At 39.2% G+C, this 72089-nt stretch overlaps 3 protein-coding genes across 3 annotated transcripts; 2 read left to right on the top strand and 1 right to left on the bottom strand.

The window, feature by feature from the left end:
* Positions 1 to 6865: 6865 nt before the first annotated feature.
* Positions 6866 to 8168, bottom strand: LOC116514510 (P2Y purinoceptor 8-like). The gene has a single exon (XM_032226076.1). The coding sequence runs from the start codon at positions 8149 to 8151 to the stop codon at positions 7093 to 7095; it is 1059 nt and encodes a 352-aa protein (XP_032081967.1). The 5' UTR covers positions 8152 to 8168; the 3' UTR covers positions 6866 to 7092.
* Positions 8169 to 30486: 22318 nt separating this feature from the next.
* AKAP17A (A-kinase anchoring protein 17A) lies at positions 30487 to 40668 on the top strand. Its single transcript, XM_032226613.1, has 5 exons — positions 30487 to 30657; positions 32280 to 33419; positions 35678 to 35826; positions 37192 to 37432; positions 38875 to 40668. Exons 2-5 carry the CDS (start codon positions 32658 to 32660, stop codon positions 39766 to 39768), a joined length of 2046 nt encoding a protein of 681 aa, XP_032082504.1. The 5' UTR covers positions 30487 to 30657; positions 32280 to 32657; the 3' UTR covers positions 39769 to 40668.
* Positions 40669 to 47044: 6376 nt separating this feature from the next.
* Positions 47045 to 56474, top strand: ASMT (acetylserotonin O-methyltransferase). The gene is made up of 8 exons (XM_032226770.1): positions 47045 to 47270; positions 49070 to 49244; positions 50866 to 50995; positions 53349 to 53417; positions 53910 to 54028; positions 54753 to 54893; positions 55913 to 56035; positions 56240 to 56474. Exons 1-8 carry the CDS (start codon positions 47199 to 47201, stop codon positions 56449 to 56451), a joined length of 1041 nt encoding a protein of 346 aa, XP_032082661.1. The 5' UTR covers positions 47045 to 47198; the 3' UTR covers positions 56452 to 56474.
* Positions 56475 to 72089: the final 15615 nt, after the last annotated feature.

Here is a 72089-nt window from a genome sequence, read left to right as displayed (position 1 = left end):
TTTCTGGAATCAAATAGTAGAAGTGAATACTCCACTTTGTACCATGCCATACTTTTTTTTAATTAAAAAAAACTTTAAAAAAATAGAACAAAAAGCTGGAGATACCTGATGAAGCATTTTCTGTATGTGTGAGAATGGATGGGAATATAACATTCAAAGTGAAGCAGGTTTTACAGCTACAATAGAAAGGAGATATATTTATTGGAAACATATTATAAGGCTAGGCAAAGCCTAGCAACCAGCCAACCACCTCCTTGCAAGAGGTAAATACAACACATGTGTTTGCTTAGGGAAAAGGCTGGTAGAAAACAGTTTAAAGTTAGCAGACTCTTTGACAAAAATGAGCACAAAGTAAATCTTCTACTCTTCACCTATAACACACTGTCCCCTTATCATAAAGGGTGGAGTCATCAGATTCATTCTTCAATAACACCAAAGAAAGTGTTATCTTATATACCATTGTTCTTGAACATCATTTTGGGTAGTCCAAATATATAGCGATTATGTCAGTCTCTACAGGTCTAATCTCTCAGAATAGCGATTTAGAATATTTGTATTTTGTATTGGAAAATCAGAACAAGTGTATCAGCACCAGCCCTCCTCTCAGTCCTTGTACTACTGTGGGTTGGTAGGTATAATCTGGCTTGCTAATATTGGTCTTGAATCCTGGGCTAATTGTCATTGTCTTATATAAAGGAGTTTTAGGATCCATGCTGAGGCTACTTTATTTGGCAAACACATAATTCAAATAATCCATTGACATTATGGGACTGTCTCTACTTGTTGTTCTGACCTAGGCTTCCCTTGTTGTCTCTACTTGTTGTTCTGACCTAGGCATGAAGCAAACTCCTTGTCCCGACAAAATCCCCTTTTATTAATTTACTGTGAATTCTGCTCATTCATATCCAGCAAAGTCTTTCAAGGGAGGATTTACAGTCACAGACCTTATCTGGCTTGAAGAACTAATTGTCTCCTACTGTTGGAAGAAATGTCCTTCTGGGTTCAGCTCCAAGTGGGGAAAAAGACACTGGAGACATGGAGACTGCTTGAAAGATGGTTTTAATGGTGGATAGGACCACATGGCTTGAGTCCTGAACAGAAAAGGTGATCACATGCTTCAATGTTGGTGGAGAAGAGAAGAGAAGGAGAGAAGCTAAGTCCCTCTCTGGCCTTTGATCTTGATCTTGTATTCTGATTGGTTGTCAGACTCCCATGGGCCCATGCAGGGCAACTCTCTAGGCTGCATTTTGAATCCAGGTTTGGTTGAGTTCTCAGATACTATATGGCAAGGGCCAATATTATATGCCTTAATCCCATCATTCTGGAGCTGAAGGGGAAAACTCTTTATTATGTAAAGTGGAGTAGCTCAGGCTTTAATGGCTCATTGACAAAGGGGGAAGGGCAGGAAGCTGCAGGCAGCTATTCTGTCTTTTAAAACATGTTTCTTTCTTTTCACATCCAGAGAAATATTCTGCCTTTTCAATATTTCCTAGGATATTTCATTTTTTTCTGGGAGAGGGCTGGGTGATAACTTCCTACACTACAAACTCCACTCCCCTTTCGCTCTTCTTTTATTTCCTCTGGGAGGGACCATTCATCATCCACCTGTGGCCTTACTCCCAAGTAAGGGGGGGAGTTCTTTAGCTGTTCCCTTCATCTGGCAACTTTGTGCTTGCGCACAGTGGGAACAGGCTCCAGCTGTTCGTCTGCCTCACTGATGTCTGACTCTGAAGCAGCTGATAATTGGCATGCGACTCTGGACCCCTCTCTGCCTCCAACCCAGAACCCTCATCAGAGCCTTCCCAGACTCCAGGACTGGCCCATGTTCCTCCCCAACCTCCTTACTGTCCTAATCTGCTGCCAGTGCCGCTGGCTGCTGGTGGGACACAACACTTGTCACTGACCCAGCAGACATAGAAGGTCTTGTAATTTGTTGTGTTATACAGGAAAATGGTGACTTAAATAGGAGGGATTTAACATCTGTCCTTTACCATCATCAAATAACATGGAATTCATCAATCCCCCTATCACTTTTAATGTGGGAGATTTATTCTACAGGTTAATGGATCCAAATGTCTCCAGGCCTTTGAGAATGTTTTCCCTTCTTATAGTCAATGCTTATTTTAATGCCATGTTCAATCTACACAATATACAGTGATACCTCAGTACTCAACTGCTTCAAAACTTGTAGAATTTGGTACTCAACACATTTTGATGTGGCAATATTGTCTTGGGACTCATCTTTGGTACTTGATGTCCTGCAAAAGAAAGCAGGGGACAGCAGCAGAACTAGAACAGGAAGTTGGCCATGCTGGGAAGGTTCTTCCTGGCTGAAATAAAGGGTCATACAATAAGTCACATCGTTTGTTTGCCACTCATCCTTTTTAGTACTTGTTGCACTTCCTGGAACCAATCATGCATACCAAGGTATCATCGTAAGTAACCTTATCACTTATCGGAATCTCAGAGAACACCTTTCTTTTTGACAGCAATGAACTACCACCCTGAAGTAACTCAGAGAAGAAACTAACACAGGAAATAGAATGTTTGCAATAAATTTGAAAAAAACATCACCTTGCTGAATCCTACAACTCTGTGTGAGAAATCAGTATTGAGACTATTCTGCAATGTTGAAATGAGGAAAAAAGAATACTTTTCCAATCTCATTTCACTTTTCTAATGCTATCTACTCAGGGGTGGGTTGCAGGTGTACCGGAGCCAGCCCGGAGCACTGGATACCAATCCGGTACAGTGCTCCAGAGGATCCACCCAAGCTCCTTACCTGTGTTTTAAAGCTTCTGTGCCTGCTTGACGCTCTGTGGAACAGCTGGAGCATCGAAGAGCATTGCGGAGGCGCTAAGACACTGCGCACGTCCATGAGGATGCCGCCAGCCCCGTTCCAACCGTACTAGTTGGAACAGGATTTGAAACTCATCACTGTATCTATTAGAATGCTTCTTGTTGATAAAGAGTTTATTGAGCTAAAATCTTGAAAGTGAATTGGTCACTATTTGTCTAATAATGACAAATGTTGTTCATTGCAAAGTCGTGTTCAACCTATCGCAATCCCATGGACAACATTCCTCCAGGCCTTCCTGTGCTCTACCATCCCCTGGAGTCCATTTAAACTCACACCTACTGCTTCAGTAACTCCATCCAGCCACTTCATTCTCTGTCGTCCCGTTCTTTTGCTCTCAATCTTTCCAGCATTAGGCTCTTCTCCAGTGAGTGCTTCCTTCTTATTAGGTGGTCAAAGTATTTAAGTTTCATCTTCAGGATCTGTCTTTGAAAGAGAAGTCAGGAGTGATCTCCTCTAAGACTGATCAGTTTGATCACCTTGCAATCCGAGGGACTCGCAGGAGTCTTCTCCAGCACTATAGTTCAAAGGCCTCAATTCTTTGGTGCTCAGCCTTTCTTGGTCCAGTTTTCACAGCCATACATTGCAACTGGGAAAATCTTAGTCCTTACACACTCAATGACAAATATGCAACTTTAAATTCTTCATGGAATTAAATTGGACTTTATAGTTAATGCGGCTCCATTAACAGAAATATCCATATACTGATCTACTATTACCATATAGGCTTGACTAGCCCATATTGTCACTCTTCTCATACCTCTTGATATTTTTCTACCACTACATCATCTACTTAACAAAAGAATTCCCATTTATTTTGGGAACCAACTTCTTTGTACCTTCTCTGAAATTCATTCTCTGTGTAGGCTGAAATCTTTTCTGCCTGCGTGATCTGCATGAACCCAAGTATATCAGTATAGCATAATTAGGATTATATTCTAGTGGGAATATATTGACATTGATCATATAATCAGGGTAGATTTAGATTTGGATTACTAGCCATGGTATGTGCTCCTGTTCATTTATCTTTTTACTTGCTACATCACATTTCTAGCTTGTATCTTACTTAGATCAATGAGAATTACCTTGAGGTAAGATGGGCGACCTAAATAAGCAAATAAAAGTTCTCTTTTTGATGTTTTACATATAATGGCATCAGTTAAGCATGAACACTTGGTATGGCATCCCAGAAAGCATAAACTGCAAACTAGAAGCTTTTCCCTAAAATATGTAAGCAGCAGGATTCAAAACTATATGCAGAACGATAAAACAATAAAAACAATTTAATGAACAGTTTGGAGAAGAGAATGTCCATTAAATCTAATCTGTCCATTAAATGTGTATTATATCTAAATGTACATATTTTATGTCATTTTATGATTTGCATCATTGCATAATCAATGTGCATAGTATCATTTTCAGGAAAACATCTATTTAATTGGCAAATCTTAAATGAACACCAGTCTATAAAATGGAGGTTTGTCAGAACAAAAATGTTAGTGCACAAAAATGAGTTTTATAAACTATGTGTATTTTAAAGTTAATTGATTAACAGCTTTATTATGAAGAAGATACATTTGGATAATTGGTGATAGTATTGAGATTATAATAGATGTGATTCTGAAAGTGGATTCAAAAAGTAAGTTCACCCACTTATTGTGTGTGGTGTTTCCTTCCTTCTATTGTTTTTCAGTCATGAACTTGAGAAATAAGAAATAAGTAAAACATGTTTAAATAATTGACAAAATACATTTCGATCCACAAAGTTTCTTTTTCATGCAGCCTTTGTATTTAAGAAGCCATAGCAAGAAGCTGCCATTATTTTCTCGCTTTCTCAGAGCTACAGTGATCTAGTCCAATCTTCTGCCAATTATAGAATCCACTAGGAATCTCCATCAGAAAACCATCAGTTTGCAGACTTGCAGTGAACTTCATGGGTCTGTTGCACTGACTAACAGCTCTAACATTTAGAATGTTCTTTTGTATCTATTGCTTAAACCTGTGGGACCTTGAGGTTTTGGTTGTGGTCTTTCTTTGTGTAAACCTAGTTAGTTCCCTTTTCTTCACCTATTTCAAAATTGCTAGCCTGTCTGCCCTCAATTCTCTCTTCTGCAAGCTAAACCTTTAACAGTTTCTCATAGGTCTGAGTTTCTGGATCCTTCACCCCCTTGATCATCTCCCTCTGAATTTATTCCAGTTTATCAATGCCCTGTTTGAACTGAAGTGTCCATAATTGGATCTAATATTTGAAGTGGGGCCTAATCAGGCCAGGGTAGAATGGGACAATTACTTCCCATGATCTATGTTCCTAAAGATGCATTTATCTTTTTAACTGCTATATTGCTGGCTCAAATCTAATCTGGGGTCAATAAGAACATTCATATGTACAATCCAGGTTTTCCCCAATTTATACTTCTGCTTTCCATTTCTAAATCCTGATGCAGAACTTTACATTCATCCTTGTAAAATTCCATCCTATTTATTTTAGCCAACTGTTGAAATTTGTCCAAATCATTTTGATTCCCCCCTCCCTCGCTCCTTTCCTCTAAATTATTAGGTTTGTGTCATTTGGAGTTCAGGGTGCAAATGCCCCCTGAACTCCAACAAATAGAAAGTATGAGTATTTGTTTTTGTTCCCATGGTTATTGCTTTTTCTCTCTGGTGCATTTTTTGGTATGTGTTTTGTGTCCATGTGGTTCTTATTTATAAATGTCCAGGCAAAGCTCTCAGAGCCAGTAAAACAAGGAAATATTCTCCCATTTTATCAGGGAGATCCCATCATCCTTGGACCATCTGCAAGCCCATATGATGTCTCATCTGTGTGGTGGAGGGTACATAGCCAGGTTTAATTTTTTTTGTTGGATACAGTCGTATCTCTGATCAGTTGGCCAGTAGGAGAACCAGAGAACAATATAGCAATAGCAGTAGACTTATATACCGCTTCATAGGCCTTTCAGGCCTCTCTAAGCGGTTTTACAGAGAGTCAGCATATTGCCCCCAACAATCTGGGTCCTCATTTTACCCACCTCGGAAGGATGGAAGGCTGAGTCAACCCTGAGCCGGTGAGATTTGAACCGCTGACCTGCTGATCTAGCAGTAGCCTGCAGTGCTGCATTTAACCACTGCGCCACCCTATTTAGGATAGGGTGAGTTATTTGGTAAATAACCTGAGAGTCTTGTCCGCTTATTGGGATGTGCTTGGCCCTCTCCATCCACAGATTTGCTTTTAGACAGACTTGGGAAAATGCCACGTTCTGAAGCTTGCTAAACACTTAGGTTCTGTCACAACTACCCCCCAATCACAGCAGTGTTATGGTTGGTAGACGGTTTCCTGCTGGTTGGCAACATTGAGAAACATGAAACTCTTTCTTCTGGGTTTCCAGAAAGCTTTGAAAAACTGACTTTGGTCCCATGATCAGCCCTGAGGTTGATCTTTATTGTTTGTTTAATGGCCCCTGTTTTGTTTGGTTGGTATTAGGCTACTCTTGTTTGCGCTGCCCATTTAAATTAATTTAGTTCTTCTTATGTTTTCTCTAGTTTAGTACTGTACACTTCTCTGAGTCCATTGGAACTGGGCAGCCAATCAAAATAAATAAAGAAGCAAATAAATAAATAGATGAAATAGATGAAGGACAATAAAGTTGGAAAATTAAGCAGTGGCTTTGTTTAACAAGTCTTGCTCATCCCAAAACAGAACACAGTACTGCAAGCAGCAACCCAGAACATAGATATGACAGAGATAGGTGGTGGAGACAACAAATTTTCTTCAGGTTCAATTCTCTGCACAAGGATTGGTAGATATCGTATGAAATAAACCACTTTAAAATCCCTATAGCATTTAATGATTATAAAAGGTATTCAATTAAGATCTCAATAAAAAAGACCAGAAACCGTTTTTAATTAAATTATATGACTGTCCATGTTTTGAATGATACCATTCATATTGCTATGACAATTGTCAATTTTATACCAATTCACACTATATAGAGCTTTTTCTAACTCTCCTCAGTTTTTAAAAAAGCATGTATTGTAGAGATGTAGTACACCTATAAGCTGCTATATAATTTGATTATTAGTGCAATCCATGATGTTCTGAGAGAATGGCTCAACAAGTCTCAGTTTCTAGATAACAAATCTTTCTGTTAATAACAGATCCTTCAGTGTGGACATCCATCAGTATGAAATGTTAAATTAATATTTTCCTTGTTTATGTATTGTAATAAATATGTTTATTGTTAAAACTTTGGTGCTTCTTGCACTGGCATGATTTGCACGTCATTCTGAGAACAAATTGGGCTACTTTCACCGAAATATACTGTCACACACTTGCAGAGTTTCCTCTGTATTTTTTGTCGAAACTCTTTAGAACCAAAGTAATAAAGAAATGGGTCGAAGCAGCAATTAAAGCTGGCTGTAGCGAGGGACAGTTTGTATTCCACATAAAATGTTTTCTTTTGGAAAAGGAGGATATAATGGGTCACTGCTATGACAATGTGAGGGAGGTAACAAACAGTAATCAGGAATAGCAATGCTATGATGAGGTAGACAGTCTGCCTCTTGCTCTCCCTGAACTGAGAAGGTGAATGGAGAAGTGTTAATATGATTGAGATGTAGCAAAACCCCATGATGATCAATGGCAGGAAGAAAAATAGAAAGAGCAGGGATCCAAAATAAATGATAAAATTTTCTTTGGCGCTAAACATTTCTTTTGGCAAAACATCAAAGCAGGTGATGATAGGGAGTTGTTGTAAATGAATGGTGAGCTTATGCTGCATGAGAGGAAAAAGGGTGAGTAAAACCAGGGCCCAAATGCTGATGCACACCAGGAAAGAGGCCCTAATTGGCTTTGCTGCTTTGTAGCGCAGGGGGTGGACGATGCCAAGGTATCGCTCAATGCTAAGGCTCATCATGGTTAAAATGGAGCAATGGAGGTTCCCATATGACAGAACGGAGACAATTTGACACAAGACGTCTCCAAAAGGCCAATTATTCTCCTTTAGATGGTAGGCTGTTTGAAAGGGGAGGACGAAGCCATAGAGCAAGTCTGCGATGTTTAAATTAATGCAAAATATAATGGTGGGAGTCCAAGGCCTTGAATACCAACAAAGGAACCACAAGGAGATTACATTGAGAGGAATGCTGATGCAGAAGTTGAGTATGAAGAGAGCTGGCAAAACTGTCTGCATCACCTTGCTCTGAAGTGCTGTCAATGTGGCATTGGTCACATTTCTGGGACTGGTTAGAGGTGACATCACAAAGTCCGGTATGATGGCAAGGGAGATGCTTTGAACCATCTTTCTTCTGAAAATTAGTGGAGCTTCAGTCCTAGATTTAAGAAGGAGAAATACAGGCTGGTGAAGTAACCCTTTGCTGCAACATATAAAAATTAATATTTCTTAATTAAATAGTACTATTTAATAAACACAACTATTTCCTCTTCAACTCTTCACTTATTACTTCTTAAAGCAAAATCTATTGTGACCTTCTTGCTTCAATTTTTTTTACTTGAAAGGAAAAAGACTTGTTCCTGCAGCAATAGAAGTTTTGAATGCCAAAATTGCATCTCAAATTTTATATGGAGCTTTGATTTGGTTGACATTTGCTAATAACAACCTAGTACAACTGCAGGTAAGCGTTTTAAGATGTCTTTTAAGTGTCCTAAGCCGTGTTCCAAAATCTGTTATTCTCTTGGAAGCTGGACAATGCCCTTGGACAGCAAAGCCTTGGTTAACCATACAAAAGCATAGTTTTAAAAACAAGGAATGAAATCCTGAAAGAATCTTTTGTAGATATGTGGTTCAAACAGGTGATTCAAAAGAATAATCAAAGTTGCATTGATCCTGATTATTTATTGCCCTGTATTGACAATTCATTACATCAAAGATAAATCAGTTCAGGAATTAATGGCCAAAGTCAAAGTATCAGGTTCAGCTGCAACATCTGGAATTAATTATAGACATATTTTTCACCTTCCTAAACATTTAAATAGTATATATTTAAATATTTTCAAAATTTCTGATTAAAGACAGATTAGATGTGTTGCCATTAAATAAACTATGTGGTAGATTTTTTTAAAATTCCATCTCTCAATCATTTTGTCCCTGTAATGATCCTGATCCTGAAATGTTGTATTATATTCTAACTGGCAGTTAGAGTGGCAGGAAGCTAATATAGATAACCATTGATTTAAACCAGAATTAGAACCAGAGTCTTCAGCAGGAAGTTATCTGGCATATTTTAAAATCTAAACCATGATGAGTATGTAATTTCTGAATATGTAAACATTTTACTTGCAGATGAAAATCCTAAAACAGATTTTTAACACTGGATACTAAAAATATACTATGACTTTTTAGATATTTGAAAAACCACATTTTACTTTTGACCTGTGTTATGGTAATGGAACTTCAAAAAGCAGTCTAGGGCAGGGCAAACAAATAGACATAGGTAGTACAACATCTGCATTTGTTTTATTTTTAAATTACTTTAAATTAAAATATCAAGATACTTATGCTCCTTATTAAGTGATGCTTTTTCCTCTGTTTTTTAATAGAAATTACCAGAGCAATTTGAAGAAGGACTGTTTTAATGTCAGAGCAATTAAAGAAGGATTAGAGAGGGTAGGACTACCTCCAAACGCCACAAACCTTGGAAGGTGATCTGAAACCTCAGGATGTGCACCTGAGTATTAAATTAGTTTGAGTCTAAGTGCTAAATACCAGTTCAAAATCCAAAAATTAAAAACAGGTTATTTATGGAGTGGATGGATGGATATAATTGTACTTCTTAAATTCCTGAATTAATTCATGAATTGCATAGAGAGCTTTGGCAATTGATAGTTTTGAAATGAAATGATGTAAATTGGAATAATTAGTGAGCTTATTATATGTTAGGAAAAATCAATAGATGTAGGAAGAAGTACAGTAGCCATTGTAGCATTGTATACACTGAAGTTGTAGAAGGATGACAGGAGATGGTAAACCACAGCTTTTAGAAATCTGGAAACTGTGGCTTCCCATCTCCTGTCCTTTTTATACAACTTGAAAGTGACAGTTAGAGTGGCAGGAAGCTAATACAGATAACCATTGTTTTAACCAGAATTAGAACCAGAATTTCGGTGGTAAGTCATTGGACTTAAGTCAAGTTGGACCTGAATAACTACAGTTGTTAAGCAAATAATGCAGTCATTTAGTGAATTCAGCTTCCACAATAGTTGTTTTATGCTGGAAATTGCCAAAAAAGACCACAAATTGAGATTACATGACTGAGGATCCTGCAACCAGTTGTATATGTGAGCTGTTTTCCAAGCATCCAAACTGCAATTATGTGACCAGGGGGTGGTACAACAGACATAAGTGTGAGTACAAGTCATATGTCTCTTTTTCCAAAGCCATAATAACATTGTCTCACCATTAAACGAGTGACTGCAAATCGAGAGATTTCTGCATAACTACACAGAAATATGCATCTAAATCAGGGGTGTCAAACTCAATTTCATTGAGGAATACATCAAGGTTGTGTTTGACCTCAGAGGGCCAGGGGGACATGCCCAGGGGGCCTGGGCGTGGCTAGCTCAAAGTCACTCAAGTTGAGGCCACCTATGGTGGCCAAGTGCTAAGACAGGACTTCCCAAAGACCCTTCCTTACTTTTTCTTTTTTTCCTTTTTCCTTCTCTCTTCATTGTCCTTTCTCCTTTATTCTTCCTTTCCCTTCTTTCCTTATTTTTCCTTCCTTGTTCTCTTCCCATTTTTCCTTCCTCTGTTTTCCCTTTCTCCTTTCCTTCTTGCATGCTCAAATGCAAAAGGGGAAACATTTCTCCTTTGTTTTTAGTTTATTTAGATAGCCCGCTTCCAGCAAAAATGGAGCCTGGGGGGAGGCCACATGCGGCCCCCTCTGCCCCATTTTCATCTGCGATGGCCTCCTGCAGCCCTCTGCCAGTGAAAATGGAGCCCAGGGATGGGGGGACAGTGCATACTCTCGAGCTCCATTTGTGCTGGCGGAGGCACCACAGGCCAGTCCTTTGCTGTTTCCAGGCCAGCTCCTAGGGCCAGATCAAAGCACCCTGTGGGCCATATGCGGCCCATTAGCCTTTGACACCCCTGATCTAGATGAACTATTGTCTCTACATACATTTTAGTTGCCTGTGGAAGTAGTTTATGTCTTCCCATATCAGTGGTGGGTTGCAGGCGGGAGGGCCCACCTGCCCGCCTGAGCTCCTTACCTGTCTTTTAAGGCTTCCATGCATGCGCATGGTGCGTATAGTGCCTGTGCGATGCTCCACGGAGCAGCTGAAGATCCGGAAACCACTACTATCTCATATGTACAGCTCCTATATTCCCTCTCTATGCTATCTGTGACTTTGGAAGTATAGGTAGTCCTTGACTTACCACACTTCATTAGTGACCGTTCAAAATTACAACAAGACTGAAACCAGTGACTTCTGACCATTTTTCCCACTGTTGCAACATCTCTTTGGTCACATGATCAAAATTCAGACACTTGGCAACTGACTCATGTTTATAACCGTTGCACTGTCCAAGAGTCATGTGATCCTGTTTTATGATCTTCTTCTGACAAGCAAAATCGATGGGGAAGCCAGATTCACTTAACAACCATGTTACTAATTGAATAACGGCAGTGATTCACTTAACATCTATGGTAAGAAAGTTCATAAAATGGGGAAGAAGTCACTTAACCACCACCTTGCGTAGCAACAGAAATTTTGGGCTGAATTGTGGTTGTAAGTTGAGGACTACCTACAGCAGTCAGAGGTTTTGGAGAATACCACACATTTTCTAATTACACCCCAGATTGCATTCCAGTTTTCAGGAGGGTTTCCATGACCCTTCAATAAAAATGGAAATGTACTTTAAAAAAATAGAAATATTGAAATGTTTTTGTCAGAATGCCTACATGACAAAAGATGGAAAAAAAACTGATATAGTCTCATGCAGGGCTGACTCATACATTGTCAACTATTAAAAAGAAAATTCACATGAGGCTGCAGATGCTTCAGTCTATATTCCTCTTTTGATTTGCTTGTTTGCCTATTTTATACAAAATTAGAAAATGGAGGACTGCAACAAACGAGGGAAGAGAGTTAGTGATGACTGACCCTTGATCTAAATATGAGTAATCTGTAGCATTTAAGCATTTTGCTTAATTGCAACTTCTCATCTTTTGTCAGGGTTGCCAAAAATAGCAAAAAAGTCCTAAGAATCAGTGTTTGAAGAGCCACAGGTTCTTTCCTATCTTATAGCAGCTCTAAGCAAAGGCTGTTTGTTCAATCTTTATGTACTGCACTTATCTGTTATCTTTTAGCTTTTGCTTGGCTAGATGTACCATCTGCGGTCAGCAGATTTCACATAGCATGGGTGAAAATGAGCAGTCTTTCCCACAACCAGGAAAAATTATTTTGAGGCAATGCTTTTTCATAACAAAGGTGCAGGGGGGGACCCTTCAATCTACTGAGTAGTATATGGGCAATGACTTAGGTGGCTTAGATGTTATGTTATCTATGACTTGTGAAACTATAGGTTATCCTCACTTACAACCACAATTGGAACCAGATTTCTACTTGAAAATCATTACAGTCATAAATCAAGGCCCCACATGACCGGATCAAATTCTGTAACATTTTTGCATCATTTTCGCATCATTTTGCTATGTCATTAAGCAAACAATGCAGTCATAAGTGCAAACCTGGGGGGGGGGGGTGCCAGAAACTCACATTTAAAAAACACAAATCATGACTATGTGATTGTGATATGCTACAACTGGTTGTAAAGGCAAGCCGGTTTGCTGAGTGCCCAAAATATGGTAACCTAACCATGTGGAGGAAGGAAGGACACAACATTTTACAATAGCCAGAAATGCTTTAAGGTCCGCAATGCACCTGTTCCAGACCCATTGTAATTCTGAATGGTCATTAAGGAGTCATAAATCCAGGACTACCTATAAAGATAATGCAGGTAGTCCTCGACTTATAACCAAAATTAAGCACAACATTTATGTTGCTAAGAGAGACATTTGCTCCATTTTACAACCTTTCTTGCCACTGTTGTTAAGTGAATCGGGGCAGTTGTTAAGTTAATAACATGGCTGTTAAATGAATCTGGCTTCGCCATTGACTTTATTTGTTAGAAGGTCACAAATATCACAAATCATAAATATGAGTCAGTTGAATTTTAATCATGTGACCATGGGGATGCATAGTTGTTAGTGTGAAAACTGGTCATAAGTCACTTTTTTCAATCCTGTTGTAACTTTGAATGGTCAATAATAAACAGTTGTAAGTCGAAGACTGTCTGTATAAATTTTATAAATAAAAATAAAAGAAAAAAAAGGGCAGCATCAAATCCTGATTCCATCCATAGGTTTCACTTGGCTCCACAAACATTTCTTCATTGCTGCAGCTAACAACGATTCTAAAATCTTTTTCTTTATCTACTAATGTTGGGTATCTTCTTTTCCATATATAATTCAGAAGTGGTGTGTGTGTAAATTATTAATTTTATGTATTTTATTAAAAACCTAGGGGCACCCTATTGATAAGTAACTTTTATTATTTTGGTTTATTTAGAATTTACATAATAGGAAGTCTAGACTATAATGTGGGAACAAGGTTAGTGGAGTACATTGCTTGTATGACTTGTTTATTTCTGCCGTGTATTTGCTGAGCTCAGTATGATTGTGACATGCTTTGAAAATATTAAGAAATCACCTAATTTTCCTGTTATTGTTACATGCAAAAACAAAAAATGAAAAGAAAAAAAGAAAAATGGGAACTAAGTTGTTGTACATGGCATTGAGACATATTATTTCTTCACACTATTTCACTAAGAATGGATAAGTATTCCAACTCACATTTAGTGAACTAAAGGTTTACTTGTCCCAAGGGATTCAAAAGCTTTCAGAGAAAACATTGAACTAATTAGCACCCTCATTCACTTCCTACTACAGAACACTTCTTTCCAAATTTTCCAGATATCAAAGGTAAGGGTTCATACTCAAGTCAGTCTTCATAAAGTCAGTCTTCATAAACAATTTATTTGATAAATCTCTCTAAACAGATTGCCATTTTCTTGTAAACACCTGCTTAATTATTTAATATTCATTTGAACATCCTTAAGCACATATGTTGATGAAGATTCTCAGTCATTTAGGTAAAGTTGTCTGGAAGTTGAGTCATGGCAACTGGACCTCTTTTGCTTTTGGTTTGAAACATTCCACTGCTTATCCGAGTAAGACTACTTGGATAAGCAGTGAAACATTTCAAACAAAAAAGGAAAGAAGTCCAGTTGCCATGATTCAACTTCCAGATTCCTATGTATGAAGCTACCACAGCCTGGATGAAGATTTGGTTTCTTTGTAGATTACTAGACATGCATCTGGCTAACACTGATTTACATGGGTCAGGGCTCTTTCGAATGAGCTACACTGATATAACATTTGCTACCCCACTTATCCTGCTTCCAAAAGTATACTGTCCAGAGTCCCTTCTAGTGAAATGGGTGGCTATATAAATTGGATTAATACATAATAAATAAATAAGACAACTCAGATGCCATATGGGGTGCATTAACTACAGGGAGTGGCAGATTCCCCTCAGCTTTGCTTCCCTTCATTTTTCTCAAACATCATCAGCTAAAAGGAAAACATCTCTTTCACAGTCCTAGTCTAATAAAACTTCCCTCTTCACCAGCCCCACAATCACCTTAAGGACAGTGAGGCAAGTATTTTCCTTCTAGCTAGTCAAAACTTTCCAACTGGTTTTTCTTCTAGCTTGTCAAAACTTCTGTGGATAGTAAAAATGTTGTTTGTGGGTGCATTCAAATAAATCCAAACATTTCTCATGTTTGCTGATTAAGTGATGAAAGATGAAGAGATGAGAGATGAAATTTATTTGTTAGTTGTTATTAATTTTATATGCTGCCCATGTCACTATCTTGAGTGCCTCTAGATGGATTACATAATATAGAATCGTGATGGGGAGCCTATGGCACACATGCCACAGGCGGCACGCAGAGTCCTCTCTGAGAGCACACGAGCCGTCACCCAGGTCACCTCCACTGCGCATGCACAGGGAAAGCCTCCGGAGTCTGGGAAGGACAAAAAACAAGACTTCTGGAAGTTCTGGGTGTTCAGTAGGGAGAACCAGGCGGGCAAGACTGAGGCAAGACAAACAACTGCCATTTATAAGGGTAACAGCTAACAGCAAACAAGAGTCAACTCCGGCAAAACCGGCAACAGAGAAAAACCCCTTTGACAGCTCTTTATATACTAGATGTCAAATGGGGCAACCAATCACGTCGCTTCATTCTCCCACTCTGGCTGTCAAATGTTCAGCCAATTGGAAGAGTCTCGGCGTGGGCATATTGGTGAGGCTGTGGACATAATACTCCTTTCCTCCTGGAAGGCGTATTCGTAAATTGGAGGCATGTGAGATGCCTGCGCATTCAACCAGATCTTCTCAGTTCAGGGGTGGACACTGAAGGAGGAGGAGGTTGCTGCTCGAAGAATTCTCTGTGACTGCATAGGATCCTCGCGTGAAAACTCCCATTTTGGATGGCAGCCTGTTTCCCAAGGTAACTGGGATCGGCAAGAGAGTCAGTGGTTCAATGGAAGTTGGTAGATTGTCAGCAGGGAAAACTGTGGTTTCGGTTGGGTCTAATTGGGGCCTCGTGGCTTGAAGTTTGGGCAAGGCAAACTGGCCATTGTCCAGGCAGACTCTGTAAGAACAGGGTCCGGTTATTTGGAGTATGTGTCCTGGTAGCCACCATGGGTCACCTCCATAGTTCTGGGCGTACACCGGGTCCCCTACTTCAAATGTAGGGTGGAATGTTGAACTAAATGGTATTTGTATATCCTAGCGGCCCAATCGCCAGGGCCCAACCTTGCTAGGGACTCTTTTACTGATCTGACAGTTCGCTCCACCAAGCTGTTGCTGGATGGATGGAAAGGGGCAACTTTTCTACCTCTACCCATTTAGAGTAGGGATCAACCAAAAGTAGGAATGTTTACCCCTGGAATTGTCTAGTGAAATCCAGGTGGGTTCGTGACCATGGGACCTTAGGGGTTTCCCACTCCCTTAAAGGGACAGTGGAGCGGGGCACCCATGATTGCTGGCATTGCTGGCAAACAGCAACCTAGCTAGCAATGCCCTGGTCTAGCCAGGGCCACCAGACATAAATCCTGGCCAGAGCCTTCATTCTGACCATGCCAGGATGATCCTCATGTAGGCTGTTCAGAATGGGCTCCTGTAATTTGGGGAGGACTATTACACTGTGGCCCCACAACTGGCACCCCCTTTGGACAGAAAGCTCATGCTGTCTGATTTGGTAAGGGCGGAACTCCACAGGCACTGGATCCTGCAGCCACCCCCTCCTCACCCAGTCAAGCACTTGAGCCAAAACTTTATCCCTAGCAGAATGACAGGCAATGTCAGCCGCTGAGGTGGGGACCAACAGGTCCTCGACCAGCATAATGGAAGGGTCAGGGTGGAGCTGTCTACCATTATGGCAGGGGACAGTGAGTAAGCGTGTCTGCATGCCCTAATTTCTTCCCCGGTCGATGTGTTAAATTATAATTATAGGCAGCCAAAAACTCAGTCCGTCGAGACATACAAGGAGACTGTCTCCAGCCAATAACCTCAAAAGCAGTTTATGGTCAGTTACCAATTCAAAGAAGCAGCTGTAGATGTAATCACGTTTTGATGCCTGCTACAGTGGCCAGGGCTTCTTTACCTATTTGGCTGTAGTTTGTCTCTGGGGCAGGGAGCATGCATGAATAGTAGGCTAGGAGGGCTTCTGCCCCATTGGGCAGCCAATGACTCAAAATGGTGCCAATTCCGAAAGGGCACGCCAATGTAAGGGCTAGGCAGTCACTATATGGAACCAAGATTGCATTTGACATCACCAAGTTTTTTACAGCCGTGAATGCACTAGCTCAGTGATAGTGAACCTATGAAACGCGTGCCACAAGTGGCACACAGAGCCATTTGTCAGGGCACGCGAGGCGCTGCCATCAACTGGCCAGTGCACATGTGCGTGCTGGCCAGCTGAGTTCACCCTTTTTTAAAGCTATTTTTCGCCTTCCCCTGGCTCCAGAGGCTTTATAGGAGCCCGGGGAGGGTGAAAAGAGCCCCCTGCCCTCCCCAGAGGCCCTCTGGAGGCTTCATGAGCCTCTGAAGCCTCTGGAGTGCAAAAAACCGGCCCTACGGGCAAACTGGAAATTTAGGAACAGACTTCCGGTTTGCTTAGAGGGTTGTTTTGACTGCTCCAGAGGCTTCAGGGAAGCCTCCTGAAAGTCCCTGAAGCCTTTGGAGCGTTCAAAATGATCCTGCGAGCAAACCAGAAGTGATTTCCGGTTTCCTCAGAGGTTCATTTTGACTGCTGCAGAGGCTTCAGGGAAGCCTCCTGAAGGTCCCCGAAGCCTCCAGAGGGCTTCCAGGGGGGCGGGGAGGCTGCTTTCACTCTCCCCAGGCTCCTATAAAGCCTCTGGAGCCTGGGGGGGGGGGGGTGAAAAAAGCATGCAAAAAATGGGAGGTTGCACCTGTAGTGCACGCATGCGCACTGAGGGAGGGTCATGCATTGCATTATGGGTGTGGCACACCTGGACATGACCCCCCCTGCTTTCCCCCCACTTATGGCACACAAGCCAAAAAAGGTTTGCCATCGCTGCACTAGCTTATTGACTCCCCATTTCCATGCTCCTTTACTGTCCAAAACTCTATGGAGCGGCTTGGCTACAGAAGCTTTAGGAGGCAAGAAAGCAGCATAGAAATTTAGCAGACCCAAGAACCCTTGCAGCTCGACTTTGCTAGTTGGGGCAGGAGCTTTCTTAATGACTTCTATCTTAGATAGAGAATGCCATTAGCGTGGCATTCACCCTACTCCATAGCATCTATTAAGTAGTCCAAGAATTCAATCCTGGGGACGCCAATCCTACACTTAGATTTCTTCAATTTGAGACCACCCCAGCAGAAACGGGTCAGAACTGTTTTCAATTTGGTGATGAGGTCAGACCAATCTCGTGCAGAGATCAGGACGTCATCAAAATAGGGAGCAACCTTGGAGCTCGAAGCCTTGGAGCAAGCACACCATAAGACTTTGGAAAATCCCTGGGGCTACATTGACCCCAAATGGGAGCTGGTGGCACTGAAAAGCTCCCCGATGCGTGACAATCATCTGTGCATTGGCTGTTGTATCATCCACAGGGGAGCTGTTGGTACACCTGCACCAAATACAATTTGGCAAAAATGGTGCCCTGTCCTAGAGAGTGAAGCAGGTGCTGTACCACCGGGACAGGGTAGAGGTTAGCCCGCAAGGCCTTATTAAAAGTGTACTTATATTCTGTGTACACCCTAATAGAACCATTAGGCTTCATGGGAATCACAATAGGTGTTTCCCAATGTGCATGGTCAACTGGCTCTAACACGCCCTGCGCTATTAGAATTCTGAATCCACTTTAGGGTAGTGCGCTAGAGGTACCCTCCTAGGCTTAAGGAGGATAGGGGCTATCTGAGGATCTAAATTAAAGGAGATAGGGTTGCCCTTATATTTACTGAGGGAGTCTTTGAAGACATCAGCAAATTCTTCTGTTAGGTTCTTGAAGTCCTCAGCGGTTGCATGGATGCCATAAATGCCAAACCCTAGGGCTTCAAATCAGTCCAGAAACCAGCAGTGTAGGAAGGGTGCCATGGACAATGATGAGGGGAAGCTGGCCCTTGAAATGTATGTTGGTTACTTTGAAATTCCTGCTTGCCACAATGGGAATGGAATTTCCCTGGTAATCGCGTAGTTTAACGAAGCAAGAGGATAGGTGCTTTTTTGAGATCGTTGGTATTAAGCATTTAAGGGTGCTCCAGGAAATGATAGATCTAGCAGAACCGGTGTCCACCTCCATACAGGAGGGTGCTCCCTCACGGTGGACATTAAAGTAAATTTTTGTTGTCATAGCTAACTGGTTGATAGATACCTCAGGTTGGTGCCCAACATGAGAAATCATGAAACAATATTCTCTAGGCTTGGGAAGACATTTGGTTGTCCTGTTGTATAGTCGCTCTGGTGGGTGGTCACTCAAGGGGGAAGGTGCCTGGCATACTTTGGCCAGATGGCCCTTCTTGCCATATCTACAGCAAATGACTGATTTAAACTTGCAAGAGCCTCTGGTTCCCACCATAACCAGCACAGGGAGTCTGAGGGATTTTTTTTTCTGCTTTCCCCGTCTGTCAGAGGATCCCTTGAGGCGGCTCACATTGCTCTCATTCTCTGACAAATTGTCCCCATCGACCTCATCATTGTAGTGGACAGTGAATGACCAGCTGGCAGGTACTGACACAGGCTGGAATCTCTGTATTTCAGCTGTTGACTTGTCAGACATCTCTGATGCCCGAGACTCATTCAGGGCTGTCTGAAGGTTCAGCTCAGTTTGGGCTAACAAACGGTGCTGAAGTCACATGTCCCTCACCCCACAAACTAACTGGTTGAGAGGGATGTCAGCTAAGTTGCCAAAATCGCAATAGAGGGTGGCTGTCCTAAGGGAAGCCATATATTGATTTGATTGACTCCCCTTCTTTTTGAGTCCTTTGTTGGAACACATGGTATCTGGTGATGCGAGATGGAGTCGTAGAGTAGTGAGTAGTGGTTCCTTAACCTTTCAAGCAGGGTCTCCCAGGGCATGGTATGGATTGGCTGAAGCTTGCTTGAAGTCGCTGGATAAGTCAGTCAAGTCATTTGCCTCAAAGAAACACTTGAAGTAAGTGTCCCACATTTCAGTTGCCAGACAGAAAGCCACAAAAGTGGTCAGCATGGCCATCCTTAAAAGAGCAAGCAGCTGAAGAGGTTGCCTCACAGTGACATATCGTCACTAGTGACAGGAAGGCAGCGTTCAGCTCAAAAGTGCCTCAGCTCTAAGCGGCGACTTCGCTAATCTGTCACCTCAGCCCAATATCCCATCTTTGTTGCCAGTGTTCAATAAGGAGAACCAGATGGGCAAAGACTGAGGCAAGATAGACTTGTCAAACAACTGCCCTTTATTAGGGTAACAGCAAACAAGAGGCAACTCTGGAACCAGCAACAGAAAAAATCCCATTTGACAGCTCTTTATATACTAGCTGTCAAATGGGGCAATCAATCATGTCGCTTCATTCTCCCATCCTGGCTGTCAAACACTCAGCCAATCGGAAGACTCTGCATGCCCCCTTAGTGAAGCCGCAGACATGACATCAGAAGACTGAAAAATGAAAATGGGCCTATTTTCAGCCTATGGAGGGCCTCCAGAGCCTGGGGGAGGCCATTTTCGCCCTTCTGGGGGCTTGAGGAAAGCCTCCAGAGCCTGGGGAAGGCAAAATAACCCCCTCAGCATGGTGCCGGAGGCTGAGTAGGCCATGCTGTGGGATTTGCACAGTTATGTGGGTGTGGATTTACGTGCACAATTTCGCGACATGAAGACAAAAAAGTTAGTCATCACTGATATATAACATACTGTAAATATAAACATATTAAAAGCATTGAAATTAAGATTAACAACAAATAAATAAAAGGTTACAATATTTTTGAACAGCACCGATCCATGTCTGAAAGAAACCTGGCAATCTGCTGATATCTGCTGGTAATCAGGGTTCCTTTGAAAACATGTGTGCCAAATCAGAGTTGGTGTTCAGACTTCTTTTGAACATGGATTTAGCGCTATTCCAAAACAGTTCATACTTCAGCTCATAGGGATGGACAGAGATGTGACAGGAAGCAGCAGCAAGAGCACTATCTCTTTCTTCCCCCTCTTCACTGTACATTCCCACCACTGCCACCTCTCATCAGCTACCTTCACTTAAGGTCTCATCCTTTCAAAAAAATTAACAAATTCATAGCAATTTTTCCAGGTCTTTAAAATAATTGTGCAATGATCCTTGTGTCCTTTCCCTTCCATACCTTTTCAACCCCAGGTTTCTAGCTACTATTTTTAAAAAATCTGTTTTATTCCAAAAGCTATTAGATATTGAGGGGGAAAACCTGTCTCGTATTTATTAGTGTATATGCCTTAATATTTAGGACTTATTTGGCGGGCGGGGGAGAGAATGAGCAAACTGGTAGATTGTAGGAAATAGTATTTCTTTAGATCTCTAGCATAGCCTATAAAAATGTTGGACCCAAAGGCTGAGTTTTATGCAACAAAGACCTGTTTCTGAATGAGCAAAAAGTGCATACTTTGTGCGACTTAATCAGCAAAACATTACAGAGCTGTTTCATGTCTCTAAATGTTTATTAAATAAGAGTATAGTAAATTTTTACAATGACACTTAATACTCAAATGTGGATTTGAAATTCTGACAGTTGCAATTTCAGATATGGCTTGAAGTTGTTTGGTTGAAGAAATATCCAACAGATAGATATGTAGATAAACACACAGACAGATATAGTTGGATAGATAAGTTTGACATATTAATGCCACACACACAAGTACACATAAACTTGTGTGCTTAGGAATTAATAACAGCTTTAGTAGCAACACATAAGACATGTTTTAAAGGATATAAATAATCTTTTAGACATTTCAATGCCAAAGCAGCTTTGTGTGACACAACTGAATTTCATCATACAAGTAGATTATACTATGTAACATTTTAGCAATCAAAAGTAACAACATAAAACATTTTAAAAAATCGTTAAACACTCAAAAGAGTAACAAGCTCACCTGTTTATTTATCTGCTTCTGACTCTGTAAAATTTTATAGTGAAGTGTCTTGTATTACTATGTACTTTATTGCAAAACATCTACTTCCTTTCCTTTGTCATTATCACCTCCTCTTGCCCTAGAAAAAGATATCAGGGTTAAGAAGGAGAACAATGTATTCAATGTCAACTTAAATTAGCATGGGTGGAAAGAATTATGCAGAGTGATTATATTTGAACTAGGAATGAGATAGTTTTATTTTATTTTCATATTAAAATCTGCTATTCTTCTTTTGGAAGAAATGTCGTTCTGGGTTCAGTTCCAAGTGTGGAATAAGACACTGGAAACATGGAGGCTGCTTGGAAAGATGGTTTAATGGTGGACAGGATTACATGGCTTGAGCTCCTGAACAGAAAAGGGGGAATCATAGGTTTCCAGATGTTGAGTGAAGAAGAAAAGAGAGCGAGATGCTAAAAGTTCCTGGCTTTATTCCCTCTCTGGCCTTTGATCTTGATCTTGTATTCTGATTGGTTGTCAGGCTCCCATGGGGCCATGCAGGGGCAACTCTCTAGACTGTGATTTGAGTCCAAGTTTGGTTGAGCATTGCTTCTTGCCATGTGCCCTGTGGTGAGATGAATAAAGGGCTAATACTATCATGCCTTAATCCCATCCCCCTGGATCTGAAGGGAGAATCTTTGTTATGTAGAATAGAATTGCTCAGGCATTTTAATAGCCCATTGACAAAGGTGGGAGCTATTAAGAGTGAGTCTGTTTCCTATCTAAAAACATGTTTCTCCATTTCTGATCCAGGAAAATATAATATTCTGCGCGCGCACACACACACACACACACACACACACACACACACACGGCATAATATAGTGACACACACTGTATTTACTTGTTTTTTTAAAAAAAAATAGTGGCTGTAGGTAGAAGGAATGGGGAATAGCTTTGAAGGAGGAAAAACTGCTACAAGACAATGATCAGAGAAGCAGGGCTTAAATGGTGCCATGAAATTAGTGGAGTAAACATCTCAACTAAAGCTCTCCATGCCATGAAGATAAAAGGGTGGAGGAGGAAGCACATTCAAACTTGTATAATTGGTATGTCCAAAAAGTTAGACCAGACTAATAAATCAATTCCATAAAGTTCCGGACTAGTTTTATTTTCTTAGAATAGTAGAGTCTATAATCTCTATAGTGCTCTAAAAGCCTTTTAGCATTTCAGCAAAAGGGGTCCCAGCCAGCAAAATGACAGGATCCAGAACAAAGGATTAATAAACCTTCATACAATTTCACTAAAACAAAAGGTGGGACAAGGCAGGATATATAAGAAATATCATCTAATAAACATTTTAATAATGATCTAACAATTCGTTCTATTGATCTCTAGCCATCTCTATTCCTAAGCCTTGGCTAATGGGTGTTCCAGGAGTTCTCTAATCAGGGACGTGTAGTCAGGGGAGGCAGGGCCTCACCACTGTCATCATGAAAAGAAAAAAAAATGTAAAAGGAAAAAGGCTGAGGTAGTTGCTGCCAGAGTCACAATGGATGACTCTGCTTAGTGCTTAACTGTTTAAAAAAGCCTCTAAAAAAAGTGCCCTCTACAGGAGGAGTGGCCCGCAGTGCCTGTGGTAGTGAAAACAGGGTGGGGGTGCTTTACATGGCCCCCTCAGCCCATTTTTGGCCTGGATGGCCTCCTGCAGGACTTTGCAGGCCAAACCGGGGCTGGGAGAGGCCAAGCATGGCCCCCAGGCACGCCTGCCCATGAAGGACAACTACAATGCTGATCCGGCCCTCGAACAAATCCAGTTTAACACCTGTGCAGTCGTGGCTGGGTGGAGCTCTATGGAAAACTTTGAAGAGACACAGTGAATTACTGATGTCTGTCTGGTCTCAGATGAGTTAGAGAACACTCCAAATCATTCCATTCTTTTTAAATCTTAATTGTCTACCAACCAAGCACTTTTTTGTTTCTTATTCAATGAATTGCTTTCAGCTCTTCATATTTGAACTGATATAATTTTGGTTATTAACTTATCTGAATTCCCATAGGTTCATGCATGTGTCATTAGTGATCATATCTATATACACTCTCTTCTGTCAGACTTTTTTTTATTGTCTTCAGTTTTTCAAAATACTGGAAACTTCTCCAATAACTTTTGTCTTCATATTGCAGGTAGTCCTTGCATAACAATTTTTTATTCAATGACCGTTCAAACTTACAAAGGTGATGAATGAAGGGATTGATGACCTGGATTAAAAGTTATGGTGATGGCAGCACCCTTCGTAGTCACATGATGAACATTGAGGCTTTTGATAGTCCATCTGCCTTACAACTGACTACAGGATTGCTGCAATTGCCCCACCCACTTATCTCTCCTCCCATCTCAGTTACCCATCAAGGCCACCGGTACATGCAAAGCTGCCACAGCATTGGAGATCCAGGACTGCACCCCACCCCACCCCACCAATCCCAAGAGGTCTTGGCTTGATACAGGGCCCAGCAGCACGTGTAAATTGCTCCACTTACCTTTGTGTTTTTATGCAACTACTGATAGTGTGCCTGACCAGTGTGAGGCATGATCATAACCACAGATATCAGAGCAACGGTCTGTAGTTGTTCAGCTCCTTGATGGAGGATTTCTTGAGCTCCAGGATGATAGGGACATAACACATCTCCAGTGATTTATTAAAGTGAAGATGGGGGCCAGTTGATCAGCACAAACTCTCAAGCAAGAAGCTTTACCTTTCAAGACTTTCAAGCAAGAAGCTTTACCTTCTTACTAATGGTTCTACGGAACATTATTTATTAGAATTATTTCACCTTGTACTTGCTGATTTGTTCTTGTGGTCGAAGATGGTCTTAAATGTTTTCTCCAATTTTGCATTCAAATATTTTTCTTCATCCAGTTTTCATGATCATGTTATAACTGGACAAATCATGGGCATGACAATGCCTACTTTTTTTCTTAGTGTGATATCTTACACTTTTATATATTATCTAGATAGGCCATTTCCCCACTTCAGCTTTAAGCTATTGGTGCTATCCAAAGACAGATGGAAATGAAGCCAGTTTAATATATCTTTTCAGATATCAATCCCTTATTCTATTCTACCCTGTTTTTTGGTCTGGACTGCTCTTACTATGGTACTTATCATCAGATCAGTAGATTTCCTGCTTCTTTACCCCACCCATTTATACAAGAAAAACAAATACTGATCATTTTTCTTTCTGTTGGTGAATCTTCAGATCTGTGATTTCCTTCAATAGATTTTTGTATGAAACGTCTTCAGCTGAATTCCCCTCATACTTTAAATAGACTTGTTTTGTGCTTTCATTGCTGGATTAGTAAAAATATAAGAAAAGACCATAGTATTATCTCTTCTAGTCATATGGGCTAGTAAGGGAAATTGGCAGAACTTTCATCATTTCAACTGTTATGTAAAAAAAACCCAGACTTCTACAAAAGACATTCATTATTTTAGGCGATTCAGAAGAAGGCAACTCAGCAAACCAGTAACCAGAAATGGGGGAAATGTTCTTGCCATAGCACGCATTGCAGTAACCCACTGGGGTGATGGCAATTGCCCACAATGAAATGCAATGCCACATATTGAAAAACACTACTTTGGATCTGTAACGAAGGATAAAGTTTGCCTTCAGTGATCAGGGAAGGTTTAGATGTTTAGATGTTTATTAACATTTATAGGCCGCCCTTTTCCCTGAGGGGACTCAGGGCGGCTCACATAAAATCAGGGAGGGGGAAATACAAACAATGACATAGACACATATAATAAAAATAATAAGCAACATACATTCATCATTCGGGAGGGGCGGCTATCCTTGTCCCCAGGCCTGACGGGCTAGCCAGTTCTTAAGGGCTGTGCGGAAGGCCTGGACGGTGGTGAGGGTACGAATCTCCACGGGGAGTTCGTTCCAAAGGGTCGGGGCTACTACTGAGAAGGCCCTCCTCCTTGTAGTTGCCAGCCGGCACTGGCTGGCCGATGGAATATGGAGGAGGCCCAATCTGTGTGATCTAATTGGTCGCAGGGAGGTAATTGGCAGAAGGCGGTCTCTCAAGAGTGCACAATGGCATTTCTGACTTGGAGCAATGATAGTCCATACTATGCTGTGATCACCTGGTAATTCAAGTGGTCATGGCATCTCTTTGGAACCACTAATAACTTTCTTGCTGTAATTGTTGTCCCATCAGAAAATGACTATTGGACTCAAAAGAGCCTCTCTTCCATTCTACTGAGAAAGTCCCTGTCAACATCCTGCTTGAGTATCCAAATAAAAGCCCAGGATCATTTCAGTTCTGAAAAGCTTATTGAATACATAGCATGGTAATGGCAAGGTAAAACTAACTCTGAATTTATAAGGCACCAGTTCTCAGTATTAAACCATGAATTTCTCAGCCCAAGCCCCACCATGTTAAAAAAAAATCACTTTCTGCCTTCTTTTTCACACCTGTTGATATGACCTTGCCACAGTCTCTCATGCTTGTCAAAGTGGCCACAGTCTCTCTTGCTTCGGTGGAACAGCAGAAGTTTTCTTTCTCCAAACTAACCCTTTCATAGTAAACACTCCCCCCCTGACTCTAATGATAAGTTGAAAGAAAGAGGCACATAGATAGCTGCCCATGTTTCATTCTTGACAGATACCTCAGAATCAGGATCTGAATGAGATGGACAGGTAGCTGTTATCTAAAGACATGGGCCACTATGGACACAAAGTGAAACCCTTTAGTTTAAAGGGGATTTGTCATCCCTCCTAATCTACCTTTTATAAAAGGACATTTTCCTTCCTTATGGGAAGACAGTTTTTTTGTTGGCAAAATAACTCAGACCTATATAGACCTGTCCAAAGGGCTAATACATCTTCTGTTTCTACCAGCTCCACCCACAAAAGAAAAAACAACAGCTGAGCATTTAGCATGCTACAATATGGTTTATGTTGTTTTAGTCGTTATACATGATTTATGCCTGTAATAAATATATTGTACATAGTCATTGATCTTTAAGAGGACAAACATCCTAAAATGTCTTATAGTGGATATCTGCATCAATGCCTTCCAAATTAAAGAACTGTGGTTTGCATGTCTGATGATGGCTTTTCCTGTCAGATACCAGACACTGAAGGGACAGTCAGTTCCACCAAAGCAAAAACAAAATGTATTGAAGTAGGGGAAATGTATATTATATTACAGAAACCATTGAGGCATATTGTCTGGATATACCGATAGAAGTAATACTGACACAGATAAGAGATGTGAGCAGATTATTGGATCCCTTACAGGATTCAAGCTGGGCCTGAAATGGAAATAGCCCTGGATGATGACTTATGTCAGGACTTAGATGGAGGAAGTGTTCCTCTCCTTTGCCCAATAAGACCTCTCAGCAGAGGCCTTCGCCATCAACCAAGATATCTTTGTGAACCTCCTGTAAAGGCTGGGAATGTAAAGAAGGAACTTCTAAGCTAGAGAGGGCTGTAAAGCACTGGGAAGCCCGTATCTAAGTCTAAGTGCTATTAATGACCCCTCTTGCGGAGCATGGAAGAGTAAGGCAAGACTACTTCTATATGTGCAGTCCTACAAGTCCTTTCTCGTGCTATACAGTATCTACATAAAATCACTGGGGGAGTTTATATATAGATTTGAAGTGAGATATTTTCAATAGGCTGATGAACCAAGCTTTATGTCACTGCTCCAGGGTCACTCCTAGAGAGTTTGGCCTGGATCAAGTTTGCGAAGGTCAAAATAAATGGAAATGAAATTTCTGCAAGAAGGTCTTGCTATTTGTAGATCATCCATTTGTATTTAAAACCACTCATTTCTTGAAACAATGACAATGTAAAAAAGATTCTTAATTATATTCTTTTGAATTGCACATGGAAAATAACCCCATGGATTTTTAAAAACATAGGCAAGCAAAATACTGTTGTTCAAAAATGACCCTATTTGACAAAATGAACTCAGTTTTTTGTTATGTACAAACAATTTCTTGATAAAGATAATGACTTCCTTCACATATGCTTTTGCAAGGCTGATGACTTGTGTACATAAGCAACAGCATGCAAAATAATTTGAGCTGAAAAAGAAAATTTAGTCACGAGTCTGTAGAGAGTTACATCATTAGGACTTAGGCAGTGCTTTAGAACAGTCATTAATCTTTCTCCCACAATACATAATGTAACTTTAATTAGCAGATTCTTATAAAAAATAATCAAAAGCAAAATTATAACAGAATTAGATAATCTGATAAAATGCTATGCTTCTCTAAAGTTACATAAAAATATGAGACCACTAGATTCATGCAGAAATATTTGAGAAAAACAATTCTATCCCTCTGCCTTATGTTCACAGTACATATATACATATTTTTAATAATCCTGTAAATATTCTATATAAGAATTTTCAATATTTTAGAATACTGCTTGTATTTATATCATTTTTATATTGCTAATTCATTAGAAAAAATCCCACACGTAAACTTTTAAAGCAGTACAACATTCTCAACATCTTTATTTCAAAGAATAGTCTATTGATCAGGCCTTGACATCTAGGACATCAATGATGCTGTTTTTATGTTTCTCTCTCCATTATTCTGAACTTTTAAAAATCTAATATTTTGGTAAAAGACAAAGATAGACCATCTAGTTTTCATATGATTTGTTTATGGGATTTAAAACATAGAATAATAGAGTTAGAAGGGATCTTGGATGTTTTCTAGCCTAACCCCCTCCAGCAGGAGACCCTATATCATTTCAGACAAACAGTTGTCCCGTTTCTTTTTGAAAGCCTTCAGTGATGGAGCATCCACAACTTCCGAGGGCAAGTTATTTCATTGGTTAATTGCTCTCTTTCTTAGGAAATTTCTCCTTAGTTCTAGGTTGTTCCTCTCCCTGGTTAGTTCCCAACCATTGCTTTTTGTCTTACCTATTGGTGCTTTAGGTAAATAGCTTGATCCCCTGCTCTGTGTAGGAACCCCTCTAATATTGAACACTGCTATTATGCCCCCCCCTACCTGAAATCTCTCTCAAATACCAGATAGGTTGGTTAATATCAAATACATCCTAATAATTATGGCCCTGGCCAAAAATGTGCCTCAAAAATATATATTCTTGTGATGTTATGTAATTGCTACCTGGGAAATTTTTCATTGTAAAGCTTTTTCTAGTTGGCTGCCAGGTCTCCACAGAAGAAAAAAGATGACTGCTAGGTAGAACAAGTAGTCGTCGAGTGGAAAAGTTACAACTGTCCTGAACTTATGACCGGTTTATGGTCATGTGATCAAAATTCAGACACTTGGCAACTGACTCATACTTATGACGACTGCAGTGTCCTGGGATCATGTGATCACATTTTGCAATTGTCTGACAAGCAAAGACAATGGGGAGACCAGATTCACTTAACAAACTGGTCACTAAATTAACAACTGCAGTGATTCACTTAAGAACTATGGCAAGAAAGGGTGTAAAATGGGACAAAATTCACTTAACAACTCTTAGCAATGGAAATTTTGAACTTAATTGTGCTCCTAAATCAAGGGCTACCCGTGTGAGGGTGAAGGTTCTTTCTCAGAGCTTGTGAGTTTGTTTCCAAACGTTTCGTTACCAGCCTAGGTAACATCTTCAGTGGACTTTAGGGGATGTCAGTGTCAGAAGAACTAACAGAGGAGAACACTGACATTCCCTAAACTCCGCTGAAGATGTTACCTAGTTTGGTAACAAAATGTTCCGAAATCAACCCACAAGTTTGAAGAAGACAACTTAGAACTACGCCATCTTAGGTCTGACCTGAGCATAGTACACAAAATTATCTGCTACAATATCCCACTTTCAATGACTACTTCAGCTTCAACCGCAACAATACATGAGCTCACAATAGATACAAACTTAACATAAACCGCTCAGTGGTGGGTTCCTTATCCTGGTGCAACAGGTATGGTGCAATGGGACCCGGCATCTACCACATGAACGCGTACAGTGTGCGTGCACACATGCATACTTACCAGCTGCGATGCTCCGTGACACCTCTGCGACGCTCCAGCTGCTCGGCGGAGCATCGCACAGGTGCCGTATGCTCCATGCGCAGAAGCCCCAAAATGCTCAAATACCGGTAAGGAGCGCAGGCGAGCAGGCCCTCCAGAGCACAGTACCAGAACGTACCTGTGCTCCCGGCAGGCACTAGAACGCCCGTACCAGGGCGTACCGGTCATAACCCACCACTGAAACCTCTCCAAACTCGATTGCAGAAAATATGACTTCAACAACAGAGTGGCCAATGCCTGGAATGCACTACCTGACTCTGTGGTTTCATCCCCAAACCCCCACAGCTTTAACCTTAATTGTCTACTGTTGACCTCACCCCATTCCTAAGAGGTCTGTAAAGGGCCTGCATAAGCGCACCAACGTGCCTGTCCCTATCCTACTGTCCCCATTTATTCGTATCCGTTTCCTGTATTCATAATAATGTTTATACTTATATCTATTATCTTATACATGTTTGACAAAATAAATTAAATTAAAATTAAATTAAACCTTCACCCTCATCCTACTCTCGAGCTACAACGCCACTATGGGAAGATAGTATATATAGAATACATATAGCTCAATCCTGCCATCTAGTGGTTGCCTGAAGTTTTGAACCCAGGTATATATGGCACCGTTGTTCGAAATGTACACGTTTACAATCTCTATTAATTGCACCTGTTTCTCCTACTGTCATTTAAAGTCTAGTAACTTAAGGCCACGTGGTACTTTCAAATATTATTTTTTTTTAAAAAACACATAGGTCATGAACCGCTGCTGAGAGATAATGGGATGCATGGAACAAGCAGCTGTTGAAAAATTAGGAGAGAGAGAGAGAGAGAGAGAGAGAGAGAGAGACCGGCGGATCTACTTCCGGCGCTCTAAGGAACTACTTCCTCCCTCCTCCCCGTTTCATTGATCTCCTGAGAGAGCGGAAGTGTTTTTGTTTTGGTGCCGCTGGGTAGTGTGGGAAGGCCGGTGTCGTTGGCGCGCCAGCCCGAGGTGCCGGAGCCCTGGAGGTGGCAGAGGGCCGGAGGGGAGACAGCGGCCTGGGACAAGGAGCGGACAGCGGGGCCCCGAGGAATGTTGCGGTACGTCCTTCGCCTCGCGCCCTTCAGCGGCATTGGAAGCGCTTCCATCTCCACAATTGTATTGTAGTCCCAGGAGCGGACAGAGAGTCAGCCTTGATCCGGGAGCCTCCTATGCAGCTTTCCTCCCTACCTGCCTGGGAGCGAGGCGGCCCGGCTTCATTCGGCTTTCCTTTGGCAACCTGCCCCCGCTGGATCCGGAGGGGGAGATAGATGGAGCGGTGTCAGGGGGGCGATCGCTCTCTCTCTCTCTCCCTCCCTCTCTCTCCCTCTCCCTCCCTCTCTCTCCCTCTCCCTCTCCGTTTCTTAATGCTAAGAGGTTTTTTAAGTGTAAACGGGCGATTTCCAGCTGTTCACTCGGAGTCTGTCCGTCTCCATTTCTTAAACGACGCTACATTTCAAGTTGTAAATGGGCTGTGAGGATCCTAATCCCCTGGGACTCTGCCGGTAATTGCCTCTTCGGGGCAAACCTCCCTGGCATCAACTGCTGGCTCGCTTGAGATTCTTGTTTTACAAAACAAAACAAGTTAAATGTAAAGCTGCCTGCTGTGGCCTTACATCAAACCTAAGTAGTTTATCTCTCTTTTAAATTATTCTGTTTTCCCGTTTGCTAGCCTGGCAGTAGGAATAGAATAGACAGGAATTGACTGAAATTTATCAGGCTGGCCATATTCCTTCAATTAATTGTGTTTCTCCCAGAGTTGAGTGTGGCTGTCTAGCTTTTATGCTAGCATGAAGTCTGGGGTCTGAAATCTGATACATCTAATCCATGACATTTGGGAAGATGACCTAGGGCTGGTTTTTTCTTCTACCTCTTTAGATCCCAGACTGCTTTTTAAATTCGACCTGCCCATAAGGCCCTTTTTAAAGAGTATTTTTTTTTCACTTTCTATCTGCTTTTATAAATTTTCACCTTACAGACAGACAGACCATGTATCTGGGGAAAAAGGAACATGGGGACAAATTAGGGTTCTCATCTATATGGGTGATGTGTACTGTTAAATAGATTTTGTTCATCTCAGGTGAATATAATGCATTGGCTGCAAAGACCTTTAATCTGAGTCAGAAAACCTCTATCTTCCTCTTTCTGTTATAAATGAAGAAGCATTCTGTGATGGCTCAATGGAATTTAACTATAAATTCAGGGAATTCTTATTGTTCAGATCCCCAACTTAAATAATAACATTCCTGAGAAGGAAAAGAAATCAAGGCAAGGTTTGAACATTTTTAATCAAAATTATATAGCAATGGCTACTTTGGATTCTGGCATCTGTAAATAATTATCTTGATCTTTCCTTTTACTTAGATAGGGCTGAATTCGATCAGTTTCTGTTGAATTCACTTATTTCTAGATAAATATATATGTCATTGGGACTTAATATAACTTGACTATGCCTTTTTGTCCTTAAAGCTTAAAGTTGTGGCATTTAATTTGTTTAAATTTTACTTTGTTTTATTATGTTTTGTTTTATGCATTATAATTTTTCATAGAATGTCTGGATTGTCAAAAAGTGATTTAAAGTTTAGTCTAACATCTAAAAAAAGTCTGCTTGATTTTCATGAACAATTCTATGTTTGATAAAAATTCTGCAAGCCTGTAATTCATCTATTTCATTTTTTCTTAGATTTGGGTTCTTCTGAAAACTTATCTCTCTTGCTTGTGATCCGTCCTATAATCTGCAACCTGCCTGAAGGCCATAGTTCTAGAAAAATTATTTCCTTTTCTCCTTATAAAAACTAACTCCTCCCATAATTTTAAAAAATCAATTGGAGAAATCTTATTTTATGTTCCTTGAGATTGGAATATTCAAGTACATTTTTGCAGGCTACCCAGACATTGTGACAGTAGAAGAAATAGGACCTGTTCTATAACCATCAATGTAATTTTTAGGAAACCATTAAAATGGACATTTATATTAGAAAGGGGACAATTTTTTACCAGTGCCTACAATATAGATAAGCCACCTACTTTTCTTGCAGGCTTTATTATTGTTAGTGTAGTTATGGCAGCTGCAACAATAGTTCATGATACTTCTGAAGCTGTGGAGCTTTGTGCTTCATATGGCTTATACCTTAAACCTATCACAAAAATGACTATCAGTGTGGCACTTCCACAGTTAAAGCAGCCAGGGAAATCCATTTCCAACTGGGAGGTAATGGAAAGGCTAAAAGGAATGGTGCATACTCATCAGTTCTCAACACTACGTATTTCTAAAAGCACCATGGATTTCATCCGATTTGAAGGAGAAGTAGAAAATAAGAGTTTAGTTAAATCCTTCCTGTCATGTCTAGATGGCAAAACTATCAAACTTAGTGGCTTTTCTGATATTTTAAAAGTGCGTGCTGCAGAATATAAAATTGATTTCCCCACACGACATGACTGGGATTCTTTTTTCCGTGATGCAAAAGATATGAATGAATCTTTGCCAGGGGAAAGACCAGATACTATCCATTTGGAGGGCTTACCTTGCAAATGGTTTGCATTAAAAGACTCTGGCTCAGAAAAACCAAGTGAAGAAGCTCTCATTAAAGTATTCAGCAAATTTGGGGAAATACGTAATGTGGATATACCAATGTTGGATCCATATAGGGAAGAAATGACTGGCAGAAACTTTCATACATTCAGTTTTGGAGGCCATTTGAATTTTGAAGCCTACATTCAATATGAAGAATATGCAGGTTTCATCAAGGCTATGAATGCTTTGCGAGGAATGAAGTTGATGTACAAAGGTGAAGATGGCAAAGCAGTGGCTTGCAACATAAAGGTGATGTAGCGCTGAACTCTTCTTCATTTTCAAAAGGTCGCTCAATTTCAGGCAGATATTCTACTAATTTCTATTTAGAAACTCTTCCTTGGAGTGAAAAGAATAGAATGCTGAGACAGATTTTAGCAAATTTTCAAAATTACTTATCAGATATTAGCTTTCTACAAATAACCCAGCAGGTATCAGTTAAATTGCAAGAGACAGTAGAGGGAGTTTATAACTTTATAAATGGTAAAGTTCCAAATTCAGGTGATAATAACATACATATTACTAAAATACACTGTCACCAGTTAACTACAAGTTTAGGAAATGCAAGTGAAGCAAAAATATTTTTTCTAAGTAAGGTATTTTAAAATACTATTGATAAATATCCATCTTGTAATGAACATAAATCCATTGTGCCATTCCTTTGAATATTTGCTTTTTATATATTTCCCCTGTGTGCACACTTTACAAGCAAAAGGGAAAAGCAATAACAGAATGAATGAGAAGTGGGAAACTTTCTTCAACTAGCAATCATAACTTATTTACTTAGCCTTCTCATGATTTGGCAAGAGAGCTGTGCAAATGATATAATGTCTTTGGAAGGTCAGAGCAATATTTTTGGCCTCTTGGGTAGAGTTTAAATGTGTAGCTTACATATTAGAAAGGCTTATTTGGCCCTAAAAGCCTTCCATAGCAAGCAAACACACACACCACACACAAACCGACCTAATTTTCTTTGAAGACTCTAGAGGTTTTATGACATGACGATGGTGCTTTAAGCTTTTGCACCTTAAGGTACTTATTTTGTCATCTGAAACTTTCCTAAAGTTGCAGAAAAGGCAAAATGTCACCTCTCCTATTTCAAGGTTATGTGTTTGAGATTGTTGTAGGAATACTATGGTTCTACACCTGGCTCTTGAGTGATTCATGAAATATGTATGCTGTATGGAAGTAGACAAAAATAATTTTGTGAAGTATTGCCTTTAGATGAGATGGACAGGACATAAATCTAATACATAAATGAATAGTAATGCTATGCAAATAGGCATTTCCCATAGAATAGCTCAAGGGAGCCTCTTTGGCAAATGCGCGTTTGCCAGTAGTTTAAAATTTATATGAGAAACAGCTATGGTTGTGATCACACTTGATTTAGAGGTTACCCTTTCTGTGTTCAGATTGTTTGCAGACATTTGCAGTTCTACAAAAATTACAGATAGTTTTCATTTAATGTTAATTGGGAATGGAAACTCCATTATTGTGTGATACAATAAGTTAAAAAAAACATGTGATCGTGACACTTACTGCCAGTAGTTCTGGCAGTCCTCATCGTATAGTTAAGTGGACACATGACCCCAACTTGCGACTTACTGCCAGCTTCTGCATTGATTTTTCTACTTGGAAGCTGGCAGAGAAGGTTACAAATAGTGACCATAGAATGTTGCAATGCTCATAAATATGAAGACCAGTCATAATTAACAGACAATGATTCAGCACCACCGAAAGTGAGCACTTGCTGAACAAGTGGTCATTAAATCAGGATAACCTGATTGCTAATCAGGATAACCTGGTTGCTAATCCCACTAAATTCAACAGAATTTAGAATTTAGTTTGCAGGCAGATTATTTGATAGATCCAAATGTTAAGACCACAGTGGCAGGCACACATGACAGGGCCTTTTCTATAGTAGCCTCCTTAGGTGCATAGCTTTGTTAGAGACTTGGCTGTGCTCAAATAGATTGTAAAAGGCAGTATATTTCAATCTATTATTAAATTTTTGGATGGTACTCTTCTATAGTTTAATGTTTTAATTAAAACTTCTTTATTTTAGTTGGAATTATATTTGAGGCTGGTTTATATCATCTACATATAATACATTTATATTTTAAATTCCTATATTATATGACATATTGATAATTTAGAAATAGTTCAAAATATTAGGTTAAAAACTTTTACAGCTATTTGGAACACCATTTAAATAGATGGAAGCTGATGGAGCAATTAAAAAGGAATAAAAAGTGCTCTGTTAAGAAAATCAAGGTTTGTCTCTTTTTCCCATAGTAAATAAATTTGTTAATTTAAATGGTATGTGTATCAAAGGAGTATAACCATTTATGTAGTGCAAAAGGATTATTGTCATAGTATTGTTTAAAATTCTCTGTCCTGCTTTGAGTTAGTTCAGAGTAGTATTGTTTTAATCTAGGGTCAGAAAGACTCTCCACTGATCTGAGGTTATTAACTTTAATAAAAATGTTTTTTTCCTACGTTTGTAAAAGGTTTCATTTGATTCCACAAAACACTTGAGTGATGCATCAATTAAGAAACGTCAGCTTGAAAGACAGAAGCTCCAAGAGCTTGAAAAACAAAGAGAAGAGCAAAAACGTAAAGAAAAAGAAGCAGAGGAAAGACAAAAAGAGGAAGAAAGGTGGGTTTCATTCTTTCATAGGAAATATTATAAATATTAGACTATAAACTTTGCCAAATCTGGAAAAATGCATTTATATGTATATTGGGCATGGTGCCTATAAAGATATTTCAAACTAATTTATATTTCATGAGATTTATAGGCAAATACATTTCCAGGTATTGTAATCTGGCCAATTACAGATCTAACTTAATATGTTAGAAAAAATCTGTGCATCCGTCAGCTATCAGCATCAAATAATACTAGCTTTTGCATATTAAAATAAAGTAAATCAATCTCAGTAAAGTAAATGTGTATCAGTGTACCAGATATTTTCTTATAAGTATAATTAACCTGAGATGTTAAATCTAGATTCATCTCTATCATTCATCTGCATGTATTTAAGGTATTATAAACTTCTTTGAGGTTTACTGTTGAACATATTCAGACTATAGAAGCCTCCAATCTTTGTAAGGCTAGTTTTGAGAATAGTTCCATTTGGTTTCCATTTTGTAAGTGGCATGAAAATTGTTCATATTCTCTTATTTTTACCTATTTGTCATAAATAACATGTGTTCATGTTTAGGGATGGAGAGATTCAAATATAAAACCATGAGAAATGCAAATTCTTAAAGTTATTTGCAGAAATGTCATGATACATTGGTTCTCACTATATTTTCTTTAGTAGAAAAACAAGAAGTCTGTATCCATTGGACTAGGCATACAGCAATTTGATTTTCTATGCATTTTACATCAATAAGACAAATTACTTTATTATGTATTTGGTTTGATATAAACGTGACCCGTCAAAACCGCGGTCCACAAAAGCGCGCTCGACGAAAGCACGCATTTGACGTCATCACAGCGCGACGAAAAAAATTAAAAATTGAAATAAAAATAAAATTAAAGCAAGCCGATTCACATAAAGGTAAGGGTTAGGGTTAGGGTTAGGTTAAGGGTTAGGGTTAGGTTTAGAGCGTTAGGGTTACGTTTAGCGTTAGGTTAAGGGTTAGCGTTAGGTTTAGCGTTAGGTTAACGGTTAGGTTTAGGGTTAGATTTAGGGTTAGGTTAAGGGTTAGGTTTAGGGTTAGGTTTGGGGGGGTTAGGGTAAGGTTTTCGCTTTATTTTTACATTTATCAATCACAGCGCGATGTTTTCGTCGCGCTGTGATGACGTCACGTACGCGCTTTCGTCGAGCGCGATTTTGTTGTCCGCGGTTTTGTGGTGGAACCGATATAAAATGTACAGAAAGATGTAAACTTGGGACAGTTCAATTAAGGATGGTAAAATAATTTTATATTGCTTTAACCTTCAAATGACTATGTTTGAATTTCAAATGTAAGTAAACATGAGCACCTGAAATTGTAAAGTAATATGCCTTTCTAGGAAACAGAAAGAACTTGAAGAATTAGAAAGAGAGAAAAAAAGAGAAGAAAAATTGAGAAAGAGGGAGCAGAAACAGAAAGATCGTGAAATACGTCGAAACAAGAAAAGGCTTGAAAAACTTCAAGCTGAAGAGCAAAAAAAGTTGCAAGAAAAAATAAAACTAGAAGAGAGGAAGCTTCTTTTAGCTCAAAGAAATCTTCAGTCCATTCGACTAATTGCTGAACTACTGAGCAGAGCCAAGGTAGCTCTTTTTTAAAGTTTTCCATAGAAAAATGCCCTGCAGCCCAAGAAAAGAATATTTGTAGAGGCCTATGCTAAATATGTACTTATAATTTAAGTAAAGGTATGCATATCATTTATCAGATGCTTCTGATCTCCTGTTTTTTTCTAGTTGTTGTATAAGTCACTACACCAGTTATTGATTTTTATGTCAGCACTGGGTTTTTCTCTAGTCTAATTCTCCTGTCTCTTTTTCCCCCTTTCTTGTTTGGAGGATTAATATGCCAGTTGTGTTATCCTATATTACAAAATCAGTGGTGGAGCAAAAGGGAGAAAAATCAGGATTGGATACCAAGGTCCTCTCTCTTCCATAATTTCCATTGTTTCAGTTTCCTCAACTGTGGTCAACAAAACTCCTTGTTTCAATACAATACACAAGGGTTCAACCCATATCTTGTCATTGCATTAAGGAATTTGGGATTAAGACCATTGAGGGCTTTGGTTCATTTGTCAGCTTCATTGTATCAAATTGGACAGTGAGAACGTTGGGGAGGAACATGGGTCCTGGAGTCTGGGGAAGGCTTGGACAAGGGCTCTGCATCAGAGACAGAGTGGGGGCCATCTGGGAATTATGTGCTGCCTCCAGAGCCTCCAAAGTTGGACATCAGTGAGGCAAAGGAACAGGGGGAGCCTGTTTCCAGAGCACGCATGCGCAGAGCTGCCAGAAGGCAAGAACAGTTAAGACAAGAGGGGTGACTTGAGAGTAAGGCTTGGAGATGATTGGCCCCTCCCATAAGACATAAATGAGGAGGAAAGGCACATGAGCCTTTGCAGGAAGCAACTTTGATCGTTCTGGTTGGTTTAAAATCTGAAGCTCCATTTTGACTCTGTGCTCTGTGTGGCCTTGCAAAGCTAATTTCCAATTAGGTCTTTGGTAGCGTTTCAAGGGAGGTGGGTGCTTAGCAGCCTTAGTCCGAAAGACTTTGGTAGACTTTTGTCGGATTCTTTACAAACTATTTGTGACTCATTACGGGCTGTGAATGAACATAATTGACAATTATGTTGAAATAAAAAGAGGGTTTGGGGGACTAAACGTGTGCTTTTTACTGTCTCAGGAAGCCTAGGTCGGAACAGAGGCCATCGCAGCTGAAAACTGAGCTTGGGAGCCCATTTTCCCTGGCAAAGTGCTCAGGCCACCATCAGTGCCCCTATATGAGTTGAGCTGGCCATGCCCATCCTGCCTCACCCATGCCGCTCCCCCCCCCTCCCCGTGGTCAAACAGAACCCTGATGCGGCCCTCAATGAAATTGAGTTTGACACCCCTGCTTTACCATTCCATATTTTAAAAAGCTTTTTTAGATTTAATAAATATGCTTTTGTCTATTACATTCATTGTTTTTTGAACTGGTGCAAAGTTGATTTTATTATGGAATGTATATATTTCTTTTTCTTCAATATTGGTAGGCAATAAAGCTTTTGGAACAGGAACATAGTGAGGAAAAAATCCGTCTTCAGCAGCTGGAAGAGAAAAGAAAACTACAAGAGGCAGAACTCCGACGAGTAGAGGAAGAAAAAGAAAGAGCTCTTGGACTGCAGAGGAAAGAAAGGGAATTGCGAGAGAAATTGCTCAAAAACCTTATGAGCAAGAAAATGGAAAAAATTCCTGTGAAAAAGTACGACCCTAATACAGTGGAGTCTCCCACTTGGAAAAGCCTTGCAAGTGTTCCCCATTGCATCACATCTACCTCAGTGCAGCCCATCTTGTCCCAACCGCTCCACGTTTGTCAAAGCAGCATAGCAGCTAATGAAAGTTGCCCTCATCCAAAGTACTTAAATGGGAGCTTCCACGAAGAAAGTCTTCAAGAGACAATGGTCAATATTTGCAACAAAGATAAGGTTTCTGATGAAAGTAGTTTGGATGTCATTTCCAGTGTGCCTGCAAATCAGCAACACAATAGCACATTGGATCATGAGAAGATCCTTTATAAGAACTCCCTCTCAGAACAAGGCAAATGCAACAGAGAGCCAAGCAAGGGGAGAAGTCATTCATACAGAGACAGAGACGTTTGTAATCACCAGGGGAAAAATAAAATTGAAAAAAGCAGACATAGAAGAGACTTAAGTAGTGAGGATGAGAAATGCAGGAAAGAAAGACGTCCTTATAAAAAACACTCAAGAAAGAGTAGCAGTCCTCACCATAGGAGCCCAGATTTGGAATATGCCCGACAGAAACAGACATTTAGTAGCGACAGAGATCAGGACACAAGAGGCCGTAGCGACAGCCACAAGAGCACCGGGAAGAAACAGAAACATCGGAAGAGATCTTTGAGCAACCAAAGAAGCACTTGGAGTAGGTAATAGAGAAGTTATCTTTTTCTAAGGGCTATTTTGGAGAAAAGAACTGCAAAGATCTCTGCTTTGTCTGTCTCGCAGAGAGAAAGGAAACTGAATTTTTTTTACTTGAATGATTTGCAGAATTAAACAATTCATAACCACCCTTTTCAAAACATATCTTTTTGTGACTTGTCAATGGTTTCTTGGCTGTCAATTTTGATTGTTCTTGCTCACAATGAAACTGTGATAGCCAGATTAGTTTCACTTATTTCCAGTATCCAGTTGGGTTCATTTTAGTTGGTAATGACTATAATCATAGCAGTTTCTGTTTAGAAATCGGCATGTATATGTTTCTAATAAGAAATGTAAACTTGATGAGTTACTACATACTTGATTCGTTAGAACTCGATAATTCCATGCAGGACTTTTTTGCTATCTCGACTGGTGCTAGATGCAACCATATTTTTATATAGTGCTGTGATGCCTTCTTTGTTATTTTTTGCCCACTGCATTATTTCCTTGAATGGTCATGTTGCTTATTTTACAGGTGTTGAAGCTCTATTCCATTTCAAAGCAAATATTCAGGATTTGTGTGGGAAGGAGACTTCCAAGAAAGTAGATTACAAAATATCTGATGTATCAATTTTGGACCCCCCCCCCCTTTAAATGCAGTTTTGAGGCATCTATATTTGAAAGAAGGGCTTTTCAGCTAAGTAATATATACGTGTGTAATGTTCAGGTTCAAAGTTATATTTTCTCCCTTTATAACATCTTTGCTTCAAGAAATGAAGCTCAGGAATTTCCCCCAAATATTTTCATAGTGCAAACCAGCTTTCTTACCATTTAATGGTAAAATTGCAAAAGCCATTGCCAGTGAATACAAATTGCTTTGTGTCTGGAAATAATAAAGATCTATACACATAATCCATTAAATCTGACTTTCTTTGTGTTTGAGGTATTATTGACTTCTACAGAGCGCTTAACAGAAATTGGAAATTTGCTGTATTTGTACTTCTTTATTTGTAAAAGTAATACAGTCTGATATTGGGGGCTGCACTTAGTTATGAAATGGTTTCAGCTTGCAGGGGCTTCTGAATCTTAGAAATGATGTCATTGGATGGGGAGCAAGAATTAATTCTGCTGGAATTAATTGAGCTGCTGAAAATCAGCCATTTGGAAGCATAATCTAAGAACTCAGATCTGAAAACTCCTATTAAAATCAGAGGTTTCTATCCAAAGAACACATCAAGGAATATGAAGAGGAGAGGCAAGGGTGCATGATGCCACAAAAAGGATTTTAAAAAAGAGAGAGAGAAGATAGCCCCTGCCTTCACTAGAATTAAGCAATCGATTTCATATCCTCCCCCAGGAAGTAAACACACAGACATCTGAAGAAAGGACTTCATCACGTGTTCCAGTGACAAGAAGTAAAGTGGCTCAGACTTCCCAAAGAAAAAAATGGGTCTGATCGATAAAGGTTCTGAAGGCTAAAATTGTATGAGGAACAACTGAGGGAGCTAGATACATCTATTGAAGAAAAGGATTAGGGGTTAGCATATGGCATTGTTAATTAACCAGGAGCCTACAATGCAACAATGTAATAGTTTGACTGCCAAGGTATCAACTGTTGTAGAAAAAGTTTGCGCTTCTCATGGTGTGCCATAAGAAGGTAAGCTGGCTTCGTACCAGAAAGAAAACAGTGGCTCTTCCTGGAGTGTCATCCAGGCCTGCTCTTCTCCAGAGCCATCTTGCAAATGGGTGTTGCAACTGGGAAAATTAAGAGAGCAGGGTTCTGACTGCCTGTACAGAGCACCAGCTCATCCCAAAGTGTACCTATTTTATCTACTCGCATAGAACATACTTTCAAACTATTAGGTGGACAGAAGCTGAGGTAAATGACAGGAGCTCACCCTGACACACAGTGCTAGGACTCGAACAGCTGGAGCAGAAACCATCTTCAGCATCATTAAGCCATTGAGCCACCCCACCTCTTACAAGATTAGGGGTGATAAGATAGCTGTCTTCCAGTACTTGAGGGGCTGTCACAGAGAAGGGGAGATTGATTTATTCCAAAGTACCATGGCAGGAAAAGGAAGTAAGGGGTAGAAGTTTGTTAAAGAGATGCAACCTGGAACAAGGGAAAAATTTCATGACATTGACAACAATTAATAGAATAGCTTGCCGTTTGGATTTGTGGATGTTCCATTGCCAGAGCTTTCAAGAATAGACTGGACAACTATTTGATTGGAATGGTGTAACCTCTCTTGCCTTAAGCAGGGGATTGGACTAGAAGTCCTCCAAAGTCACTTCCAGTCCTATGATTCTATGGTATAATGCTGTTCTAATGCTGTGAAAGCCATGGGAATAGGGTCATCCCATGTGGCTCAAAGGCTAAGGTGACCAGACGTCCCGCTTTTGGCGGGACACCCCCGCTTTTTAATGCATTTTCCCGCGTCCCGCACGCTTTTTTAAAAAGCACGCTTTTTTTGGCGCTCGCAGCTCCCGCCCATCAGCTGCTAGCTTGCTGGGCTGGCTCATCGTTCTGTTCTATCTGCTACCTACAAATTTAAGCCAGCCCAGCCTGCCGCTCACTGATTTAATTGGCCAGGACTCTAGCCAATCAGTGAGCTGGCTGGGATGGAAAATTTTCCATCCCAACCAGCTCACTGATTGGCTGGACTCCTTAGCCTGAGGACGCCTGTGTGAGTCTCCATTTTCCTTTCGTCTTTTGGGGTTGCAGCTGCGCTTGTTGGTGAGTAATCTAATCTAATTCTAATCAGAGAATTTTCCGCTCGCCGCGGCAGGAGCAAAGGGTGGGGGCAGCGGCAGCCGCCCGCAGAGAACTTCCTCTCACTTCCGGGGCTCCCGCCGCCCGGCAGAATCCCCTGAAGCGGGTGGAAGTTCTGTGCGGGCGGCTGCCGCTGCCCCCACGCTCTCGTTCGTGCAGAGAATTAGCCTCGGCTGCTGAAGGGATCCGGCCGCCACTTTAACTTTCTCCTCCTCCTCCTCTCACCCTCAGCAAGAGAAACGGCAGCCCGCCCGGGAAACGGACACTTTGGCAGGGCTTGCACAGCGCTGTGCAAGCCCTGTCAAAACGCACGTTCCCCGCCTCGGCTGCTGAAGGGATCGGGCCGCCACTTTCTCCTCCTCCTCCCGCCCTCAGCAAGAGAAACGGCAGCCCGCCCGGGAAACGGACACTTTGGCAGGGCTTGCACAGCACTGTGGAAGCCCTGTCAAAACGCACGTTTCCCACCTCGGCTGCTGAAGGGATCCGGCCGCCACTTTAACTTTCTCCTCCTCCTCCTCCCGCCCTCAGCAAGAGAAACGGCAGCCCGCCTGGGAAACGGACACTTTGGCAGGGCTTGCACAGCGCTGTGCAAGCCCTGTCAAAACGCACGTTTCCTGCCTCGGCTACTGAAGGGATCGGGCTGCCACTTTAACTTTCTCCTCCTCCTCCTCCCGCCCTCAGCAAGAGAAACGGCAGCCCGCCTGGGAAACGGACACTTTGGCAGGGCTTGCACAGCGCTTTGCAAGCCCTGTCAAAACGCACGTTTCCTGCCTCGGCTGCTGAAGGGATCGGGCTGCCACTTTAACTTTCTCCTCCTCCTCCTCCTCCCGCCCTCAGCAAGAGAAATGGCAGCCCACCCGGGAAACAGACACTTTGGCAGGGCTTGCACAGCGCTGTGCAAGCCCTGTCAAAACGCACGTTTCCCTCCTCGGCTGCTGAAGGGATCCGGCCGCCACTTTAACTTTCTCCTCCTCCTCCTCCTGCCCTCAGCAAGAGAAACGGCAGCCCGCCCGGGAAACGGACACTTTGGCAGGGCTTGCACAGCGCTGTGGAAGCTCTGTCAAAACGCACGTTTCCCTCCTCGGCTGCTGAAGGGATCGGGCCGCCACTTTAACTTTCTCCTCCTCCTCCTCCCGCCCTCAGCAAGAGAAACGGCAGCCCGCCTGGGAAACGGACACTTTGGCAGGGCTTGCACAGCGCTGTGCAAGCCCTGTCAAAACGCACGTTTCCCGCCTCGGCTGCTGAAGGGATCGGGCTGCCACTTTAACTTTCTCCTCCTCCTCCTCCCGCCCTCAGCAAGAGAAACGGCAGCCGGGCTTCTGCCACGCCCCCGCGCCGCCGCTTTTTCTTCTTCCCCGGCCTTCCCAGTTAGCTTGCTTGAAGCTCCGAGGAGGCGGGAGGAGGGTCGCAGGAGTGGAAGTGGGGGGAGGTCTCCCCGGCCGGGAACAGCTGAGAGGCTGCCGGCCCCTTTCGCAGGAAAGTTAACTTTTCTTGGCGAAATCCTGCCCCCCCCCCCGCGTGGTTGAGTGGTCGGCTGTCCTCTTCCCGTAAGCCGCCCGGAGTTACCTGTGTGTGAGGTGGGCTGCCCTATGCATTTGCGTGTGTGCGCTGGAGAGAGAGTGAAAAAGAGAGGGAGAAATAATTATATTAATTAGATAGATCAGTCTTTCTCCACCTTGGAGACTTGAAAGTGTGTGGACTTCAACTCCCAGAAAGGGAGTTGGGAGAAAGGGAGAAAGGAGGAGAGAATGAAAGGATGATGGAAAGAAGAAAGAGGTAAGGAGAGGAGGATGGAAAGGAGAGAAAGGGGGAGAGAGGGTAGAAAGGGGAAGAGGAAGAGCAGGAGTAGGAGAAAGGTAAGGGAAGAAGGAAGGGAAAGGAGAACAGGAAGGAAGAAAGTAGAGAAGGGAGGAAGGGAGAAAAGAAAGGGAAAATAAGGGTGTTATAACAGGAGGAAGGGATGGTAAACAAAGCAACCCAAACTGTATATTATAACCTATTAAATGAAATAATAAATGTATAAGAATGATAAATGTTAAAACACTTGTAACCAAATGACATGCTATATATGATGATGGGTTTTTTTCTTTTTGTTTTGTTTTTATTGTGGGTATGTGTCGTCTATGTAACAAAAAAAAATTAAAAAAGTTGATAGGCAAGAGGAAGGAGGAAGGAAGGAAAAAAGAAAAAGAGGGAGAGAGGAAAGAAGAAAAGATGGAACTAGAAAGCAAAGATTGAGGGAGGGAGGAAAGGGGAAGACAGGGAAAGAGTAGAAAGACAGAGAAGGTGAAGGTAGATAGGCAGAAGGAAGGAAGAAGGAAGAAATAGGAAAGGAGGGAAGAAGGATGGAACAGAAGCGAAGAAATGGAAAGAGCAGAAAGACAGAGAAGGTAGATAGGCAAAAGAAATGAAGCTGAAAGAATGGAAGGAGGAAGGAAGAGAAAAAAAGAGGAAGGGAGTGAGTGAGGAAAGAAGAGAGGATGGAAGGAGAAAGGAAGGAAGAGAGGGAAAGAGCAGAAGAGAGATAAGGTGAAGGTAGATAAGCAAGAGGAATGAAGGAAAAAGTGAGGAGTCTCGAGGAGGGGGAAAACATTTAGTGACCAAAGTTACAATGGCATTGAAAAAAGTGACTGATGACCATTTTTCACACTTAGCGACCGTTGCAACATCCTCATGGTCACGTGATCAAAATTTTGTTTGGCAACAGATTCGTATTTATGCTGGTTTCAGTGTCCTGGGGTGACCTTTTGACAAAAAAAATTTTTTTTAATCAAGCCCCCCCCCCCCCCCCCCCCGGTCAAGGGCGTCCCTCTTTTTCAATCTGAAAATCTGGTCACCTTATCAAAGGCTGCATTTTACACTTCTGCTTTGTGATGGTTAATTATCCTTAGCCCACAAATTGCAAGTATTTGTGCAATAATAACTTCCTTCTCTTTCCAATAATTCCAAGAGTTTCTTTTAAATGGGCCTTCAGAATTCTATAAGATAGAAAACCTGTTGCAGGTTGGAAGCAGTGCACCTACAACAGATATTTTTCTTGGGCCAACCAAGCGCTCTGCACTTCTCAGCTTACTATTTTAAAGGCAGTCTAATTTCTAAAATTAAGTGGGAGAGCTAAGCAGCAGCCTCTGTTAGAAAATGGAAACAAGTGGCTGCAGCATATTGTTTAATTTGCATATATACTTTCCAATCTATAAAAAAAATGGACATACAGCAGATTACTGTGTGTGTGTATTGTGTCACAGTAAGGGTATGGCTAGCTGATGAGAGGTAAATAGATTGAAATAGATCTATACTAATCTCCCTTTATTTATCAGCACAAATGCAACACACACACACACATGAACTATGTAACAATACTATTTGTGTCTGTGACATAATACTACAGACACCTATAGGAAGTGAAACAACTTATAGGAGAATAAAGCAAGGTGTTTGTTTACCTCTGTTTGCCTAAGTAATTTCTACATCAATTCTAGAGAAAGAAATTTAAGTAAAATGAGCCATCACTCCCAACATTAAAACATTATTGGTGAATGTGAACAATTCTAGTTCTATCTCATTTTTAATTAGTAATCATTAATCTTTTATACAAAACACTGTGTGCAGAATTTGCAATGTGCTCAATCAATTTAGTTATAGGAACATATAATCCTATTTTGATGTAGGATTCTAGTAAATCTTTTCAGCTGATTATCTCTATATCCACAAGAGGCAGCTGCTATTTAAATTTCATGTTCTTTTCTATCTGATTTTAATCAATGATGCAGTTTATATTTCAATATTAGAACAAAATTTTTGATTTATGTTAAGTCAGATTTCTACTGATAACTTGCAGAATAAAATAAATATTCCATTGCCTTTCCATCTCATCCTTCTTCCTCTTCTCCCCTATCTTACCCTGCCCTCTCCTTCCCCCTCTCTTCTTTTACAACTCAGTTCTCTGTTTTTATATTACCTGTGTAGTGCATGCAAGTTGGCCCAATTACTGACCATACAACCAAGTTATCTCTGTTAGTCTTAGTAGATTTTTTAAATGTAAACTAAAATATTTACAGCATATTGCTATGGAACAAAATTGCATGTAATTGCATGATTCTAATCCCTAGTCTTTTGTAGCTTATAAAACAAAGAAACATTTTTTTTCTAACTTATAATCTTGCAAATGTGAAGGTCTTCTAACTTTAAAGCATGATTTAGCCAGGCTTAGTAGAATAAATCACAATTAGTTGGAGTCACACAAAAAAACTAACCAACAAATAGACAACCATACTGTATATTAGATTAAAAACTACAGCCTTACTTACAATCGGAGTAAACCTACTGAATGCAACATATGTCAGGATAAGCCTGTCTCATTTAAAATTTCAATTTAAGTTTAAGTTCTTTAAGCATGATTATGTTTAAATCCGCCATTATGTGTTTAAGATGATTCAGTATTTTCTTTTAACTCTTGTCCTATGAGATTTCCAAGTACTCTATTTTAATTGGATAATTAAATCTAGGTTGTTAGGAAAGCAGCCTACATGGGCACATTTGTGGAAGACACAGAACACACATGATCAATGGTATGAGGACAATTCAACTGGACCACCCAGAATGATGTACAGGTAGTTATTTAAACGAAGAGCATGAAAGGATTTCTCCTGTTTGTCTCAGAAGAAGAATGAGCTCTGTGAAAGAACTCAACTATCCTCATCTCCTAATTCAGTACCAGAATGGATTTCTAATATCTAAGGTAAGGTAATATTAAGTTAAAACAAATAATGTATTTAAGAACCTAAATAAATCTATTAATGTTCAATATAGTCATTTAAGAAAAGGCACAGAATTTATGATTTAATGATGCAATCAATGAAAACATAATACCCATGAAATTTTTTCTCCCTCACTAATGTAATAGCTTCGATTTTAATTGAACAATTATTGATAGAATGTAGAAATGGACATCACTTGAAGAAATACCAGCATCAACATAATTGAAATCCATGATTTAAGAAAATCCATAATTTCTGATGGAGATGATATGGGGGAAGGGAAGAGGGAGGGAGGGAGGGGAGAGAGAGAGAAAGAGACAGACAGACAGACAGACAGAGACAGAGATAACAATTGAATAACTGTAGTTGAAAATGAAGCAAATAGTAAATATGTTCCAGAACTGTGTTAATATAAAGAGTTTTGATTCTTGGATTAAGAACACCAAGTTCTTAGCTATCTGTAAAAAGGATCCCAGATTTTTCCACAACTTTTCTTATTTATTTACATGTAGAAAATAGAATTACTTACCGTATATACTCGAGTATAGGCCGACCCGAATATAAGCCGAGGCACCTAATTTTACCACAAAAAACTGGAAAAGTTATTGACTCGAGTATAAGCCTAGGGTGGGAAATGCAGCAGCTACCGGTAAATTTCAAAAATAAAAATAGATACCAATAATGTTTTTGAATATTTATTTCAAAGAAAAACAGTAAACTAGCGGTGTATTCAATGAAATACTTCACTCACCTCATGATGCTGATGTCCCGCTGTGATGATGATGTCCCGTGCAGCCGCGGGAGCGATGTCCCGCCTCCTATGACACACGGCACAGTGATTCCTATCATTGGATCACTGTACCAGAGGAGGTGGGACATCGCTATGTGGCTGCTTGCCATAACAAGGAGGAGGTGGGACATCGTTGCAGAGCGGCAGGAGGGGGAGGAAGGGGAATCGTAAGACAGCCCTGCATTACATTAGAACGTGAGGAGGGGGGATGGTGCGGTGCGCGCTGCGCGGCAAACTGACACAGAGGGAGGGGAAACTCACAGGGGCACTGGGCCATTCACGAGTGTCACCCAGCGGCATGGCCCTGCCCCTTTTTCTCCTCCATTTCGGGCAAATTTTTCACTGACTCGAGTATAAGCCGAGGCGGCTTTTTTCAGCCCAAAAAGTGGGCTGAAAAACTAGGCTTATACTCGAGTATATACAGTAGTATTCAACAGCTTGTGCCCTTGTCTTACACAGGGAAGTAGACAGGGGGGAAAGGAAGGAAGTGCATAATGTAACAGAATGCTAACTTGATATACTTTTACAAAACATTGAAAAAACGTGACCATTTTAAACATATGCTTTTCTAAAATTCTGCAGTCCAGTATCTTTATTTTTTTAAAGCATTTTGTAATACATGTATAATAAAAGAAAATATTGGCATACATGTAGCTGATTATCTTACTGCTCTATTTCAAGAAAGAAAAAAATATTTCCCAGTGTGGGAAAAAAATCATATTTTGTTTGCAGTAGTGGTTTTAATATATTAAGATTTCTTTTTTAATGGCCTATAACAATGTCACAAAAGAAGCTTGGGCTCCATAGGGAAATCCCATTCGCCATTATCATTAAATGTAGTTTAAGATCTGATTGAAGGTCTGACATATTTTGCTGCTTTGAATTTAATTATCCTTTCTCCTCTTGCCTTATGGATTTAATCATTGCTTGCAAGCAGTATGTCCCTGTTTCCCATCCATGCTGTTATTTCTTCTTTTTCCCCACTTTGAGGTGATGTTTACTGCCTGTGAGTTGGGTGTGTTTGATGTGTTGCAAGAATCAGAAGAAAAGCTGTCATCCAAAGCCATCGCAGAACATCTGGGGAGCAGCCTCCATGGAATGGAGAGACTGCTGGATGCCTGTGTGGGTCTGAAGCTCCTAGAAATAGAAGTGAGCAAAGAAGGAGGTAACACAGTTACGTTGAAGGTGTTCTAGAGAACATGTGCAAACTATCACCATTCAATAATTCAACAGGTTCCATTGTCTGCAGTGGGAATCTTAGATGCCCTATTAAAAACCATTCTGCATATTGTGACAACAATAGGCTAGAATAATCCACTGGCTTCCCAAGGTGCTATTCATGGGATAGTCATAGGAAAAGAAAGTCATTTATGTAAAGAAGGTACCCTTCAAGGATATAGTATGTGCTGGGGTAAGGAGTCTCCATGTCCTCTGGCTTTCTCCTGTTTGTGATGGTGCATTTGGTCATTTGCAATTTTCAGTACAGATGGTCCATGTTTAGAAATTACTTGTTCAGTAACCAATTCACCTTCATTTGTGTTCGGTAACCATTCAGATTTACAATGATGCTGAACAAGTGGTAGCTACAACTGGACTTTGTTCTGAAAACCATCACAGTTTCCCTGTGGTCACATGATCACGATTAGACAGTCAGTACTTGACTCATGATTATGACACTTCAGCAAGCTATGGTCACATTATGCAAAGGCAATGGATAAATCAACAGGAAGTTGCAATTGTAAGGTCCTCACTTAGCAATGGCAAATGGGGCCGCAGGAATGGGTCTATGACAATTCGCTACAGCCAGCTCGCCATGACCAACCTGCTACCATCAACTCACCATGGCCAATTTGCTGCAGGACAAGTCACCATGGCCATCTCACCACAGGACAAGTCACTGTGGGATAAGAGTTACACTGATGTCAAAGAAATGGTGGAATAGAATAAAAAAAAGAAAGGGTGCAAATGGAGGCTCAGAATGAAATGTGAATGGCAAAAATTAAAATTATTTTTATTTTTTAAAATAATTAAATAGAATTGTTAAATTCTATTGTCTTGCAATGAGTTGGCTGTGGCAAGTTGGCTGTGGCAAGTTGTCCCATTCCCTCTGGAACTGCCATCACTAAGTGGTATGGTCACATGATTTTTTTCAACTTACAACTGCATTGCTTAACAATGGAATTTCTTTTCCCAATTAATATAGATAAATGAGACTTATCAATGTCACTAATCACTGAATTTCTCCCTAGAGAAACGTCTAGAGAATATAAGTGATACAATATCTACATCGATTAAAAAGAGAGATGAAATCGAGACTATTTCGCTTAATGTTTAATAAAAGCAAAAATCAGGGTTTCTTAACTATCAAATTACTGGTCAGTTTTTTAAAAAAATACTTGTCATAAACCAAAGTGAGCTGATATACTCTTCCTGCTGAGAAATGTGAAAAGTCTATTTTGCTTCTTTTTAGAGTTACTTTGGGTCCTGTTCTGTCATGCACCTTACAGCAGTTTTAGAGTTCCATGTGCAACTCATAACTCCCCATAATTTCTCATTGTCATATATACTTATACAAACAAAATGCTCAAGCAAGAAACCCTTAATCATAGCCATCATAAATACAGCCACTTAATGAGTATATCAACCTGTTTATTTGATGCAAAGCAGACCCTGTTGAGAGAATGCAATAAAAAAATCTGAAACAGAATTGTGTGATCACATTACTCTTGCTGTTAAAATGATATTTTTTGCCTGTGTTATATCAGTTTCCATTATTTTCTTTCTAGCTTTTTATTGCAACACAGAAATCTCTGAGCAGTTTCTCACAAAATCAAGTCCAAAGTCTCAGTATCATACCTGCATGTATTACTCGAAAACAATTTATCCTTGCTGGCAGTACTTGACAGAAGCTGTAAGGTGAGATGGACAATATGAAATCTTATGCAGTCAAAACTCCATTAAAAAAAAAAACAGATCCTACCCATTAGTATGAATATTTTCTTCAGAAAAAATAAGATTGAATAAATCTGGTTACTGCTGTTTCCAAAGGAGAAAACACGGCAATATTAATTGTTAACACAGGACTGCTTTTTCAAATGGCAATAGGACTTTATTTTCCTTGAAGACATTTTACTTCTCCTCCAAGAAGCTTCTTCAAGGGAAAACAAATACCAGTTGCCTTTTGAAAAAATGCACCTTTGGGACAAGCAGGACCTGGATGGCTGAGAATCTTCAAAGGAAGGACTGCTATATAAAAATGATAGGCTACTTCTTTCTGTTCAATACTACACATGCAAAATGGGGGAACTAGCATATTCTTAACAGTTTAGAAGAGAAACTTAATGATGGTGCAAGGAAGCCCCAGTTAAGACCAGTTAAGATTACTGGTCTTAAAAACAGAATTTGCAGAGAAAATCTTAATTAAGATAATTAACTATGAGGGTCGTGCACATAAGCATATGTTGTTAATGTTGAAAAAAATAAGATCAAGCTTTTTTAGTTAATGGGAAATAAATGGCTTTACTGACATCAGTGCCTTTGTTTTGTTTTGTTTTTGTTTTAACCGAAATGAGATAAAGGTTATTTTGAAGGATTACAATTTCAATATGGAGAAAAGGATGGAGAGAGTGAGAGAGAGAGTGAGAGATAGAGAGGAGGGGGAAGAGAGACTTAATAGGAAAGCATAGAAACAAATCTTCCACTATCAACTACACAGATTTTTTAAAATCAAAAATAAAATCACAATCACTTTTGTGAAATATAACATGAGAATGTTTGCTTTATTTTAGTTTTATATAAAATTTGCATTTATCTTTAAAAAGGTACAGAATAGCATGGCTTGAACACCCTTGAGCTACATTGTATATAGTATATATGTATGTGTTTATGAAAGATGGACATATTCTGAAATATGTTAGGCTTGATAATATATTTTTGCACCTGCAAATTTTGTCACCCTAGAGTCAGAGAGAATAATAGCTTGCAGAAAACAGCACAGATGTGGACTTCAGATTTCATCACTGTAAAGTTCAGTGCATGGCCACAAATTGCTTATCTAACACTCTTATATACTTGAGCTTTGATGGGTGTAAATGTAATGCACACAATTCATAACTTGAATTATTTGAAGGCCAAAGGTACATTTGTATGATTGTGGGATTTTTTCAAGTTAAGTTCTTCTTTAAAATATTTTGCTCGCTTATAGTCCCATCTGTGTATGAGATGGTCTGCTAGATTTAATGGCTCTCATTCCCATATGTGTTTGTTTGAGACTATACACTTGGGTTTTAATTAACTGTGGGACAGAGAAATGTATTACGTGCAATATTAGAAGGATTTAAAGAATCCTTGACATGTTTCTTAACAATAGTTCCCTATACAAGTATAGCAACAGTGTTGGTTGCTATACATGATTAATAGTTAAGCTGTCTGAATTTGATCCAGTGGCGCACAGAATTGTGTCCACACATGCAATGTAGACAACAACGTGAGCAACTGTTGATGGAGTAGAATAAAAACTAAGATTGTGCCTATTTTCCCCACAACTCCTGAACAGATGACTGACAGATGACTTACTGTTGAATCCCAGAGAAACATTCTTTATTTGTACCTGCTTCAGTGGGTGATGGGAGAATTCCCTTTGGCTTAATTAAGAATAAAGTTGGCAATTGCCAACATTATTTTTCAGCAGTCATGTGGAAAAGGCACCTGTTTTTCTAACAGCTTTCTTCTGCCTTAAACAAAAAAATAGCACAACTTATCATTCTGTGTATCTGCCTCACCTTATTTTCGCTTGGGAACAATATTTCCCAGCAATATCTAAATCAGGTTATTCAACCAGTTTGAGATTTCAGGATGAATATATGTTTGCATCTCTGCCTGAAGGAGCAGGGGAAAAAATATATCTGTGTCCAAAATGCAACATGCTTCCAGAGAAACATATGAGGGTTCATATGAACAACAGATAAAGCCTTAGCTCAGAAGAAGCAGAGATATCCCACTGCAAGCATATGGTCCCCAATGTAGTTTCCATACTGACACACATCACTGATTGTCAAGTGATGTGACTCTGTAAATTTCTATGGGTAATAATGGAAAACCCTCCACAAACACTTGCATATAATCCATTGTCTTCAAGCAATGGTATGTTTTTAAAATTCCTGGCACAGCATTCAGCATGAATGTTTTCTGAAGGTCAATAGAACTACATAACTTTAACTGACTCTTGAAAAGCTGCCAGACATCCAAAGATGTTGTTTTCCTCCCTAAGGGAAGGCAAGAACCAGTACGAGAGAGCATTTGGCATTTCCCCGAAAGCTGTTTTTGAAGCTCTGTACAGGTAAAGCTCCAAACAATAATATTAAAAAGAAAACTGCAGATATTATTAATTTAAAATCCCCTTGTATTGTTTATTTCTTGTTCATTTAAATGCCGTTCTTTTTATGGAAAATAAGACTGTTGTTAAGATCCATTAAAATATCAGATATACAACATAACCATCAAATTAGTTTATAGTGTGTGTGTATAGTTTTTATAAAGCAAATATCCATAGCTGTATTGTCTTTTTAAGAAAAAATCCTGCATTTGAGGAGAATCTAGCTCCTTCATTGGTTAGACGAATCAATTCATACAAATTCTTCCATCTGAAAAAGGATGTGCAGAAGACTCAACAAATCTATCCAGTTGTTAATCTGACACGTTTCTCCATTGAGTATTGAAGCATATCCAAGCCTTTAATTAGAAGGACGGTATTAAAACTATCAGCTCATGAATGTTATAATATTTGTTCTTGCTCTGTAACTCTAATGCTTTTGTGTTCTTTACTATCTAGATCAGAAGACGAAATGCTGAAATTCATGTATGGCTTGAATGCAATTTGGAGCCTATGTGGCAGAGATGTTATAGCCGCATTTGATCTCTCCCCTTTCACTATGATTTGTGATCTTGGTGGTAAATTCCTTAATAATGTTTCCCTCCTGATTAAAAATACAGACAATACAATACTTAGCCCTTTGCTCTTTTTTTGGGCAGGGGGAACAGCTTTATCTTTTAGGTATAGACTTATTAAACATAGTAAAAAGTGGTTGCTGATTTTATAGTTTGGCTGTAAGCAGTGATATATTAACCATTAAGCAAACTAAGCACATACTTAGAGCACCAGGTCCAAGGGGGCACCACAAAGTTGAGAAAGGAAAAAACCCCAATGAAGATTTGTATAGTATGTACAAAGTAGGGGGGCACCAAGATTTGTCAGCCCTTAGGGCACCAGTGAGCCTTAATCCGCCACTGGCTGTAAATTCTGAGTTGCAAGCAACATAAACTCAGTCTTTCTGATACAACTTTTTCCTGTAAAATAGCAAATTAGTATTTAGTTATACTCTGTTTTATGGTACACCATCGTCTCTCAGGTAAACAGAGTACTGACCAGCTTTTACATCATTTATTACATTATCTTAAATTCAAAACAATAAAAACAATTGCAATTCTGTCTCTAAAATATAAAACAAACACACAATTCACATGTAAAATCTTCGTACTGAAATAATGCTTCCAATCATGTATAACTTATTGCTCTTCTGCTGATAGGAGTTGTTGCATCCAAGATAAAAAATAAGTATTTGAGACAAATGTTTGTTATGTATGGTTGAAAACTTATTTTCTTTTCTTTCAAAAGGAGGTGCTGGGGCTTTGGCCCAGGAATGTGTTTCACTATATCCAGATTGCACAGTCACTATTTTTGACCTTCCTAAAGTAATCCAAACAGCCAAGAAACATTTTGTACCTCTAGAGAAATATCGGATCAATTTTTATGAAGGTTGGTATAGTTGTTTTGGAGAAAGAGGAAAGGCGTTTCTTACTAAATACTTTCTTCTCTATAGAATAAGGTCAGGAGATTTATGAATGCATTGCCTTCTGAATTGTCCTCCTGATGGCCATGAGTCAGGGATCAGAGCCATAGGTGGAAATGACTGCCTCTTATTCCCTTGTGCCCCTCAGCTTATTTCCTTTCTAGGTTCAGGAAATGGACACTGAGTCCATTCTCTTTACTTCCAGGGAGTACAAAGCATCTCCTTTCTCTGCAGAGAAACAACATGAGGTATTTCCTCAATGGAGTCAGGAGTTAGACCCAGGGAAGAGCCTTTCCCTCAGTCACATAGATTGAATGTGACATTTTATGATGATGCGGGAATGACTTTGGGAGATGGGAGGAAAACAGTTGCCTAGGCAATGAGTCTTTCTCTTGTCTCCCAAGGTCATTACCACATACCATCACCCATTCGGATTCAAGGCTACTTGATGCTCTAGAAAGTACTTTAAAAAGTGAGCCTTTTACTTTCTTAGCCTCAATTTCACTTTAATTCAGTAAATGTATTTGAATTTGCTGAATGTTCTGAATACATAAATATTTAAAAATTACCATTATTTTTTCTGAACATTAAAATTTAGACAATGGGTATTCGCTTCTAAAGCCAAATAGAGATAATTCAACCTTGGGAATCACAGAGGTTTTGCTTTAGCTTGACACTTCTTCCACAGAGAAAACTGTTCTTTCAGATAAGCAAGACAGATGTTCCAATTAGTTTACATTCTACCCTGTGTGTGTGTGTGTGTGTGTGTGTGTGTACCAAAGTAGTCATAGAATGGATCCCACTTGATAAGAAGCATCCACGAAAGCGACCCTAAACATGATGGATGGGTGACATCAACAAGTATTGCTGGCCTAAAAAGCAAAAGAAAGCTCAGGACTGCATGATTTGGAAACATGCAGAAGAAACCTTCATCCTGCAAATCAATATTCACTAATGAGTTTTTTTCCCTTTAATTTTTTAACAGGGGATTTTTTTAAAGATCCTCTTCCAGAAGCTGAGTTGTATATTTTAGCAAGGATCCTCCATGATTGGTCAGATGAGAATTGTGTACAACTTCTCACAAAAGTGCAAGAGTCTTGCAAAACTGGTATGTACATGATAATAACCTGACTATATGTTTTATACAGTTACACATTGTATTTTTATACACATTCGAGGGTGTCAAAAACATTTCTATGACACTGTTTCATGTATGGCATTTCCCAGTCCTTAAATTTGTCCCAAACAGTTATAAACCTGTAATGAGGGAAGATAATACTGGACATGATTTTTTTTTAAATATTCCAATCAGGTGGTGGTGTTTTACTAATTGAAACTCTTCTGAATGAGGATAAACGTGGCCCATTGGAAAGTCAGCTCTATTCGCTAAATATGCTCGTTCACACAGAAGGAAAAGAAAGGTCACCGGCAGAATATAGCAAGCTCCTCACAGCAAGTGGTTTCAAGGAGATCGAAATTAAAAAATCTGGAAAACTCTATGATGCCATTTTAGGAAGAAAATAATGCTTTCTTTTTGCTTTATTAAATGCAAACAAAGTGAGATAATATACTTGGTCTCAATTGTGAAAACACAATTGGTTTTAAGAATTTAGAATTTAGAATTTTATTAGAATTTGTAGGCCGCCCTTTTCCCTGAGGGGACTCAGGGCGGCTCACACAAAAACTGGGAAGGGGGGGAATACAGACAGTAGGACAACATGTAATAAAATAGCAAACAACATACATTCATCATTCGGGAGGGGCAACTATCCTATCCCCAGGCCTGACGGGCGAGCCAGTTCTTCAAGGCTATGCGGAAGGCCTGGACGGTGGAGAGGGTGCGAATCTCCACGGGGATAATTTTAATGAAATACAATTGATCTAAATGCCATTACAGAACAGAAATTATAGTATTAATAACAGTCTAAAAAAATTACATTTTTCACTATTGATGGGCTTAATGAACGTGTAAATAAGCATAGAGAGATACCTGTTCAGGCTTTTTTTGTTTATTTTTCTTTCAAATAGGTTTTGCAAAAGAATTTATGCATATTTTTAGCTATTTCCTGAAGTTATTAATGTCATGTAATATTAGAGTTTCCTTCATACGATGATGCTGAAAGATAGTTATGGAATATTAAGTTTAGTTGGAAAAACTGCACAGAGCCCTTAAGCCACAACAACAGAACCTCAGAAACAAAAACTGGAATTCTAAGACCAAAAAATGCTAAATGAAATATCTTTCCCCCTTTTTAGACTAGCCCAGTTCTGAAATAATGGTGTGTGAGATTCATTTTATGTAAGGGGAAACTTGGTAATAAAATGTAAAATTAACAGTACTTTGAGTCTGGGGATTAATTTGATTAATTCAATATATTTATTGTATATTCAGAACTCCCCCTCAAAAACCCATCCCACCCTGCTTTAGTTTCTATTTGGTAACAATGTCTCACAGTGTAACACAACTTTACTAGACTTCTGATGTCTATAAATCTATGATATCAATTTTATGGAATACAAATCCCTCCTTCAATTGGTTGAAACATTGTAATCAATAATCAGAATTGAGGTGGAAGGGACCTTGGAAGTCTTCTAGTCCAACCCTTTGCCTACATTTCAGATAGGTGGCTGTCCAGTCTTTTCTTTAAAATCCCCAGTGAGGAAGTGTCTACAACTTCTAAAGGCAAGTTGTTCCATTGGTTAATTGTCTTGTTAGGAAGTTTCTTCTTAATTCCAGGTTGCTTCTCTGCTTGATTAGTTTCCATCCATTGTTTCTTGTCTTGACTTCTGGTCCTTTGGAAAATAAGTTGACCCGCCCTCTTATTTGTGGCAGCCTGCCCCTAAAATACTGGAATACTGTCCTACATCTTCTTTTCTCTAGAGTGGCCATACCCAATAAGGGGAAGGTTGCTGCCGACATTACTGCTAGTTCAGCATGCAAATTTTTTGCTTGCACATGCTCACTTCACTTGCATGCTTGCCAAATTTGTGTTCCATGTGCCTGTGCATTTGCACCTAAAAAGTTATGTGCATGCGCAAAATATTTTAAAAGGGGAAAAAACATTTCGGCAATGAAAATTGTTCTGTGCATGTGCAGAACTGAAAATCAAAATGGTGCCGCTGTAGGAGAACTGGTTTGGGGGCATGGCAGGCCTGAGTCGCTGTCGGTTCCAGCAACCCAGGCCACCAAGTTACTACCGGTTCGGCTGAACCGGGCCAAACCGTAGGAACCTATCTCTGTCCCAGTTCTTACATCCATTCTTCATATGTTTTTGTCTCCAGGCAAATTATCTTAGTTGCTCTTCTTTGTTCTTTTTCCAAAGTCTCAATATCTGTTTTGTAATGTGATAATCAAAACTGGATGTAATATTCCATGTGTAGTCTTACTAAGCCTTTATAAAGCAGTACTAATACTTCATGTGATTTTGATTCTATGCCTCTGTTTATAGAACTGTTTGTTTTAGCTTTTTTGGCGGTGGCGGCATATTGCTGGCTCTTGTTTAAGTGATTGTTCACTAGGACTCCAAGTTCCCACTCCCACTTTAAAAAAAATTAACAAACATGTAAAATACACACACACAAAACTTAGATGTACACCACATTTACACAATACAATACAAACTGTTCTTTCTAATAGCAATTATCAATCTATACCGCTCACCTTATATTATTTCCCCTTCTATTGTATTTCATTTGGATTTCACCATTCTTAACCCTCTTATTTTACTCATAACTATTATTTTTTGAGTTTTGTTATATTCCTTCATTGATTCTTGTTTCTTTCCTCCATCCACCTATACTATTTATCCCATATCTGGTAGAATTCTGATTCTTCTTTTCCCTGGATTTCTTTAGTTAGTTTGTCCATTTCAGCACAATCCATAAACTTTCTTATTATTTCATCTTCACTTGGAATTAATTTGTTTTTCCATTTCTGGCCAAAGGCAATCCTTGCCGCCATAATTATATGTAGTATTAAATACTGGATTTCATTTTGTATTTCACAGACGTTATTCCTAATTTAAAAAAAATACTTCAGATTTCCATTCTATTTTAACCCCTGTTATTGCCTCCAGCCAATTTTTGATCCTTTTCCAAAAAAATTTAGCCTCCTCACAGGTCTACCATAAATGGTAATATGTTCCGTGTATTGATTCACATTTCCAACATTTTGGGGAGGTATTTGTTAAGATTTTAGCTAACCTTGTTGGTGCCAGGTACCATCTGTAAAACATTTTGTACTGGTTTTCCTTGTATGCAACTGATAGTGTCATTTTTAAGTTTGTTCCCCCAAATTTTTCCCATTTGTCTAATTCAATATTATAGCCAAAGTTCTGCGCCCATTTTATCATTTGTTCTTTCACAATTTCCTCTTCCATTTTATACTTCAGGAGGAATTGGTATATTCTCCCTATCATCTTTCTATCTGAGCTTTGAATAATTTTATCAATCCGTGTGGTTCTGTTTCGATGTCATATAATTTAGTATCTTTATTGTATTTAGTTTTGATTTGGAGGTAAGTTAGCCAGTCAACTTTCATGTTCTGGAGCTAGGTTGTGCTTAATATGTACTTGTACCTTTAGTTTTCCTTGCCTAGGTGTAAAACTTTGCACATTAAATTTCATGTTGTTGGGTAGGGCCCAGTGTTCAAGTCTGTCAATCTTTTTGAGCTTTTCTTCTAGGGTGTGGACCATTCCTGCCAGCTTAGTATCATCTGCAAATTTGATGAGTTCCTCTTCTGCTACCTCATCTAAGTCATTTATGAAGATATTGAAGAGTACTGGGCCTAAGACAGAACCTTGTGGTACCCCACTGCTTCTTTCCTTCCATGTAGATGTAGTACCATTAATGGCTACATGTTGAATTTGGTTTGTCAGCCAGTTACAGATCTGGTGGTGATGCTGTCTATTTCACCATTTTCTAGTTTACAGGAAGTAGGTTGTGGTCTGTTTGTAAAATGCCTTGCTGAAGTCTAACTATACTATGTCCACAGCATTTCGCTGGTCTAGTAAATTAATTTTCTTTGTCCTGAATTTCTTTGTCCTGAACCAATTATGAGGAATTTATTTTTGTCTGCATGTAAACCTGCGCATATATGATCATACACAGAGTCATATAAAGAGAGAAATGGTTAGCAGAAAGGTATAAAAACCTGGGCAAGAGTGCCTGATCATTGAGGCAGTAGGATTTGAGTCTTCTATTAATGAGAGTTTTACAGAACAAATGTTATCTTGGCCCTTAGATGGTGCTGTTATACTATACTTCAACCCTTGGTGGCTGCTAGTTCCAGCAATATGCTCCTCTATTAATGTTGTAGAATTCCACAGATTGAGGTCAAGTTATTCAGATGCAAAGCAGGTGGTGGAATCTACCAGCTTCTTGATGTTGCAGTGAAAATATTTCATTACTATAAAATATTTTCTTGTGTGTATGAAATGTCATCCCATAAATAAAAAATCATTCTGTTTAAGCCGGACAATTAATTTTTTTCAGGTTACAATTCTAATCATGTAACAATTTTTCCATCCATATTTTGAATATTAAATAACTTGGGTTACTTTATTTGATGTAGAGGATTATCTATAATCTTCTGGATCTACTGCAACATGAACATTGCTTATCTTTGCTTTTGTCTGGGATATTATTAAACACTCCCTCTCTGTCATCATTAGCAAAATGATAAAGACTTTTTAAAAAATATATCTGAACAACTTGAATTAAGCTACTTGTCAAACATTAAACCCTACTCATAAATAAGAATTACTGTGGAAATCTTTTTAAAAGACTGTCATGTCTTTAGCTCAGCAATGGCTCTTTTAGATTTGACCATTACGTGGGCCTCAAACAATTCCTCCTTCAAGCTTGTTTTAAGTTGAATCCAATTTGGGTTGGTTGCCAGCACCAGAGGTTTAATCATCCAAGCTTTCGGGCTGGTGCTGGAGCCCATCCTCAGGGAACTTCTTTCTAATTAGAAAGTGTCTTAAGCTGATTCCATAAAGGGCATGTTGGAGTCAGACAGCATTCAGATCAAATGAATGAATAAATAGGTATTGCTTCATAATTCAATTACGGTCATCCACTGAATTTTGATATGATTATATGATTTGAAATAGTATGTTCAGGAAATTTACTTAAAATGATAGTCTGCAATAAAAAGAAATAAGATACTGCAGAATGGTTCAAGAAAGTTCTGATCAAGAATAAGATAGAGCGATAAAATTCCAAGGGCCAGAAATATGTTAACGCCTCAGATAAATTGGAAACTGCAGAGTGTGAAATCTAAGATTAAAAGCTTCAGGCATTATTTTTACCTTGCACAGCACATTTTTTCATGCCAGGAGTCTCACATCAAAAGATATTTGGCGACTGTTCAAAATCTGTGCAATCTATTTTCATGCAGTTCTTTAAGAAAGTATTGTAAGTTATGCAACTCTATTTACATTCAATTCCAACAATTGCATAGAGCACTACAACTGACGCATTTTCTGAAAAATGATAAATAGCTGCCAGCTTGTCTCTCAAAAGAAAGGGTTGCAATTGTCTGTAGGAAGTTTGTAGTTTCAGGTCTCATGAATGCCAGTAATCTTTTGAATGTATCCTTCTTACAACAATTTGATATAAATCACTGTAACTTGTTAGTATCTGAAGTCCATTTATCTAGGTAATCTAAGATTATCGTTATAAAGAAGAAATTCAACAGTTGAATATTTTCTCTCCAAACCTTCTCTAGAATTCTAAGAACAAGGTCTAACTGCTAACTTGGAACATATAACATATAATATCAGAGTTGGAAATGACTTTGGAGGTCTTCTAGTCCAACCCCTGCAAACGTATCTGAAGTATATTTGTAGATGATCAGCCACTATGTATTATACATTGTTTACTTCTATGTGACAGTGTTCACAGAAATATATAAATTAAGAACATTAATTTAAAACATTGATCTGAAAATGTGGCAACCATTACTGTATGCCAACATGAATTATTCAGGAATTTCAGCATTAGAATTCTGAATATTTGTATTACTGACTTGAATTCATACAATTCTAGATTTGAAACTGTACAATAAGACAATTGGCCATAAGAATCCAAATTAAACTATACCTAAAATGCTATTCAGAACAAATTGATAATGGAATGTTTACTAGATTTTAAGATGACAAAAATGAGGAGGGTAATAGTTAGAAGAGAAAATGAATCCAGAATGATTTTCAGAAAATAGAAAAAGAGGCAAGTCCTTGACCTGCAGCAATTCATTTAGTGACCATTCAAACTTACAACAGCACTGAAAAAGGTGACTTATGACCATTTTTCAGTTACAACCTTTGCAGCACCCCCATAATCACATGAACCAAATTCAGATACTTGGTAACTAGTTCATATTTATGACTGTTGCAGTGTCCCTGGGTCATATGATCCCTTTCGCAACTTTCTGATAAGCAAAGTCAATGGGGAATGAGGCCAGATTCATTTAACAACCAGGTTACTAACTTGTCAACTGCAGTGATAGATTTAACAACAGTGGCAAGAAATTTTATAAAATGAGGCAAAAATCACTTAACAAATGTTTCACTTAACAATGGAAATGTTGGGTTCAATTGTGGTTGTAAGTCACTGTACTTCATTTAGGAAATAAAAACCAAATACACAGCTTTAGGATGGGGAATACCTGATTCACTAATGTAGCAGTTCTTTTGAAAAAGATCCTCAAAATCCTCATGCTGATTGCAAATAGCAGTAGCACTTAGACTTATATACCACTTCACAGTGCTTTTCAGCCCTCTCTAAGCAATTTACAGAATCAGCATATTGCCCCCAACTATCTGGGTCCTCATTTTACTGATGTTGGAAGGATGGAAGGCTGAGTCAACCTTGACTCTGGTGAGATTTGAACTGCAAAATTGCAGGCAGTCAGCAGAAGTAACTTGCAGTACTGCACTCTAACCACTGTGCCACCATGGCTCTTGTCAGCAGGTAGTGTGGCCGCACCAAAAGCAAGCAAAGTTTAGGCTTTGTTTCTGCATCAACAGAATTATAATTTTTACATTGGAGGAAGTAATAGTTTATAATTATACTGCTTTTGAGATCTTAAGTACTTTCCTCAACTATGGTGAAATATTGTGGAATACCCATTTTAAGAAGAATTCAGGGAGACCGAAACCGAGGACAATAAGAGATTCAAAAAATAAGCCCTATGAAACACATAAGGAACAAAACATGTTTAACTTTAAAAGGATAAGATTGGACTACATGTTTAGGGAAATGATACCTCTTTTCAAACTCCTGATAGGATGTTACAAATAGATCGAAACAATATTTTCCTTTGGGTTTAAGTTGAGAGGTTAACTTAATGTAAGCTAAGTTGAATCCAATTGAAAGTGAGAAAAATATTAACAGCAATTTAGTAGTGCAACTAATGATCTAGGGCAGAGGTTCTCAATCTTTTTTTCAGCACAGACCCCCTTTAAATATCTTTTGTGGCCACAGATCGTGGCCATGGACTCTCAAGACTTAACTCAAAATTTAAATCATTTCTTCAAGCCTTCATGATCCTCCTGTGATGATATCACATCCCCAGAGGTCTGTGGACTAGAAGATTGAGAACTACTGATCTAGGGAACTAGCTGTCCTTCTATAGATACATATGTTAAAGCAGAAGTTGTAGATACCTTAATTAGCATTTCTGAACTAAGGAAGAGTTAGATTTGATTAAACAAATAGTTCCTTCTAATTATTTGTGAATTTCTGTCAGGTGCAAAAGATTAGATCATACAATAAGATCCAATTAAACTGATTTACTGTCAAAAGCAGTAGATTTCTCAACCAAGGAATTTTGAGAAGATTTAGCACCTGCTTGCAGTTAGATGAAGGTCTATGGAATTCAAGGGAGGGTTGGATTTAGTCTGCTTTTGGCTACAAAGGAATTCTAGGCTGATCCATCTTTAAATTCCATCTGCAGGTTCTGCCACTCCTTCTCTTACAATTTCAGATAAATTTCAGATCCATTTTGAACTCACAGTTGAAAATATAACAAAAACCAACCCATCAGACTTCCAGGACACATACATATACATATATGCATGCATGCATATTCCTTATTATCTCTATTTTCAGTTTCAAATATCTATGATTAAAGCTTCAAGTGAATAACCAATAATTTCAGTTCATTTGTTACTGTATCTGTTGTGTCTAATAATGCACCCTGCACAAAAACTCATGAACTACATTTTAACTTAGTACCCACGTTAAACCCACATGACTTAGGCTAACTGATTGATTGATTGATTGAATAAATGAACGATGGCTAATTTAAAATGACAAGCAACATAACCTGGACAATATTTAAACGTGAGATTACATTGGAAGTCCTGAACTATGTGCCACATTGAAAAGTATTTTTTTAAAAAATCCTGAAAAACACAATGGCATTATGCTAAGAAAATCTCATGACTAGACCCCTTAACTTACACATGGGATATATGATGCAGGTTTAGCATAGGATAAGAGTAGGACTGGGCAAATGGATATGGTAGCATAAGCCACTCCCAAAACTGCCTTCCAAGGGATCAAGGGCTATGATGTCTTCTCCTTCTGTGCTCATTTACGATGGGATCCTTCTATAAACCACAAACACTTACTGTAATCTGGGTAAATGTCTCTTTAGACTAGCTGGCCCCACAAGTCTCCTACTGGAGCTGGGATTTTTTTCTAGTTGGAGCCTACATTCTCTTACCATCCTCTCCCAAGAAACCTTCCCAACTATTCTGTGCAGCAACCTGCAGCTTCTTTCAGCCCTGGAACCCTTCTGTGGGTCACCATCATAGGTCTTTTTTGGTGAGTCTTGCCTGCCCAACCTCTTGATGGCCATACACTTTCCCCCAAAGTCATTCACAGTGCCTTTTTGGTAGCGTCCTCCACTATACTATAGTTCAGGACCTTTGCTAGTCTTTGCTTGCTGGACCAAGTTCAATTGCTAACCTTCTTTCTTAGCCAAGACACTGCTATAACTTATTAATGGTTCACTTCCAGTTCTACAGCTTCAAGTCATGGCCTTCTTCTTATCTTTAATTATAAAGACCAGTATTTCTCATACTTTCTCACTTCATCCTCTCTAAACTGAAAGTTTATTCATATTTATCTTCTTTCATTCACTCTCTTGCTCCCACTATTTTCACATTCATATCTATAGAATAAATTCTTGCTCAGCATAAGTAGGTATAGTCATTTACAAATGAAAAAGGGAGGCTGTGAAACATTTCTTTCATGCTGAGTTAGATCTTTTCTTCTACAATACAATTTCATATTTTAACTAGGAGATGATATTTTTTAAATGCCTTGTGGCCTTGAATGCTTACAACTATACAGTATATTATTTAGTCCCATTTCCACTCAGTGTGTTGCATTCTAACATTATAACTTTTATTAGTGTGCGTACACTTTCATAGAATATTTTTATAGAGAAATGTAGATAATAGTTCCATTTATAAAATTAAATAACTGGAACAGACTGAGAATCTGTTGGGGATCAAAAAGTAACTGACTCAGAGTTTGCTTCCATGGCAATCAATGGAAATCATTTTGCAGAAGTCAAGGAACTGCACATATGTTGCTTAGGAGATAAAATGAAAGCATGGGTATTAAAAATTTCCCCAAATTAAATCTTCAAAAAGTAGTAATAATAAAGTAAGAGAATTAATTTGGTTTCAGTGGATTAAAGTAGGTCCTAGGCAACTGATGTGTTCCCATCCTCAATTTTTACAGCCGTAGAGCTTCTTAAGATCACACTGGTGAAATTCAGAGATGAAGAGGATGGAATGGAAAGTAGATGAAATATATATATATTAATCTGAAACAGAGAAAAATGGGCAAAATCTAGAACTAGATCCCATGATGCTAATCATTTACCATGAAAGCAAAAAAGAATGACTTTATGCCAATGATGGCAAACCTTTTAGACACCGAGTACCCAAACTGTGCAGGTGCATGCTCAAACTGAAAGGTGAGTGCTTGCGCACAAATGCGCATTTGCGTGAACGTGCACATGCACTGACATGTACTATACTGCGCAGCAGAGACCCGAAGAGCAGCTGGCCTGTGGGAGGCAGGGCATCCTAACACTGGCAGCATGGCAAGAGGCAAGATCTTTTTTCTTTCTGAGCTTCTGTTTCATCACTTGCAGGGAAACATAAACTCACGAAAGAAATGCCATGGAGATCTGACCTGGGGCGATGGCACATGTGCCAGCAGAGAGGGCTCTGCATGCCACCTCTGGCATGAGTGCCATAGGTTTGCCATTACGGCTCTATACTCTTGCAAAATATACTGACTTTCAAGGAGAAGCTGTGAGACTTTCCTTTAACCCAATGTCACTCCTGGACAAAGTGGAAGAAGATCATAATTTAAGCTTCTTCTTCATGTATCTCTGTGCTCTGAGGAGACATTAGAAAAATGGAAATAGATTTAACAGAGGTCAGTAGAGGACACAGATTAGCATAACTTTTGCATGAGCTGATTTAGATGTTAAAATTCAATTTTATAAATAATTGCTATACTTTTAATGAAAGAACCAAAGAGCTCACTCCAACTAGGGACGTTGTCACCAGGTGACCCTGATTACAACTTAGCTTGTTGCCCAAATGCTCTGTGTTCTTTTGCTCCCCTTATGGTATTTTCTCTTGAAATCAGATTTGGGACTAGACAGCCCTTCACACAGAGTACTAGAATTCTCATAGACCAGCTGGAGAATTCTGGGAATTTATTTCAAAATTGCCAAGTTTAAAAAACACTGCATTAGATTATTTTTCAGCAACCAAGTACTTAAGCAAACTTTGCAACTGTCTCCTCTGACAATCCACCCAAATAAACAAAAAGTTATTATCAAAATGTGGTGTTCTGTTTAACTCCCATTCTCTAATTCTGTCATTCCAGTCTCTTTTCTGTAGAATTAGACGGAGTTGCATATAGCAACACTACATGGTTACTGTATGTAAAATGAGACCTGAGTCTCACATTGTAATGAAAAATGTTTGTAGTTCGGCGTTTTGAATCCCTAGTGCCGCATAATGGAGTGAGCTCCTGTTACTTGTCTGCCAACCTAGCAGTTTGAAAGCATGTAAAAATACAAGTAGAAAAATAGGAACCACCTTTGGTAGGAAGGTAACAGCGTTCCATGTGCCTTTGGCATTTAGTCATGCTAGCCACATGACCACAGAGACGTCTTCAGACAGTGCTGGCTCTTTGACTTTGAAACGAGATGAGCACCGCCCCCTAGAGTTGGGAACGACTAGCACATATGTGCAAGGGGAACCTTTACCTTAAGTTTAATAGTGCTCTATAATGTCATTTGCAAATAAGAACATAAATCTGGGGGGGGGGGGCAAAAAAAAGAACATTAACAGCACCAACATGATGACAAATTGATCAAGAATGTTCTTTCCCCTGCCTCTTAAGCTTGCTAAATGCCTCTTGAAGTAATACATCATTCTTCTAACCATGCCAAATCTTGACTTGTGCAAATCATTTGTATCTGTTCATTTATATCAGTTATTTTTCATCTGTAGATCATCTGTAGAGTCCAGCTTTTTTTCCTAGCTGTTAGCCAGAAACTAAAAGAAAAACTGTGTCAAATTGAGTTGTTCTTATTAGCAGTGAAAAATAGGATGTGACAGAAACCTGAAATGAAATGATGTTGTTGATCTGCCTGTGAACCTTAGAAATTACACTTGGTTTATTTTTATATCACAACCTTGGGTATTAAAAAAAAAGCTATCTAGACAAGTACATAGAGCTGACTGAAATCAATTCCACATCAACTGACTTCAGATCAGCTTTCTTTAACTTGATGTCTTGGTTGCAATAATGAGAATTTTTTCCCCCTTAGCATTTCTGTTGGTGAAATTTTATCAATCTAACTTTAGATTGATAAAATTGATTTACAGATAATCCTCAACTTACAATAGTTCATTTAGTGACCGTTTGAAGTTGCAACTTATCTAAGAGACTTATGATTGTTTTTCACACTTACAATCAGTGGAGTATCCCTGTGGTCATGTGTTCAAAATTCAGCATTGCTGATCCATCATATTGCCAAGTTCTTATTAAAACACTAAAAATCTATATAGGTTTATTTGGCATGGCTTCTATTTGGAATGAATTAAATAGTTGGGAGGGAAGGTGGGACAGAAGGAAAAAAAATATTTGGAACCAAGTACAGTCATTAGAAGTATGAAAGTGATAACTTGGAGAATCCACCAAAGAAGACTTAAAGCTGCCCAAGAACTCCTTGATATAGAACAGGAATTGTACTTGTGGCACTTGTAGAGTATGGTGATTAAGAGAAGCTATTTAAAGGACTATGAAAATAAATAGATGCATGGTTATTCTGAAATCTCATAAGTGTGGAAACATGATTCAAGCTAGAGTCATGTTAGGGAAGCCTCTCTAAAATCATCTGCCCTCGGACAGGTTTCCTCTAAAGCAATTTTCATAATTCATTACCTATAGTGGCTGTGGCTCATGGGAGTTGTAATCCAGACCATCTGGAAAGCAAGTTCTGGAAAAGGCTATTTCAGTCCCGGAACAAAAATTGTTTAACATAGCTGAGAAATTCATTAAGAAATCTTTTGGCATTCTATTTCTCCTGATATTATACTATCAGAAAAGGAGACAGGGCAAACTGGAGATATCTTAGAAAAGGTCTTCTTCAAGCAATTGGGATGGGAAGAAAAATATGTATTTCTATTCTATGTAAATTTCTTCTACTGCTACTTAATAATTCCTTGCAGTTATTGCAGCAGTTGTAAATAAAATTCACAAGTCAATCTGTCTTGCAATGAAATATTGTTTATTCATTCATGGGTCATCTTGTCAGTGCACTGGAAATATTTTAGCATTCACATGGTATATGTGTAATATGTCTTGATAATGCCTTAACAGATGAGCTGAAATTTGTTTCTGTGGCAATATCTTGGGTTCAGAAAGGTGTAGGGGCAGACAGAAAGAGAGCGAGTAAGATAAGTGTATTAGAAAACCATTTGTCTGGAGAGATACCCACAAGTTGCTTCCCCCCCGCCCCCAAACCAACCACAAATTCATCCTCCCTACTCCAAGACCATTTGATGTTTTGACATTTCATAATGATCTTATTCATTGTGGGCAAACCTTTATTAGTGACTCATAAGCAGCCACACTTTCTGATGTATTTAATTAGAGAGAGAATGAGAAATGAGTCATACCTGTGCATACATCAGTTGGCACCTATTGTACTTTGACTTTTTATTCTAGAAGTTTTAGCTGAGGATGTGAACACTTCTCCTGCCCTCCTCCAAGTCCACAATATTGGAGAGGGGGACAATGTCATTAGGTCAGATCATGGTGGGCATTCACCTGGGCTGCAGTGTTTTATTCATGATGAAGAACTCAGTCAATCAAGGCCTTGATTATGCAATCACTGAGCAATACTTTTAATCAGAGCCAAAGGCAAACAAGGTACCCAAATAGACATTCCATGGGAATACTTTTATTTTCCTTTCCTTATTTAAAGCAACAGATTTGCCGATATTACACACCTTTTCAATGTAATGCTTAATAGAAAAAACTGACAGATCAAAATGGCCAAGGCACAAATCACATTTTGAAAGTAGTAGGGATGGCTCTGATAGGTGGAATACCACATATTGTCAAATGGCAACAATCTTAGCAATTTCTTATTACTTCTCATGAGATTTTGGTATTTTTGCTCCAAATCTCATTTTATTTTGTTTGGGGACACTAAAGTTTTATGAATTTGAATAGTTATGGAAAGATTTTGAATTAATTAATATTCTACAGTAATTTGGGCTATTATAACAGGTAGGAAAGTTTGTGTCATAATGCCCAATGGCACCATATTACTACATCTGGATTATGTAGGGCTTCTGACAATAATACACAGATTCACAAAAAGTAAAAGAAAGGGAACTATTTGAGTAAAAAATTGGTCCAATTAGAAACACAATAATTATTGTATTCATTGAGCAAATAATGTAAGACTTTGAGATGGACCATTCCAATGGGATGAATTCCTGGTACTTCATTGAACTGTTTCAATCTGTCCTTTTTAATTTACTAAAATATATTAAAGATGAATGAGCAGATAAAGTGGAAAAGTTAAAATAGAAATTAGTATCTTGATTCCTGAACACTTGTCTGAATAAGGCACATAAAATGTGATTACTAACATTTTCAAAATTTCCATGTTATAATTTGTCAAAGAGTGAAAATTTACATACAACATGTGTTGGGACAACTCTTCTACAGACTAGAGGAAATGAACCTTACCTAAGATACAAACTCGAGTTTTATACCTTCTTGAACTCTGTCCTGTCCTAATTCAGAATCTTATAAATTCTAAAAATATTCTGCCAAGAATAGCAGAAAAAACTTCATAGAATGGCAAAATAGTCAGAGAGGGGACATCTTAGGAAGAGCAGATGTCAGTTTGGATTAGTCACAGTAATATGTGACAAAGTTTAAGAAAAACAATATGTTGCAGCTGAAATATGGTGTGTGTGTGTGTGTGTGTGTGTGTGTGTGTGTGTGTTGAGTGGCATAGTGACCTTGTGGTGAAGATGCTCGACTCCCACCTGGAAAGTTGAGAATTCAGTTTTAGGTACCTGCAGATATTTTTCTCCTAGGGAGCAAAGAAAAAATATCTGCTGCAAACTCTGCATGGCATCAGGAAAGGCATTCAGCCAGTAAATGCTCAGCTCCATCGAGTCACTCCGACTCTACGAATTAAGGGATTACAGGGTCATAAAAATGGAGGATTTTTATGTGTATACTGTATGTATGTACATATGTGTGTGTGTGTGCGCGCGCGCGTGCACTCGCATATACACACATATATGTATGCATGCATATGTATACACACACACACACACACACACACCAATGAAAGAGGAGAGAGAAAGAAAAAACTGGTAGACAGATGAGGCAAAGAAAAGAAAAAGAAAAAAAAACATTCAGTGGCTTATGTTTATAATTGAATATTTTGATAACTTAAAATTCAAATCATCTGGAAACTCCAATAATATTATTCTAAGAGCTCATTGAAAAATTGTGCTGTAATTATAAATATATTAAAAAATCAAAACAAATGACAACAGGTATAGTGACCAGCCTTAGAATTAGGAAGACATTAGTGGGTATTAAGATCAATTATCAGCATTAAAAAAAATAGACGTCAAGAAATATGCTGCAGGTTAATACTTGGTACTATAACAATGAAAAATTCGGAAAATATTCAGATGTCATGACATACAGTATCTATTCCAACAAAGATCAGAATTATGCAAGTAATGGTTCATTTAACATTCTATAGAAGTGAAAATTGTACTTTAAAATAGAATAGAAATAGCATTAATGCTTTTGAATGTTGGTGTGAGAGAAGTCTCCAATTAATACAATCTACAACCAAGAAAACAGACAAAGGCTAGAGTGACAGTTTCTGGATTTTTTTTCCAGAAACAATCAATCTGGAATTCTCCCTTGAGTCACAAATATCAGGGCTCAAATTATCATATTTTGGACATATTATGTAGAAATCCATCTCCCTGGAGAAATCTATAATGCTGGGAAGAAAAGAGAGGAAGAGAACAGCAGGCAACAAGATGAGTGGATTCAATTACAGTGACAATTGGAGCATCATTAGGTTTTGGAATAGATAATTATGGAGAAAGTTTATATGATTATTAAGAGCAAACACTGACTGGATGGCACATAATCAACCATTCCAAAGAATCTTCTATTTCAACAGAAGAGACTATTTGTACTACAGGGTTGAACTGTGGGCTCGTTGGTGCTGTCTGATCTTTTCTTTTCTTTTTCTTTTTTTGCTTGCAGTTGTTCCACCATCCAACATCAATAGTGTCCCTCTCCTGAACGGATTGATTTTTTTTCTTCTGCTTTTTGTTGCTTTATTTTTTGACTTCTGGATTAAAACCTTCCTTCTTATTTTAACAATTCTTCCTATTACTTCTTATTAAATTTCACTAAAAGAAATCTAAAGAGCTTTGTTTCCTATAAGCCAGAGATAAATATTAGAAAGTGAAAAGTAGCACACTGCCACTCAGAGGTCAGAGGTTGGGGTTTTTGAAACAACGTATCTATTCTCTTTCCTTCTT

This window comes from Thamnophis elegans, chromosome 11 (assembly GCF_009769535.1).
Source record: "Thamnophis elegans isolate rThaEle1 chromosome 11, rThaEle1.pri, whole genome shotgun sequence".
NCBI classification, from domain to species: domain Eukaryota; kingdom Metazoa; phylum Chordata; class Lepidosauria; order Squamata; family Colubridae; genus Thamnophis; species Thamnophis elegans.
The sequence above is the reverse complement of the archived record's forward strand: the minus strand, read 5'-3'. Positions and strand labels throughout refer to the sequence as shown.

Coding starts and splice junctions, on each gene's coding strand:
- AKAP17A (XM_032226613.1), top strand. CDS start 32,658: ATGGCAGCTGCAACAATAGTTCATGATACTTCTGAAGCTGTGGAGCTT. Junction 33,420..35,677: donor CAGTGGCTTGCAACATAAAG/GTGATGTAGCGC, acceptor CGTTTGTAAAAG/GTTTCATTTGATTCCACAAA. Junction 35,827..37,191: donor AGACAAAAAGAGGAAGAAAG/GTGGGTTTCATT, acceptor ATGCCTTTCTAG/GAAACAGAAAGAACTTGAAG.
- LOC116514510 (XM_032226076.1), bottom strand. CDS start 8,151: ATGGTTCAAAGCATCTCCCTTGCCATCATACCGGACTTTGTGATGTCA.
- ASMT (XM_032226770.1), top strand. CDS start 47,199: ATGAGCTCTGTGAAAGAACTCAACTATCCTCATCTCCTAATTCAGTAC. Junction 47,271..49,069: donor ATGGATTTCTAATATCTAAG/GTAAGGTAATAT, acceptor CCCCACTTTGAG/GTGATGTTTACTGCCTGTGA. Junction 54,029..54,752: donor TATGATTTGTGATCTTGGTG/GTAAATTCCTTA, acceptor TTCTTTCAAAAG/GAGGTGCTGGGGCTTTGGCC.